Source organism: Hemitrygon akajei, chromosome 11 (assembly GCF_048418815.1).
Source record: "Hemitrygon akajei chromosome 11, sHemAka1.3, whole genome shotgun sequence".
NCBI lineage: Eukaryota > Metazoa > Chordata > Chondrichthyes > Myliobatiformes > Dasyatidae > Hemitrygon > Hemitrygon akajei.
In genome coordinates, this window is record NC_133134.1 from 122,748,148 (window position 1) to 122,820,236 (window position 72,089).

A 72,089-nucleotide genomic window follows, 5' to 3' on the forward strand; every position below is an offset into this window, starting at 1 on the left:
ATGGTTTGGCATGGACTAGATGGGGTAATGGTCCTGTTTCTGTGCTGTAGTTCTCTATGATAATAGTTAACATGACAAGAGCTGGAGCAGATATGATATTGTAGCCATTTCAATTATTGTGAAATGATCATGGAATAAGTGCAAGGCAATTGATGCAGGAAGAAATAGCATATTGCCTGGACAAATTATACTGGCAAGATTAGGTGAGTGAATACAATGGTGCAGGAAGAGTCATTGGAAGAAGGAGAGGTGAGTCAAAGCATTGGGGAAAAGGAGAAAAACAACAACAGGGACGAAGAGGAGAGAGGGACTAAGCAGCAAGGGATGGGAGAAAAAGGGGCAGGGAATTGAAGGACAAGAGATGAAGCAGAAAAATGATGGAATCCATTGATAAGAAAGGGGTAACATGGAATGTGGAAAATAATAAGAGGACTGAGTTGATGTTATGTATTTGAACTTTATGGGAATCTCTGGTAAATATAACATAAGAAAATATTAAACAAACCAAGAGCAGACAGCATTAGGATGGTGTGGATTGGAAAAGAGAGAATAGCAATAAATGGTTAAATTTTAGGTTAGGAGGCCATGATTATTGAAAGCCTACAAAGATCTGCTATGGGCCCCCAATTATTCAGAATCTATGTCAATAAGTTGGATATTAGGATCAAGTATAATATGTCCAAAGCTAGGGCTGGGAAAAGGATATAGAGAAGCTTCAGGGAAAGGTAGATAGTCTGAATGAATTAGCAAGGTCACGGCATAAGGAATTTAAGGAAGGTAAATGTGAAGTCACCTACTTTGATAGAAAAATAGAAAGGTATATTATTCTTTAAATGGTGGGAGGTTAAAAAGTGCAATGCTCAGAGGGACTGAAATGTTCTTATGCATGAAGCACTGAATGTTAATGTGTAGGTCAGCAAATAATTAGAAAGAAAAGCAATAAAATTAATTTTACTGTAAGAGGAATTGAGTACAGGTGTGGCATTCAACGTTATAGATACCTTTCTCTCTTATGATGTACAGGTTGGATTTTCCTGCATAAGGAAAGATATATTTGTGACTGAGTGAGTGCAGTGAAGTTTCATCTGATTGATTCCAAGTGTGACAGTTTGCTGTAATGAGCAGACACTAGGAAGACTGAATATGTTCTCCCTTGAGTTTTGTAGGCCGAGAGGCAATTTCATTGACACATAAAAAGAAATTCTTAAAGAATTTTGAAAGACTTAATGGTGTGCTGACTTTTCTCCTAGCTGGAATATCCCCAGTATTCCAGGTCACAGTATTAAGATAAGCATTAAGCCATTCAGGGCATAAACAGACATAATATTTTTCAACCAGAATTGGTGAATCTTTTCAATTTGTTACACAAGAGGGTTGAAGAGGCTTAGTCATAGAGATTGGTAGATAGTTAGATACAGTGTTTGTTCAGAAAATTTGCACTGGAGTGAAATATCATCTGTGTTCTTTTGAATGGCAAAGCAGCTATATGCATAAATTCAAAATATTTTTTTAAATTTGTATGTTTTTCCTCTGTGCAAAGTGGTAAATAATGTGAGAAAGAAAGAGATAGAGACAGACAGAGAGGAAGAGAAATCTGACAGAGAAAAAGACATGAGGCAGTAGAGAGTGTAGGACCATCCTGTAGAACATAGAGCCTAAAACAGTACAGCACAGTAAAGGGCCCTTTGACCCACAATGTTGTGTTGACATCTTAACCTACTCTAACATCAATCTAACATTTCACTCTCCCATAGCCTCCACTTTTCTGTCTTCCATGTGCCTACAGTACCAAACAGTATGTTAAATGTCCCTAATGTATCTGCCACTTCTATTTCCCGTACAGCACATTCCACGTACCTGCCACTCTCTGTATAAAATAACTACTTCTGACATCCCCTCTATACTTTCCTTCAATTACTTTAAAGTTCTGCTTCAATGTATTACCCATTTCAGCCCTGGGGAAAAATGTCTCTACCTGTGTCTCGTATCATCTTGCATACCACTACCACGTTACTTCTCATTCTCTTTCTCCCCACAGAGTTTACTCAACCAGTCATCATAAGCCACTTTCTCTAATCCAGACAGGATCCTGGTAAAGCTCCTCTGCACTCTTTCTAAATCCTCCACATCCTTCCTATAATGTGGAGGCCAGAACTGAATACAATTCTCCAAGCGTGATCTAACCAGAGTTTTATAGAGCTGCAACATTTCTTGCAACTCCTGAACTTGGTCCCCTGATAATGAAAGCTAACACACCACACAGCTTCCTAACCACTCCAGAAACTTGCATGGCAATGTTGAAAGATCTATGGATAAGTTGGAAACAATGGCAATGCTTCTTGTCTTTAACCTTAATTTGGGACCAGCATAAGACTACTCCTCATCCTACAAATGTTTGGAGACAGTCAAGAAATGTCCCCAAAGTTTTTCATGTCAAATGGAAATATCATCATCAATAAAACTGAAGATGTGTCACACCCCACCCTCCCACCTAACGATGACTACTCATTGGCTTGGAGTCGGCCACTCAGCTTGTCTTCACCAGGCTCATTAAGCAGATCATGTTGCAGCCACCAATTAGCTGGGAGTTACAGACAGACATTTTATTAGAGAGTCTGACCAGATGAAGTCTTTAGTTGTTTAGACTCATCTTGAAGAGTTCTGTGAAGTTATGACCTTCGTTTGTCACACTGATCACATGCAGGTGTGCTGTTCACAAATGTGGTTTCCTGGCAACTTCACCTGTAGGAAGCTCTTGAATTCTTTGTGGCAGTCTTGCATACACTGGTTCCCTACTGCAAGTGATGTGGTGCATAAGGTTCACCAAGTCCCTGTCTGTAAACCTGGGAGCACACTTGCTATTCTCAGGACTCATTGAAGCAGCCTCACAGATGGAATGACACCCATTAGGTAAGTGGGAGAGAAGTGGTGGTGTCGTATGCCTGTGTGTCTCTAACAGGTGGCTGATGAGGTTGCAGCTGTATGAGACTGCAAACAGTTTAGGAAATTCAGCTAGATCTTCTCCTTAACACTTCATGTTTCTGCAACACGACAGTGCTAAAGTGAGGATGAAACCATTTTTTAAAAGATGCTGTTCAGTAACACAATCCCTTTAAGAATTTGTAAAGTATCATTAAGGAGACTTCCACCAACACCTGAACATCTAAAAAGTTTAGTTTCTAACGTATCAACAGCTGGTTTCTCTCATTTCTTTTATTTTAGTAGTTAAGTGCAAACAATTAATTTAAACATTAGCAATAAGTGCATTCATCAAGAACAGATCAGTGAAGCATTATTTATTAATAATACATCAATGACAACTTCATATTACTTTATAATTGAACTCTGTCATGATGTTACATTCAGCTGGAGCTGCCTATGACAGAGAAAATATTTCTTACAAGAGAATTACCCAAGACCCTTCAGTAATAATTAAGTTTCAGCAGAATATATGATAGAGACACTGGAAAATAAGGATCAGTATTGCTAACTTAGCTTATGAACAACAACTGTAGAATATCAGGGCAAAAAAAAATTAAAAAGAACATTCTGTATTGTTTGTAGAAAATTTGTAAGTTCAAAATTAAAGACTGTATTAATAATTTCATGACTAACAACACAATAAGGAATTCTCGCCACAATTATCATTTCAGCTCTGCAAGGAGCCTGTTTACTATTGACAGTAACAGGTCTCTGCTTTCTCCAGGAGCCTTTCTGCATTTTCATTAGGCATTCACTTCAAAGTAACTAATGAGACTAATCCATTCCAATCTCCACAAAAGCTGCCTTCATAAAAAAGGTTGCTTCATCTTCCCCAGGACTGTAAGAAATTTGAAGGACACTAAGAATTTCATGAATTTAACTAAACCTTCAAGCAATGGAAGACAATAATAGTTGTTAAAGGTACAGCTTCAAGAATTGAATATGCCGATGAATAGTTGGACATTAATCAGAAGTGAGTGTTATATTAAAATTCAATGGTACAGACACAGAGTCACAAAACCTCCTATATGTAATAAAAGTGGCAACTGTAATAGACGGATATTAACCAACACCTCCATCTAGGCAGAGCTAGTTGCTTTATTATGAGGATGAGAAAACCCATCCTGACATTTCGACAAGAAGCCCGTAGACAGAGGTACTTTGCACAATATTCTCCAACTTAGTTGGTTAGCACTATTGAAGCAGCTCGGCTGTAAAGGCAGTTCACTTTGCACATTACTATAAACCAGTTTCCCCCTCTCAGAACTGAAGAAAGGTTCAGTCAAGTGGTTGGAGCTTTCCAGAGCCGGTTTTACTTTCTGATAAATGAAGGGCAATGGTCAAGTGATCTCAATTTTTTAAAAAGTTATGGGCAGAATTCCTAAACTTAAGAATCAGTATTAGAATTAGAATCAGGTTAACTGTTACTGACGTAGTTCATGAAATTTGCTATTTTGTATCAATAGTATAGTGCAATACATAAATAAAAATACTATAAGTTACAGTAATAAATGAGTAAAAATCAATGTAGTGACAAAAGAGAGCACCATCTCAGTGAAATCTGAATGGCAAGTCTCCTGCTAAATATCAACTACAGAATATGATTAATTCAATAATTTCATTTTCTAAAATATAATGTATGTATACTTTCATTAACTTACTGACATTGAATAAAAGGTAAAATCAAGTAATCTAATATTTTTCCTATGACTGTAAAATTAATGGCCAAGAAATTCCTTTGCATGATTCTGAGATAAATGATACTGTGCATTTGAAAATCAGTTGAATGCAAAGCAGATCAATACTTTGCATGTTTCTGAGTACCTTGGTATCCATTAAGAAACCTGATCTGAAGATCACTCCCTACTTGTACATAGTTCTTTCCTTTTGCTTGTTTTTTCTTTCCACCCTTTTCTATAAGTCTATACCTCAGATAAATACTTTGTGGAGATTTGTGATATATATGATTATATGATGTATATGTACAATGTCTGAAATACATCTTATGGAAATGTTTGTTTGATGATGAACTTCAATAAAGAAATAAATTACAAAAAAAAAGAAACCTGATCTGTTCTCTTGATAAATTTCTGTTGGTGCCAGCACAATTTCTCTGATGTAAAATTCCCGGATAACGTCAACAGTACTTCCATTCCCCAAATTGTGCTCTGCCATAACTTTAAAAATCCTACATGATCACAAGTGCCAACTTTTATTACTCTCACTTTCTCTGAATCAAAGTAAATTTACTTTCCAAGTAATATTAGTATTTTATCAAATTATTTATTATCAATATCCGTTATCGAAGTATTAGAATCTATGCTATTTAAGAGCAAAAATTGTAATATAATTCATTGCTTTGGTGAGATTAGTGACCTCAAATAGCCTCTCATAGGTAGCCAGACTGCTTTGCTCACAGATGTTAAAATTATGGTCGTAGCCGTTGCTTAAACTTACGATCAACCCAAACTGTTGCCATTGATCGTGGCTATATCTTGCAGTTTGTTGCTCAATGCTTTTTTTTTGGAAGGGACCCATGTTCAATTTAAGGAACTAAATCTTCATTTACTTTTCCTTCAGATTTCAGAAAAACACAATGTGGGAATGAGGATATTATGGTATTGCCAGCTTTGCTTATGGTATCAGTATTCATTGTCTGTACCTGTAATATTACTCCATACAGCAATCTTCTTGGCTGTATGCTGTGTAGAGGGGACTGGTCTTAGCTTTGCAGGGTCACCATAGCCCCCCAGCACAAAATCTTGCCTCAAATATTGCAGTTTGACAACTTGTTCTCTTTGACGCCACTTCCATCTACTTCCATCATTAGCAGATCCATTCTAAAGTGCCAATGCTCCTTGGCAACTGTAAGGGTGCTAGATTTATTATTCTCTTCCTGAGAAATGGAAACAGTATGCAGATTGAATGAAGTATGCAATGATGAACTTGTCTTACGTTTATGACTATGTGTGCCACATTGAACTAAAAAACATGATTACACCCTTAGCCTTCTGACTTCCGGATATTTTGAGAGGATTTGTAGGGAGCACTTACTCCTCATAATGCAACAAACAAGCACCTCAAGGAGTAGATGGAAACCGTGCTGTTCATCCATAGGGTTTAGTAGATTTATCTACCATTGCTAGAGTATTAATTGAATGGACACTCATTAAAAATACACCATGGCCACTTTATTAGGGTCAAGAGGTATCAAATAAAGAGGCCATTGAGTGTATGTTTGTGGTCGTCTGCTGCTGTAGCCTATCCGCTTCAAGGTTAGATGTGTTGTGCATTCAGAGACACTCTATTGAACATTATTGTTGTAACATGTGGTTATTTGAGTTACTGTTGCCTTTCAGTCAGGTTAAACCAGTCTGGTCATTCTTCTCTGACTTTTCTCATTACCAAGATGTTTTTTCCCAAAGAACTGCCGCACACTGGATTTTTTTTTGCTTTTTTTCAACATTCTCTTTAAGTTCTAGAGACTGTTGTGCATGAAAATCTCAGGAGATCAGCAGTTTCTGAGATACTCAAACCAACACATTTGACTCCAACAATCATTCTATGGTCAATGTCACCTAGATCACATTTCCTCCCCATTTTGATGTTCGTTCTGAACAACAACTCAACCTCTTGAGCATTCTATTAAATTGCTGCCACATAATTAGCTGATCAAGTATTAGCATTAATGAGTGGGTATACAGGTGTACCTAATAAAGTGGTAACTCAGTGTATCATACAGAAACTCACAAAATTGAGGAATGCCATCAGGCTGCATTTTATACTTTTGAGAAGAAATATTGACATTCATCTCTTAAGTTGTCAAAGTCTCATCAGTTAAACAATGGTAGGAAGGTATAGCTTTTTTTCTTCTTTTTCAGCAGTTCCTTTATAGATTGGAAACCAAATTGTTATGTTGCTTCATTATTGTCACATGTCCTGAAGTGCAGTGAAAAACTTTGCCACCCATATTTGTATATTGACATAGCACAAGAGAAAGCAATGGCAGAATACACAATATTGTGTTAGAGTTACAGAGAAAGTGCAGTGCACATTGCAAGGCCATGATGAGGGAGATTGTGAGGTCAGGAGTCTGTCTATTCATACAAGAGTCTATGCAATAGTCTTATAATACCAGGAGAGAGTTGTTTTTGTGACTGGTGTATATTGTACATTCTAGCCGATGGAGCTGGGAGAACTGAGAATGTCCAGCTGAAAGGTGGTCTTGGATTATGCTGGTTTCCTTACCAAGGCAGCGAGAAGGGGCGGTTAGTTTTCATGATATGCAGAGGTGTGTTTAGAAATGTAGCATAGTTTTATTTCCTCATTTAATATGGTGTGGACATTTTCTGTCCTGCTCAAATCACATATATGTGAAAAGAGACTGCTGCTTAATCTGTAATGTCAACTAATGAGGTTCTTTCATCCATGGTTCCTAATTAGTCACATAAAAATAGTAATAGGTCACTCAACCCCTAAATATGGCTTTTGGATCAAGTAATAAGCAGCAATTACTAATGAGGAAAGTGTAAAGTGTCCAAAAGAGTACCACAGCAGTGAGGAGGTGGGCAGCACTAAACCATTCAGAAGCAGGCCCATGTTTTTGTGTATCACTGCTCTGACATAAAGTGCATTTATAAGACAGTAGAATTTTGAAGCTTATCTGTTTCTGTGCTACCAGTCAAAGCATTGAATTTCTATACATGCTCGTTATTTGAATTTCAATGCCTAGGAAATTACATTTTCATAAGAAAAATATGTCTGTTCCATACTGCTGTAAGAAAAATATCAAATTTCTTCATTATTAAGGACTCTGCATTTTTTTGAAATATTTAAGAGGGCTGTTAGCTCACTCAACCTGTCCTTATCCCTGAGTGGAACACCTTGCCAAGTGCAGTTAATATGAGCTGCAGGTTGTGGGTCAGATTCATCACTTATCTCTTTCTAAATCCTGACCTGAATTTGAACAAGACTTAATCTTAACTTTGGAACAAAATAAAGGTAAAGATTTGCCTGTGTCAGTTTCCAATGTTAAAACACCGAGTAATTTCGCTGATGCAGTTTTGATTTTTTAAAAAGTTCCAATAATAGCAGAGGATTCATTAGTATTTATTGAACAATAGCATTGTAGCGGTATTGACCTACCTCATGCAGCACTGCTCTGTTTCTGGGGTACTGAGGATTACACAACAAATTTCCCATCTGATAGTTCTTCACCTCACAATTCTACAGCAACCTTTAAAATGACTAAACCAAATACATGCGCCAATCTTCCAGCAAATAGTGGAATGAATTTTACTCTTAATAATTAGAGGAGACAATCGAAATCCCATGGGAGTTGAGGGCGAAGGGGGGGTTGAAAGAACCAAGGAACCAACAGAGGTGAGCAACAGTAATAACCTCACAAGGTATCCTTCCTCTGTAAGGGCACTTCGGGCAGTAAGTTGCTCAGAGATTAATGCAAATGCCTAGAATTTGGGAGCTAAGTGCCTCAGCAACTCCAAATGCTGGTGCTGCATTAACTAAAAATCAAAGGTTTCCCACCATAATGGCTGGACTTTGACTGAATTCTGTAATGTTCCTATGGTCAGTGCAATATCACATATGATCTACAACAGGAGGATGCTGTAGGGGTTCTGACACCAGTTTTCTAGGCTGCTGAAGTGAGGGTGATTGTGACATTGACTTAGAGAGAAGTACAAACATCTGCATGAACTTTAATTGAAGTTCTGCCAGGGTTACAGACTGCTGTGGAGCCATTGCATGATGATAAGCTTCCTGTGAAGCTGTGGAGCTGAAGGCTTTTATTCCCACCTCATTTTGACAAGTGCCTTTCTTGAGCTTTTTTTCTTATTTATGAACTGATGAACATTGAACCACTTTTCTGTTGCTACGATTTCTTCTTACATGACTTGTCATATAATTTTGGATCCAGTTGGTGGTGTAATGACTAGGATACTGGTATGGATCAGATTACATAAGGTTGTTCTGCAGAGTTCTAGCTCTGCATTCTGCCAAGGATGGGCTTGGTTAAGTAAGGCTGCAGATCATTTGAACTTAAGACAAGTTGATTCTACTTTGAGCGAGCAGTGATAAATTGGACCAACATGGCCGATAATCTTGCTGTACACAAATGTTGCCGTCAGTGGTAAATGTTCAAATGATTGGAATGTGTGCACTAAATGCATGTCTCATTGTCAACTTGTCTGCTCTCATCCTAAATGGTAAACACAGGAATAATGATGGGGATCCAACAGATATAGTCCTCTCTTGATGGTGTGGGATGGGAGGTTTGTTGAGAAATCGGCAGAACAAGCTTGTCCACAGAAGAGCTAAAAAACATTGTCTTATTTGGCTGTCTAGCTTATCAATAATTTTGAATATTTGTGGAACTTCAAAGACACTCAAAACTTTAAGAAGTAAACCAAGTAAATATATCTATGATTATTAAAGTTTATTAAATTAAATTTTTTAAAAATCCTTAAAATACCTTGAGTGTTCTCAATTTAAAAAAAACTTGCAGATTAATTAATACAGACGATCTTCACAAGTGTTCCTCTCCACTGATATGAGAGACTGCTGATTTTTAGTGGATAGATTTCAAAGTTCAAAGTAGATTCATTATCAAAATATAAAAATGCAGACGTTCACAGTAGAACAGAGAAATACATTGAATCAATGGAAAACTGCACATAAAGACAGACAAACAATCCATGTGCAAAAATATGACAAACTGTGCAAATAAGAAAACATAGGTATATAAATAATATTGAGAACTTGAGTTGTAGAGTCCTTAAAAGTGATTGCATAGGTTGTGGAATCAGTTCAGAGTTGAAGTGAGTGAAGTTATCCATGCTTGTTCAGAAGCCTGATGTCTCAAGGGTAATAACTGTTCTTGAACCTGTTAGCGTGAGACCTCTTGTTTCCATGGGGATTGCGTCATTCCTCTGCTCCTGGGTTGAGTCAATGCCAGCAACCCTCACGACAGAGACAACCTGCTGTTCCTCTGCTCCTGGGTCCTGTCCTCTAACAGCATACCATGATGGGGTCTTTGATGATGGATGCTGTTTTCTTGTCGCAACGCTCCTTGTACTCAGTCGTGAGGAGAGCTGTGCTTGTGATGGATTGGGAAGTGTCCATCACTCTTTGCAGGATTTCCATTCCTTGGCATTGGTTTTCCCAGACCATGGCATAATCAGAATACTCTGCACTGTGCATAAGTTTGTCGAAATTTTAGATAACATGACAAATCTGTGCAAATTCCAGGAAAGTAGAGGCACTGATGTGCCTTCTTTGTGATGGCACATGCCTTCTTCTTATTACTACCATCAAGGAGGGGGTACAGGAGCCTAAAGACACACATTCAATGTTTCAGGAACAGCTCCTTCCCCTCCACCATCAGATTTCTGAACAGACAATGAACTCATGAGCACTTCCTCAGTATTTTTTTTCTTTTTCCCGTCTTTTTTTGCAGTATTTATTTTTTTATAAATGCTTTTCATTATAATTTATAGTTTTTATTACTATTTATTGCAATGTACTGCTGCCACAAAGCAACACGTATTATGACATATGCAGTGATATTAACCCCGATTCTGATTTAGATTCCATTTAAGTGTTGGATCCAGGATTTTCTGATATGATAATGCCAAGGAATTTAAAGTTACTGACCCTCTCTACCTCCAATATCTTAATGAGGACTGGCTTATGGATCACCAGATTCTTCCACCTATAGTCAATAATCAGCTCTTCGGGTTTGCTGACATTGAGAGAGAATTTGCTGTTGTGGCACCATTTACCCAGATTTACGATATCCCTTCCATTTATTACCACCTTTGACTCTGCCAATAATAACAAGGTCTTCAACAAACTAAAATATAGCATTGGAGCCATACTTAGCTACACCGTCATAATTATAAATTGAGTAGAGCAGGAGGCTAAGCACACAGCTTTGTGGTGCACCTTTGCTGATGGGTATTGTGAAAGAGTAGTTGTTGCAAATCATACTGACTGGTGTCTGCAAGTCAGGAAATCAAGGATCCAATTGCACAAGGAGATATTAAGGCCTAGGTCTTGAAGCTTAATGATTAGTTTCAAGAGGATGATAGTGTTAAATGCTGAGCTGTATTCAATGAAGAGCATCCTGATATATGCATCTTCATTGTCTAGATGTTCCATAGATGAGAGAAGAGCTAATGAAATGGCATCTGCTGTTGACTTGTTGTGATGGCAGGTAAATCTGAGTCACTCTTCAGGCAGGAGTTTGTATGCTTAGTGACCAAGCTCCCAAAGCTCTTCATGACATTGTATTTAGGTGATACTGGAAAACAGTCATTGAGGCAGGTTAGCATGTTCTTCTTGGGCACCTCAATGATTGAAGCCAGCTTGAAGCATCTGGCATCCTCAGACTGCCAAAATGCTGAAGATGTCTGTAAACAATCCAGCCAGTTGATTAGCACAGATCTTCTGTACTTGGCCAGGTATGTTGACTGGGTTAGATGCTTTCATGCATTCATCCCCCTGATGGGTGCTCTCACATTGGCCTTAGAGGCTAGAATCACAGGGTTTTTGGGGCTGTGGGGTTTCATAAAGTTGCCTCCATGTTTTGATGGTCAAAGTGAGCCTAAAAGGCCTTAAGGTCATGCGATAAGAAATTTGTTGCTGCTAGTTGTTGTGTTGTAGGAGGTGAAAGCATTCAAGCCCTGCCACAGTTGCTCAACATCCTTCTGTGGTTCAGGTTTAGTCTGGGATTGCCACTTTGCATGTGAGATGGCTTTGCAGTGGTCATACATGGACTACTTGTAGTTTCCTGGGTCGTTGGTCCTGAACACCAGCAATCTAGCCTCAGCAGATTATGGATCTCTTGGTTCATTCAGTGCTTCTGGTTGGGAAGACTCATAATGATTTTGTGGGGACACCTTTATTTACAAGTGTCATTTACATTCAGGTTCTTTGATGAGTCCTTAAACAAGGCCCAGTCCATCAATTCAAAGCAATCCTGTAGTTGCAACTCTGCCTCTTGTGACCAACTCTTTGTTGTCCTTACTCTTTCCAGTAAGAATTGTCATAATTTCACAGTTCTCTGTTGGACTTCCTCAAGAGATTTACTGATGTGGAAATCCCAAATAGACAAGTAGTTAATTGCTGCATTTTGTTGAGAGCGCTCCAACACTAAACTGCTTATGGAGCCTTAATGTCATGAATTACCAATCAGAATATTACCTGTTAAGAGCTGCAAATGAGACCAAATAACCATAAGAAATAGGAGCAGAATTAGGCCATTTGGCCCATCAAGTCTTCTCCTCCATTTCATTATGGCTGATCCACTTTCCCTCTCAGCTACATCTAGAAGCTGAAGCATTTACCTCATGAAGTGGCAGAAGTTCAGCATAGACCTGTTTGTGTTTCCCTACCACCTCAACCTGCTATCTTGAAAGTAATGTCAAACAGGTCATGGTGCAGAGTTTCAAAAATATTTATTAATTTTACAAAGAAAAAAGGAAATTCAGAACTTAGGAGGTGAAGAACTGGACAATAGATGGTGTGTATTTTCTTATAAATGATGTATGTAAATAATTGTTCAACATCCTGACAGTCAAAGCCAACTCTGAGCATTTCTATTTCAATTTTCCAGTGCTGACTGATCTGCCAACTATTATTCATGTAAAGAATTTATTATCATTTTCTGTGAGATATTTCACTGTTCGTATTCAATTATTATTTCTCTGTGCATAGTATTTCCAGAATGTAATATATAGTTGGCATATTTCACCATTATCATTTGATATGTTAGAAATTCAGCTATAAGTTAAGAAGCAGATTTTAATCAGAAAGGTTAATATCCTCACTGCAGATGTTAACTCATACATATAAGCTCACAACAGAGCCGAGACAGATCAGGAATGGGAGGTGGCCATATACAGAAAGATATTGTTTCTCTATGATTTAAGATTCATAGGATAGAGCAAGTAGTGAGTTACCTTAATTATTCATTTCATATTGCTAACACAGGACATCTATATGAAACTGCAGATTTTTAGTATTATATCTTTGTTTTGAACAAAAGCCTATACTTTTGTCAAATTCTAATTTTAGAAATCAATTTAACTGAATAATCTAAAATCCAAAGAAACGTAAGATCCACAAGCCTAATACATTTTTCCATACCCTGTTATTACTTGGCTATGTAAAAAAAAACATATAATTAAATTCCACGTTGTAAGCTCCAGGGATACCATCTGGCATGGAAGGTACCCTTTCAATATATTATGCTTGACAATTCCAGGGGGAGTAGTTGGTGTTATGTTGTAGATGGTGAGCTTTTCCTGGTGTGGACTGTGCGTGAAAGTTACAAGCACATCAGAGCACTTTTGCAACAACATAAATGAACAATTTTACAATTACCTTGTCTGTCAGGGCAACTTCATCCCTCTGTTAGCCTTCCTGATTTCTCTCTTAAATATTCTCTTGCTTATATTTCTCAAGTGGCACCTTCTTCCTTTCTACCTCTACCTGCTGTGTCCTTCCTTCTTAACCAGGGCCCCAATATCTCTCAGAAAGCAAGGTTCGTTAAAATGTTTAGCCTTGCCATTTATTCTAACAGGAACATACAAACACTGTACTCTCTAAATTTCACTTTTGAAAGCCGCCTACATACCATGCATCCCTTTTCCAGAAAACAACCTATCCCAATTCACACTTAACAGGTCCTTTCTAGTACATTTAGAATTGGCCTTTCTCCAATTCAGAATCTCAGCTTTGTACTAGTCCTATTCTTCTCTATAATTATCTTGAAATTAATGGAATTATGATCACTTGATCCAAAGTGTTCTGCTACACATACTTCTGTCACCATCCCTGTCTAGTTCCTTAATAGGAGATCCAGCATCTTACTGTCTCTATTTGAAACCTCTAATTATTGGTTAAGGAAACATTCCTGAATCCATTTGACAGACCTCTGGTAAGATGGCACTGTGTTTGATTGCATCGGCTTCTATGGGGTCAACCGAAGGTGTTATTGTATTTTTTCCACCATGTTTTTAACAATATCAATATCCTACTGCACATTAAGAACTGAAGGTCTGCCCATCAAAGAGTTGTTCATTGGTGGAGAAACTGAAGCGGCAGATTTGTCTGCGTCAGAGGAGTCAGTGTGCTGTCTAACAGCAAGTGATCATCTTAGTTGCTTTTCTTGTGATCACAAGACCCTTTTGGACATTGGGAATGCTGAATGCTGCAAGTCTGATTCACTGATTTATTGGTGGTTGGCAAGAAGCTGCGTGGCCTCAGTAGGACTGGGCCTCAAGCCATGAGAGAGATGTCAGAGTCAATCCACTCCACTGGAGGCGGTGTGGTGTGGCATCCAAACTGGACTAGAAGCTGCCTCCAGTGTTCACTCGGCAGAAGACAAGCTGGGTGGTGTTTAATTGAAGATTGCTGTGATATTCATGGACTCAGGGTCGAAGACTATATTTTTTGTATTTTGCTGATATGTCATATATCCTTTCTATCTTATATATGCTATATGTGACTATTGGCACTGTGTTTTGAACCTTGGTCCTGGAGGAACGCTCGTTTTTTTTTGGGCTGTATTGATGAGTATTCATGTATAGTAAAATGACAATTATACTTGAATTTGAACTTTAACTCTCTGCATCTTCAACACTACCATCTACCTTTGTATCATCTTCAAACTTTGCCACAAAGCCATCAATTCTGTTATCAAAGTCATTGACATATAATGTGAAATGAAGCACTCCCAATACCAGTGGAACATGACTAGTCACTCACAACCAACCAGACAAGGCCCTCTTTAATTTCACGCTTTGCCTCCTGCCAGTTGGACAATCATCTGTCCATGTTGGTACCATTCTAGATGTCTGGAGGGCAAAGTTTAGGCACTGGAGATGGGTGGATTAAAGGTTGGTGTCCCAGAAGAAGGTCAGTGCGTCATGGGATTCAGAAGATCTATGGCTGTGTGCCCAGAGACCTGAGCTCTTTGGGAACAGAACTCGGGAAAAGCGACACAATGGACATTTAACATCATAAACCAGCGAGTTGTTTATGTCTCTCCTCTCTCTGTGAAATGGAGACACCTCTTTTTCCCTTATTAGGGAGAGAGAGAGAGAGCCTGTGGTATGTTGAATACCAGGTGAATGAGTAGATTTTGCTGTTGCTTTGCTACATGTTGAGTGCTAGGTAGTGGGTACTGATGATTTTTTTTGCTGGTGGGGTGAGGGGGAATCATTGCTTGCTGCCGCTTATGTGCAGGAGGGAGGGGAGCTGAGGGGAGTACTTTGGGGTTCTAACATTTAACTGTCATTCATTCTTTGGAGGCACTCCTCTGTTTTCATGGATGGTTGTGAAGTCATGACCAGCACTTTGTAAAAGACTTTCTGAAACTCAAAGTAAACAACACCTACTGACTCTTTTTTGTCTATTCTGCCTGTTATTTCCTCCAAGAATTCTAAGAAATTTTGTAATGTATGGATCTATTTATTTTAGAACATGACTCCCTTCTTAGCACTACGTATTGACCTGTTGTCTGCGCAACCACTGTTATCTAGCATGTGCATTACTCTCTCTCTCTCATAGACAAGGTCATACAAAACTAACCGAATGCATAATGTTTACCGAATGTAAAACAGAATCAGAAAACATAGAGTCTGACAAAGGTGTCCTGTCACGCTTAGAACTGCATAGTATAACTGAAGCAGATCAAAATATCATCTTGATCGCAATAGATATGTCCAGTGGAAAACTGAAAACGGAGCTGGATACAAGGTCAGCTTTGTCTATATTTCCAGAGGCTGACTGCGACAGAGTGTTTTCTAAGATACCATTAGAGAAGATCTCAGTGATGCTAAAGACTTACATAGGCAAAAAAGTGCCTCCCAAAGGCAAACAGAAAGTAAATGTGACATATGGAGGACAATACAACAGTTAGAGCTTTATGTATTGAAAAGTAGATGGCCAGCACTTTGCAGAATGAATGATTGTAAAAACTCCAAATAGACTGGCACTTAATCAAAGCTCTCAGTGTGACATCAACAGGCAATGGCAGCCTAACTGGAAGCACTAGACTAGCACAGCTGCTTAATGTTAATGAGAAGGTGAAAATTAAACTATGCCCTAAAGTGGACGCTGATCTGTTGAGCTTGGAGGTATCTGGAATTCTTTGCAAGGTTGAGTGCAGCAATGTGCTATGCCCATTGTCCTGGTGATCAAGAAAGGAAAGGCTGGAGCTATTTGCATATATGGGGATTTCAATGTGAGCATCAATCCTGTACTGCATACTATGCAGTATTCCCTACCACAAATAGAAAAAAAAATTGTATCTTTGGCAGGTGGGGAGAGGCTTTCAGAGATTGACTTGTCACAAGCTTATCTGCAAATGGAGATTGAGGAGTCAAGCAGCAAGTTCCTCACAATCAACACACACAAGAGACTGTTTCAGTGTAATCATCTCATCTTTGGCGTCACATCAATTCCAGCAATTTGGCAAAGGGCAATAGACCAAGTGCTCCAAAATATTCCAGGAGCACAATGTTACCTTGATGGCGTCATTGTGACTGACAAAAATGATGAACAGCATCTCCAGAATCATGTTAAAATGCTGAGAAGGCAAGTGGATACCTGATAGGATAGCTACAAGAACTGGACAACTGATGTACACAGTGAATGTTGGAGATCAGACATGGAGACATCTTATGAACCAGATACTGGATGCTCTACTGAAGAACACACCAGAGTTGACTGCATCCAACAAGACAGACATATTACAGTCACCAGAATTATATCTCAGTGATGATCATGTTACTGACAGCAACACGATGCAGGAAACAGAGAACGTTGTTTTAGACAAGACACCTACCAAACCCAATGCCATGCCATAGGTCCAGAGGTGTGATGAGAATGTTATCATTGACAAGACACTTGCTGAACCAGATGCTAGGCCACAGGTCCAGGGGTGCTATTCTGAAAGTAGAGTGGCAGCCAATAGACTGAACCTTTAGAACTATGAAGTTATTATGAAAGCATGTTTATTTGAAATCTGGGTTTATGAAATGGAAATTGAATGTTTTGTACATATACAGTTATATTTTATGTTGCATTTATCTGAAGGGAGAGGAAGTGTAATGTATGGGTCTATTTCTTAAACAGCAATGACCTTCGCCCCTTAGCACTATGTATTGATCTGTTGTTTGTGCATATGCTGTCAACTTCGTCTACAAATACACATTGTTTTCTCTCGCTCTTTCACTGTAATGTGAATACATTGGTTAAAGCCATCTCCTGTGTGTGTGCTTTTATTTAATATATATGTAGTTGTCCACAGATGTAACAGATTTGTCAGACAAGGAGAAGGAAACCATGTGGAATTTGGTCTAGTCTGTCATATGCCTCTAAGTACCCCAAAAAACTCATCCTTAATAATGGACTTCAACATCTTCCCAACCACGGAAGTCAGGCTAACTGGCCTTTCTTCTGCCTCCCTCCCTTCTTAAGGAGTACAGTAAAATTTGCAATTATCTAGTCCTCCGGAACTATTCCAGAATCTAGTGATCCTTGAAATATCTTGAGTTTGCTTTTTCTCTGCTCCAGATTCCAGCAACTGCAGACTCGTGTTCCCAACCAACTAATCATTTCTCATAACTAAAATTTACCACTTGGTACATCCTCATTAATTACTTCCCTACCCTCTTCAAAACAGTCACATCTTTCAAATATACATGGTGATCAGAACTGTGCAGAGAACTAAAGGTGTGGTCTAACCGGTGTCACACACAGCTTTAACATAACCTCCTTTCTATTGCATTCTAAGTCTTGGCTAATAAAGGAAAACATCCAGTATGTCTTTTAATCAATCTTATTGATCCATTTTGCTACTTTAAAGCCCTGCAGAAATACACTCCAAGGTCCTTCTGTTCTTCCAGACCTCTCAACAATCACCCATTTATCACATATTCCCTTGCCCTTTGCTCCTCTCATAATGCACTATCTCACATTTCTCTGGATGAAATTCCATTTGTCATTTTTCTGTCCAATTGACCTGACCATCTACATCTTCCTAGTCTAAAAATGATCTCCTTATCACCCAAATTTTTTTTGTAATGTTTCTGCATTTTTACCACAGTCCGTACATGTAAGTGTAACATATATTCTAAAAGCAAAAGACTTAATACTCAGCACCCTTTGGCTCTCCACTGGGCCTCTCGTCAGCAAAATAGACTGACTAAATTATTTAATAGAACTGTGTTTGTGTTAACTCAATGTGAAATAAGATTAATGAGCCAACAGTCAAGCAATAAAACTGCCTTAATAGTTTTGTCAAAAAAGGTGATATTTCAGTATCTTTTAAATCTTTTTTTTAATCTTTGTTACCACACTTGAAACATGGACTTGAAATATGCTAACATATTTCTGAGTCTGAGATGTTCTGGATTATCGCAAGAAGTAAATTGATTTGAGAATTTCTTCACTCAATAAAAGCACACTAACCATACATTACACATTCAGTATAAATTATTCCTTTACCCTTAGTTTGGTTCATCTGTCTATTCAGTTCAGATACATGAGAATAAATAATAGAAGATATGGAACAAATTCTGAAGCATTTGTTTTTAACTTCAGTCAATGTGAAATTTGCTGAAGCTTCCACACTAAATGTGGTGATATATTGCAATTTGTGTCTGCAATTACAGAGACACTTGAATTGTTCTGAAAGTGTTACAGTGTGCAAGGAACTGACAATAGACTAACACCACTGTGAATCATAGTAGGGAAACAGATAGAGGTTTCCCATTTCAATATAAAGCTGCAATCATTCAAGCTGTATTTGAACGTACACTTGGTTAATTGCATGCATGTCTCTGTCCCAGACTAACACCAAAGAGACTCAAATGACTATTTTATTGAAGGGAAAGGCCAACTCCAAACTAACTTCTATAAAGCATTCCTTCTGTGTCAAGCTCCTGTGAGAAATTTGTCTGTATAACTTGGTCCACAGAGATAAAGCAAATAAACAAATTACATTCCACTAAGAATAACTATTGATTATTGGAGAAAGACCATGCCGGCCTTCCTATCAGTTGTACAGCTTCTGATATAAAGTAATGTTTAATAGTTGAAGATTAATTTAAGAACTGTAATAATTTAATATAACAACAAATGTAAAAATAGGCCACCAAGGGGATGGATTGCTGGAATGTAATATGCTCTGAAGTCTTGTTCTAGCGTGATACAAAATTTATTATTTTCAATCGATGGCCAAAAGAATTGAACACTGAACATGCCTTTTCCAATTTCTTTTGGCATATTCGTCAAAAAGAAGCTCTCAGAAAACCAGCAATATCATCCCACTGGATTACTCATTCATCCAATGTAAAGTTCCAGCATTAATAAGAAGTATTGCATTGAAATTAAATTGTCATATGAACACTTAACAATTGAACTAAATCTCTTTTGTTATTGACGTAACAAAGATTTTGCTTATGAGTAGGGCTTAGGCACAGAAATATACATATGGTTCTTAGCACAGTCATAATTATATAGCTGCAAACCTGTGTAAAGAGATTTTAATTTATCCATTGCTTCATTAACATACTGACTTTTTCTTAATTGATACATTAATTTTCAGTTCTATAACCCAGATGAGACATTCAGGTGAAATAAGAAATGCTTGCTTAGAACTGTGAACAGTCTCACAAATGCCATAAATGCAATTATCCCATGCAAATCTTAGAAGGCATAATTTAAAAATAAATATGAAATTTATCTGTTCTCTAACTGTGATACAAAATTAATTTTAATTATTAACAGCAAGCATATATTACTGCTCCTTGTGACACTGGATATATTGATAATGTTTCAGTTCATTGTCAATTGTTTCTTTAAAGTATTTGTTCCATCATATTCCAGGTTGAAGGTAAAATTCTGGTCATTATATTAAAAATACCTTTCTGAGAAGTTAGTTTTACACCATGTCTGAACACACTAAGCTTCGACAATACATTCTCATTCTGCTTTCTGTTAGTCACTCCTGGAGTTTGTTTGTGATTTGTACACAAATATGTTTTGACACTCTCTTATTGTAACAACAATGTTGATCTGATACAAAAGAGTAGAGAGTTCCTAATATGTCATTGAGTCATGCAGCACACAAAGTATGCCTTCAGCCTGCCAGGTCTATGATCACCATCAAGCATCCATTTGCATTAATTCCCATTAACTTTGCCCAGACTACACATCCCATCTACACACTGGCAATATCAGTGAATCAGAATCAGGTTTACAATCACTGGCGTATGTCATGAAATTTGTTGTTTTTGCAGCAGCAGTACAATGCAATGCATAATAATAGAAAAGAAAACAGTTACAGTTAATATATATAAAAAATAGTTCAACTAAATAGACCAGTGAGTCTGATTTCAGTGGTGGGCAAGTTGTTGGAGAACATCCTGAGAGGCAGCATTTGGAGAGACATAATCTGATTAGGAACAGTCAACATGGCTTTGTCAAGGGCGGTCGTGTCTTACAAGCCTGATTAAATTCTTTGAGAATGTAACAAAACACCATGATGAAGGTAGAGCTATGGATGTAGTGTATATGGATTTCAGTAAGGTTCCCCATGAAAGGCTCCTTCAGAAAGTAAGGAGGCATGGGATCAAAGGAGACCTTGCTTTGTGGAACCAGAACTAGCTTACCAACAGAAGGCAAAAGGTGATTGTAGATGGTTTGTATTCTGCATGGATGTCAGTGACTAGTGGTGTTCCACAGGGATCTGTTCTGGGACCCCTTCTCTTTATGATTCTTATAAATGACCTGAATGAAGAAGTAGAAGGGTGGGTTAGCTGATGACACAAAGGTTGGGGTGTTGTGGATAGTTTGGAGGGTTATTAGAAGTTACAGCAGGACATCGATAGGATGCAGAACTGGGCTGAGAAGTAGCAGATGGCAGATGGACTTCTAGATAGGTGTAAAATGGTTCATATTGGTAAGTCCATATTAAAGACAGAATATAATATAAATGGTAAACTCTTGGCAGTGTGGAGGATCTGAGAGATATTGGGGTCCATGTTAATAGGACTCTCAAAGCTGCTGTGCAGGTTGACATGTTGTTAAGAAGGCGTAAGCTGTGTTGGCATTCATCAACCATGGGATTGAGTTCAAGGGCTGTGAAGTAATGTTACAGCTATATAAAACATTGGTCAGATCCCACTTGGTGTACTGTGTTCATTCCTGGTCATGTCACTATAGGAAGATTGTGGATACTATAGAGAGAATGCAGAGGAGACTTGCAAGGATGTTGTCTGGATTGGAAGGCGTATGTTTTGAGAATAGGTTGAGTGTACTTGGCCTTTTCTCCTTGGAGCGACAGAGGATGAGAGATGACCTGGTAGAGGTGTATAAGATGATGAGGGGCATTGATCACGTGGATAGCCAGAGGCTTTTTCTCAAGGCTGAAATGACTAACATAAGGGGACATAGTTTTAAGGTGCTTGGAAATACCTACTGAGGGGATGTCAGGGGTAGGTTTTTCACGTAGAGACTGATGGGTGCTTGGAATGCACTGTCAGCGGCAGTGGTGGAAACGGATACAATAGGGTCTTTTAAGAGCCTCTTAGATAGGTAGATGGAGCTTAGTAAAATAGAAGGCGCTATGGAAATTCTAGGCAGTCTCTAGAGTAGGTTACATGGTCAGCACAACATTGTGGGCCGAAGGGCCTGTAACATGCTGTAATTTTCTATGTTCTAAATAAGTAGTGCAAAAATAGAAATAAAAAAGTGGTGAGGTAGTGTTCATGGGTTCAACATCTATTCAGAAAATGTATGGCCGAGGGGAAGAAGTTGTTCCTGAATCAATGAGTGGTCAATTAGCCTAATAATTCATATATTTTTTGGGATGTGGAAGGAAAATGAAGTCCCTACAGTCACTGGGAAAGCATACACACATCACACATAGGGCCCGGATTAAATCTGAGTCATTAGAACTGTGAGCAAGCACTTACTCTAATTGTGATGCCCAGTAGATGTGGTGCTAAAGCAGCAAAGCAACAGCGAATTGAGGGGAGTTCTTGCTGTGAATACACTTTACAACCTTAGAATTAGTCATATTCTACCTACTTAATCTTTAGAAATTGTTATGGAGCTTTGATTTACATGTTTCAACAACAACCTGTATCAAATGGATGGGTTTTGCACAGAGTTGGGGGTTTTTTCTAAAAGGTATGATAGACAGGCTTTCATTATTCAATTTTCTCACACTAGTAACACCCCCTTTCACATCAACACACCATCCCCACACTCACCAACCTGACCAGATTTTCAAACACTGTTAACCCATCTTCCAGAAGGATTGTCACTTCCTTTGTGCCTGGTGTGAAGCCCCCTTCCCCAGCCTTCGCTTCTCCCTCACCCCCGCCCACTGCAACTCTGGTGCCTGCTACTAGATATGTAAATTTTTGAGTTTTGCAAACTTCTCTGCTTCATCTGAGAATGATCCAGATAATTAAAAGTTTAGGGCCATAGTGTCTTGACAGCCACATGGTCCCTGTGATTGAAGTCAGATTACAGAACATTGTAGGATTCTGTCAGTGTTTCTTCACTGAAGAGGAAACTGTGTAGACAGCTCTGATCTATCAATCCAAGCACTTTGCAGCTGCCTCTCAAGACTTAAAATCGGTACAAACAGTCTACCAGTAATGTTTTATCTTTTAACCCTCTTCTTATCTCCAAATAAAATCAAAGTTGAAGTATCAATTGCTTCAAATAATATTTTTAACTAAGAATCACAATGACCAAATGTCTGTCAGTCAAGTGTGCTCATGACATCCATGAAAAACAAACTGCGATTGATGTTGAAAATAATACTATGCATAAGTGTAAAAATTTTCACTCCAATGAACAAGCCTGTTCACTGTAAATGATTAGTGTTTATCAGCTCTTGCTATCCTGCTTTTTTTTCATTCATTCATAGCATGTAATGAAATTCCAAAATATATTGTTCAGTCCTAATTGCCCTTCAAATAAAAGGGTAGTTTAGAGCTACCCTTTGCCACTTTGGAGTAACATATAGGTCATACTAGTTAAAAAGGGCAGATACTTTTCATCCTGAACTTGTCTGATCTCTAATGTGCCTCCAGATGAGATCCTTGGAACAACTCATTAGATTCACAGCTACTGTTCCTGAGAATGACGTAATTCCAATGATATTTAATTATTTAAATTTAGGCTAATAATTCAACAGCTATGCTGTTACATCCAATCAGCAATTTAGCATTATGGGTGCAGCATTCCATTCAGAATTAAGTGTGGGGTGTTTTAATCAGTGGAAGAATTAGGGTGATTTCATTAAAACCTGTTGAATATTGAAAGGCATAAATAGAGTGGACATTTAGAGGATGTTTCCAATGGTGGAAGATTCAAGGACCAAAGGGCATAGCCTCAGAATACAAGGGCATCCCTTTAGTACAGAGATGAGTAGGAATTTACTTAACCAGAAGATGTTGAATCTGTAGAATTCATCGGCACATATGGCTGTGGAGGTCAAGTCATTAAGTACATTTAAAGAGAAAGTTGAAAAGTTCTTGGTTAGTAAGAATATCAAAGGTTACAGGGAAAGGGCAGGAGAATGGGGTTCAGAGGAATAATAAACCAACCATGATGGAATGGTGGAGCGGACTTGATGGGCTGAATAACCTAATTCTGCTTGTACGTCTTATGGTGATTAGAAATGGAAAAGTGCCAATGGTACCTATACCTTATTAATGAATCACTTAAACAAAAAACTCACCAATGAAACCATGGTTTGTGTGAAACTACATCGAACAAGTGTGAGGAGCTGAAAATGTAACATGGCAATAATCTGCAAATGCTCCAGACATCAGGGCTTCTGCCATAATCCTTCACTTGGTTGTACTCCATTCTCTCCATTGTGTTCAATTGTCCACATAGACGGTTTTGATGTACAGTACACTTAAAAGATGTTTGATGACCCAACAAGTCTACAAGGAAATGATCTTTGAGATTGCCACAGCAACCCCTTCTGTCTACTACCAATGAATGACACATTAGTGTTCTCAGTTTACCACAGTTTGATGGTCTGGAGGCTCCTCGAAGTGTACATCAGGTATGGTGCTAAGAATTCTGGTGTTTGTCATTCTGAAGGCACACTTCTTGCCACCTTTGATCTGTAAAGGTGCTTTGGAGCAGGAGGACAACAGGGAGTAGGAAGAAGAGAGAAAAGAGAAGAGTCATTTTGGATCCAAGAACCTTTTATTGCCCATTTTGTATATGTGCAAATTTCAATGGGTTATCTGTAACTTCTACACCATTTTATCTGACACTTCATAACTCCCCTTAGTAAAAACTAAACATGTTGAAGCAGCTTTTAGTTCCTATGCTCCACATATCCGGAATAACCTTCCAGGGGACCCGAAGTCTGCCCAACCTTAAGCTCTTTTAAATTGAAACTTAAAACTTTTCTTTCCACTGTAGCTTTTAATTATAATCTCCTGCACTGTAAGTTCTATTTATCATAATTATGTTTTGTGTGATTTTATGCTATTATATATTGCATAAAATTTGATGTTTGAATTTTATATCTTGTTCTATGCAATGCACTTTGAACTGCCTTGTGTTGAAAAGAGCTATACAAATAAACTTGCTTAGTCACTGATCATAACATAATCACCAAAACAATATTCCAAATGGATCACTTGAAAATAAACATTTAAAATTATAAGGGATATCATATTTGCTTAAAGTCATAATCTTGTATCAGTGCCTTTCTTCTGTTTTCCTTTCCCAGTGCTGATCACCCTACATGCAGTATGCCTGGTGCCCCATTAGAATGTGATTGATTAGCATCTTAAAGGATGACCTCAACCACTGGAAGTGGCAACCGGAGCCTGGGCCATAGAGCATGTTAGCAATGATCTGGAATGTCTAGCTGTCTGATAGGCAACTGTATTGGTGTCATGTCAATCATGATGACAAGAACATAGCCATTCTGATGGAGAGGATACTAGATTGATGGAGGTCCTTCTACTTCTCAAAGTGGTAATTTCTCAGCAATCCTAGTAATCGCTTGTAGGACAGATTGAAGGGCTCCTATGCTACCTTGCCATTAATTTGTTTTCAAGCATCATGATAGCTACACTGGAGCTTGTGTAAGAGAAATGATTTTCCATTGCTGCAGTCAAACATCTGGTGGAAAGTGCTTGAGTATAATGGAAGATAAAAAGTCAGGTATCAAATGTTAGGTTAAGGTTGGATTTTCAGATTTAGCCACCATTTCCATGTTTAAAAGGTTAAAATTTGTGTCAAACCTTTCACTAAGTTCATTTCTGACTTCTTCATACTACTTAACATTGCACACAACTTTCCAATGCATCTAACATTTTATTGTGTTTTGTCCTGTGTCTTCTTCACTGACTTATCCCGTTATAGTTCCTATCCGAGTTCTCATGCAGTTATAGCTACTGGGAGGCTGGCACCTTGGTTACCTTTGTCATGTGCCCTGATGGTAGCTTGCAGATACCACCTCTCTTCTGAGCTACACAGTGTGTCAGTACCTGAACCAGTGTCTGTTATTGGGAAACCAAATGATTTCTTGTCAGCAATCCGTTGTTGCTGTTTCACTAAGTAATTCTTGGCCATGTTGAAACTCACAAGTATCTAAAAGAAGGAAGAAGGAACATCATGCTGTGACAAAGAAAGAAAAGAGTAGAGGGTTCACATTGCAGGTTCTGCAGCTGATAGTTCAGAAAAGACTGTGGGCTGAGGTTAAAGTACAACAAAAGGAAATCATTAAGTAAGGTGGTTATCATGATGAACAATTAGCAGAGTATGCATGCTGTAAGATATCATTAAGAAACTTGTAAAAGCTAATGTTATGTGGAGATTATAGACAATAAGTATGCATTTTCATTTGTAAAATGGTTGGACAATTAATAATGGTGAGGGCCGGCGAGGTTTGTTCTGATACCGTTTGTACATATGATTGGCATCAGATAGTAGTCACTAACCTTGAGCTTCATATATCACAGTACCAGGTCCTTGCAATTGGCTCCTGAAATGGGCCTTCTCATTTGCTACTTTCACTACCTTCTGACCATGTTTTATGCATTTCCTCATCCCTACAGATACGATATATCTTTCTTTTCATTTACTGCAATAAAACATTACTCCTAGCACTGTGCAGAACCACAGTGGAATTCTCCTTTAAGATATGCTGGATAACCTCAAACAATAGAAATGAGCTTCAACTGGTGTCAAACAGTTACAATTCTGAGTCCAATTAACACTGTCAGCCTGTGAGCAATGCGTTTATTGTTGGATCCATGCAGAAATTCTGTCAATCAAAAAGCAGCATGAAGATGGTGTACTGCTTGAAGTACAGTCAACAGGCAGAGATTGGTCATGATTCCAACAGCAGTTCTCAAGGCTTTATATTTTTAAGAGTTCAAGATCCTGTGTCCAATTAAAGTGGGTTCATTCAAAGAAAGAGAGAGAATATTCCCAGGGTCCTGGTCAAAATTCGTTATGCAGTCAAAAACTATACTTTTTAATCCCCATTGGCTAATGGACTGCTTCATTTTCTTTCATGTTAATTAACACTCAAACTTAGATTTTCCAAACTGTGAATATAATCAGATGAATAGATGTGATGTCTCCATGTGAAATGCTTACCAAAGTGTTACCAACTCTTTTAACTTCAAAGGCTTATTGTCTTCATTACTGCAGCCAGAGGTGAAGCATCAGGCCAGCTGGCTGACCATGTTCCAATACTGCTGGTTAAAGATTAGTAAGGCCAACATTGATTTTTTTTAGGACCATGGACTTTACAAAAGTAATCGGGGAAAAAAAGTTATCATGGAGAAAAGACATCATTAATCTCTATAATGTACATTGAAGCTGTGGAGGCTTCAAAGCGACTTTTTAGGCTTTATCATTTTCAAATGTGACTCTGAACAAGAACCTTTAATTGTTTAATGTCTATCACTGCAGTCTCCTGGGTAGGATGTTTAATTACCTTCTGAGTGCAATAGTGAATCTTTGCTGAAGGCTGCCCTTTTTGCATTCATCAGTGGCTGTTCCACTGATGTTTCACTCTAATGATCTGGGGAGAAAGTACAGTCCTTCTTAAAAATCTTATCAATGCCCAGATTACCTGTTACTATGGAAATGTTCGGTCCTATGAAACATATTGTATTGGGACTAAAGTACTTTGGATCATCATGAAAGAGAAGAATATGAGTGTATTTTGTTTCATTTTCTATTTAACAACAACATACGAGGGAGTGGGTCAAATGTCTTCTGAATTAATAACATCATATATTTAACAAAAGATGCAACAGCATATTGATAATGATTCACAATTTGGGTCTCTTTCCGCTCTGACAAATGGAGAGAGAATGACTTGTGTTAATGTCTTGTTAACTCATCCAGACTATTTAGTAATTAATAGATTACCTGCAGGAACAATTGTGAATTTCCCACTGAGTCTTTGGATTATTAGACTACTGCAGTCTGTTCAAACCTTAGGGAAGAATTATACTGGAAGAAAACTGTCCTCTTTATTTGTCCCATTATTAGGAAATAAAGAAGCCAAACTGCCAACAATGATAAGACATTCATTTCAAGTTGGCAAATCTAGAATGTTAGTGTACTAGTGAGCTACCAATGGTCTAGAATTCTTGATGTTACATTAAGTCCTACAAAAAATAGGGGTACAGCCCAGTCCATCATGGGTAAAACCCTTGCCACCATTGAGCACATCTGCATGAAATACTTTTCCAAGAAAGCAGCATCCATCATCTGGGATGCTGACCAACCAGGACAAGCTCTCTTCTCATTGCAACCATCACAAAGATGATACAAGATTTTCAGGACTCACACCATCAGGTTCAGGAAGTTAATACAGATCAACTATCAGGCTCTTGAACCAAAAAGGATGACTTCACTCAACTTCACTTGCCCCATCGTTGAAATGCTACCCACAACCAATAGCCTCATTTTCATGGACTCTTCATCTCACATTATTGATATTTATTATTTATTTATTTATTTTTTTGTGTACTTGCACAGTTTGCTGTCTTCTGCACTCTGGTTCAATGTCCAGTTTGGGTGGTCTTTCATTGAATCTATTATGCTTATTATTCTATTGATGTATTGAGTATACCTACAAAAATATGTATCTCAAAGGTTGTATATTGTGACATATATGTACTTGGATATTAAATTAAATTTCAACCTTTGAACCTAAGTAACAGGGAATATGGCATCTTGAGAGAAGAAATAAGAACATCTTAACCTAACAGATTAAGTGAAGAAAACCAGCTACTTTCAAAATACTATATGATGTTTGAGCAAAAACTCATGTCCTGTCAGGGCATAGCCTGGTAAATTATTGAATTAGAATTGGATGAAGTTATAACAAATTGTATCACATGCACATTCAGGTTTTTATTCACTTATACACTAACTTGGATGCTTCTTATCTGGGCTCTTATTTGAAATCATTCCATCAACCTATATATGTGAGAAGTCTATTCAGATCCGTTAAATTTATTCTACCATTTGTAAATAATGATAACATTATTTCTATTTATTCATTTATTGGAGTGCAATTGTCATCAGCAAGGCCATCATTTATTGCTTGTCCATTCATCCCTAAATACCTAGAGAAGATGGAACGTTGAGCCAGTTTAGTTATGAAATTTTTAGGTCATTTCAATGGAAAGTAAAGAGTGTCATATATTGCTGTGTATCTGGAGTCACATAAGATATAGAAGCACATCGAATTGCTCCACATGGCTATTTTTTTTTCTCTTAACCCCCATTCTCCAATCTTCTCCCTATTACTCTCAAATCCCATACCAATCGAGGGCCTATCAATCTTTGCCTGGTTAAGAAAAGCAAATTTCCATCTTGTGAGAGCATAAGTAAGACAGATGGCATCATACAACAAATTTAGTAGTTTTTTGGTCACCCCAATTTATCTCTTTTATTTAATAGTTCTGAATCAATCAAATAACTAGGTTGAATTTCTACTTTTGCTAAAAAAAAACCCAATGGAACAGATTTCTCCTTATCTGTGCTTTTCATCCATTGGGATTTTGAGATATATTTCCTATACACTTTTATTTTTTTTTCCTTTATTGAGGGACAACGTTGGGTGTCCTCAGTGCCATTCTCAATCCGATCGTTTGGTTTCATTATCTACTACTTTCACTCTTCTTCTTCTCAGACTTTTCAGGTTTTGGAAAGAAAGAGTCCTTCATTCTGCAAGACACTGCATTATCACATTACTATTTAAAAAAAATTTAGCCTGACAAATACTGTAACATAAAATGATATTGACTGAAGTGTTCAGGAGCTTGGGGCGTGAGAAGGATTTCATCTAGGCTGTCCAATCTGATTAGATCTATATGTTGCCTGTTGAGCACCTACACCTAACTGAAAAGACATGCAGCTGGATAAAACAAAAAAAAAATGAAGATATCACAAGAGTGTGTAGATAAGTGGAGGAGACACAGGGACTTGTACAGATCACAAGCATGTGTGGCAAGGTGTATGCAAAGCATGCACAAAACCAGTAAGGTGCCTCAATGCTACAGAATAGGCTGCGCTCAGAAGATTCAAGTACTGTAGATGCAACTGAGTTAGCTGTTAATGCTTCTAAGATGCTTAGGAAATTTCCAAGAAGCTTGTTGGAATCTGAGTTTGCAGGTGAGACGATAATGATTTCTTCAGTGTTAAGCAATGTAACACTGCACTTTTGATGCCCATAATGTACTTAGTTCCACCAAGAGGTAACTGATTATTCAGTTAGTATGCAAATATGTGTAATGTAGACAGGAACTTTGATTCTCTAACCATTATGGTTTGGAATTTATTTGAGATTTCAGAAATGAAGCTAGTAGTTGCTTTTGGAAGGGATTTCCTGTTTGCATGCAATTAAAATGTTTCCACTCAAAATACAGAACAACAACCTAACTATATTAATCTCAAACTAAAAACTACTAGTTGGATTCCAGTGTTGACTGGTTGGCATCATGTAATGACTAACCCAGGGGTTCCCAACCTTTTTAATGTCATTAACAGAGGGATCGTGGATCCCAGGTTGGGAACTCCTGACCTAACCTCTCTTGAACATTTTTTCAAAATATTAAAATATAGCTACATAAATGCAAATTGTTTGTAACATACTACATAAGTGCCAGCATTCTTTCTTTAAACTTCTTTTAGCGTTTACAATCCAGTTTGGAGGTAGAGAAAGCTGTCTCTTGCAGTGACAAGTTTTTGTTTCTATTATTGATTTTCTCTTGCCAGCCTGTCACAAGAATGCCAACATCCCAAAAATGTCATTTGCAGTAGGACTTTCTTCAAGCAGCTTGAAATCATCTCTATACTGCAAGCACTTAATTCACTCATTCTCAGTTGCACATTCCTACGAATACCATTGGGATACTGAATGGCATGTCACAAAATAGATCCCAAAGCTCAGCCATTCACAACATTATAAGGCTGTAGTTTGACAAATGGAACAAGCTGATAAATATTTAACACATAATGTCTGACACTGTGGCAGATACACATTGTACATGAAGTAGCAGTATTTGTTTTAGTGGACATTCAGAGTTAAAGTCTTCCACCAGCCTAATATGCTCTAAGATCTTTTACACTTGGATTTAGATGTGCTGAAACATGCATAAGTATCTTCATCATGGAAGGCTAATTATGGTCTGATTTGTATATAAGGGAGAGAGGGAGTTTAGCTGTGTAACATAAAGCTTCATCCACGATTTGAAACATAGAATAAATAAACACAAAACATAAAACAGTTCAGCACAGTACAGGCCCTTTAGCCCATGATATTGCTCAGACCCTTTAACCTATTCTAAGATCAACCTAACCCTTCTCTTCCACATAGCCCTCAATTTTTCTTTCACCCATGTGCCTGCCTAAAAGTTTCTTAAATGTCCCAAAAGTATCTACTTCTACTCTCACCACTGACAGCACTGACCACTCTAAATGAAGAACAAAACAACCTCTGATATGCTCCCTATACTTCCCTCCAAACACATTAAAGTCATGCCTTCTCGTATTAACAATTCTGCCCCTGGTGAAAAAAAGTCTCTGACTGTCCACTCTACTTATGCCTCTTATCTATCAACTTGTACTCCTCTATCAAGTCACATCTTCCTTCACTCCAAAGAAAAAAACCCTAACTCACTCAACCTATCCTCATAATACATGCTCTCTAATCTAGGCAGCATCCTGATAAATCTTCTCTGCACCCTTTCTAAAGCTTCCACATCCTTCCTATAAAGAGGCAACCGGAACTGAACACAAAACTCCAAGTACGGTCCAACCAGAATTTTACAGATTTGCAATAATAACTCATGGCTCTTAACCTCAATCCCCTGACTAATGAAAGCCAACAAGCCATAAACTTTCATAACCATCCTATCAACTTGTACTGCAGCTTTGAGGGATCTATGGATGTGCCACAAGATCCCTCCGTTCCTCCAGATTTCTAAGAATCCAACCATTAACCCTGTATTCTGCCTTCCAGTTTGACCTTCCAAAGTGAATCAGAATCAGAATCAGGTGTAGTATCACTGGCATATGTTACAAAATTTGTTAACCTAGTGGCAGCAGACAGACAGACAGTCAGTCAGACATACTTTATTGATCCCGAGGGAAATTGGGTTTCATTACAGCCACACCAACCAAGAATAGTGTAAAAATATAGCAATATAAAACCACAAATAATTAAATAATAATAAGTTAATCATGCCAAGTGGAAATAAGTCCAGGACCAGCCTATTGGCTCAGGGTGACTGACACTCCGAGGGAGGAGTTGTAAAGTTTGATGGCCAATGCAATACATCATAATACAAAACAGAAAAAAATAAGTAAAGCAATTGCCGTAAGTATATATGTATACTAAATGGTTAAATTAAAAATAGTGTAAAAGCAGAAATAATTAAAAACAAGTGAGATCGTGTTCATGGGTTCAATGTCCATTTAAGAAACAGATGACAGAGGGTAGAAACGGTTTCTGAATTGCTGAGTGTGTGCCTTCAGGCTTCTGTACCTCCTTCCTGATGGTATCAATGAGAAGAGGGCATGTACTGGGTGAGGGGAACCACCTTTCTGAGGCAACACTCTTTGAAGGTGTCCTCGACTAGTTCCCAAGATGGAGCTGACTAATTTTACAACTTTCTGTAGCTCTTTTCTAACCCATGTAGTAGCCATCCCCTCTCATACCAGACAGTGATGTAGGCTGGCAGCATGCTCTCCATAGAACATCTGTAGAAGTTTTTTAATGTTTTAGATGAGAAACCAAAACTCCTCAAACTCCAAATGAAATACAGCCACTCTCTTGTCTTCTTTATAGCTGCATCAATCTGTTGGGACCAGGTTAGATCATCAGAGTTCTTGACACCGAGGAACTTGAAATTGCTCACTCTCTCCACTTCTGATCCCTCTAAGAGGATTGGTTTGTGTTCTCTCATTCTAGCCTTTCTGAAGTTCACAATCAGCTCTTTCATCTTACTGACGTTGAGAGCAAGGTTTTTGTTGTGACACCACTCAACTATCTGGTATATCTAGCTGCTGTATGCCCTCTCATGTCCCTCTGAGATTTTGCTGACATTGGTTGTACATCATTAAAATTTATAGATAGCATTTAGCTATGGCTAGCCACACAGTCATTGGTATAGCGAGCGTAGAGCAGTGGGCTAAGCACGCATCACTGAGGTGCATCAAAGTTGATCGTCAGTGAGGAGGAGATATTATTACCGATCTGCACAAATTGTAGTCTTCTGGTTAGAAAGTTCAGGACTCATTTGCTGAGGGAAGTACAGAGGCCCAGGTTGTGTAGCTTTTCGATCAGGACTGCAGGAATGATGGTGTTAAGTGCTGAGCTGTAGTCAAAAAAAGCTGTAGTCATCCGATGTTGCCTCCAATCCCATTCAGAATTGTTTCATTGCTCTTTATTAACCCCCCCCCCCCCGCCCAGAAGTCATCCTGGTTTTCTTGTAGAGACCTGAGTCACCAGATTTAAATGCCACAGCTCTAACCCTCAGCAGACAGCAACCTTCAGCAAGGTTTTGTAGACACACACTCATCCACACAGGTTTTAATTAAGTCAATAACAACTGCAGCATACTCATCCAGATTCAAAGATGAGCCCCTGAATACAGTCCAGTCCAATGATTCAAAGCAGCCCTGTAAAAGCTCCTGCACATTCCCTGACCATACCTTCTTGGTTCTCACTACTGGTGTTGCGGTCTTCAGTCTCTGCCTGTACTCACGGAGGAGTAGAAGTATAGTTACATAATCAGACTTTCCAAAGTGTGGGTGTGGACTAGCACAGTAGGCATTCATGCCAATGGTGTAACAGCGTGTTGTTTCCACTGGTATTATAAGTGATTTGTTGATGATAATTATTTAGTGATGTTTTCAAGCTGTGCTGGTTAAAATCCCCCGAAATGACGGTGAAGGCAACAGGGTGTGGTGTCTTGTCCAGGTTGATCGCATTGCTCAGGTCATCCAGAGTCTGTTTGACTTTGGCCTGAGGTGGAATGTACACAGCTACCAAAGTGATCACTGAAATTTCCACGGCAGATAAAATGGATGGTACTTAATTGTGAGCTATTTCAGGTCTGGTGATCAGAATTAGGACATCAGTGGCACATTTGGGCACTGAAAGGAGTTTACTATGAGGCATACACCTCCACCTCTGCTTTTGAGAGACATGACAGTCCTATCACTTCACACTTTTTCAGATTGAACTTCATCTGCGACTTCTCAGCCCAGATCTTCAGAGCCATATCAATACGCAGCAGCCTCTCCAGAATCTGGATTGGGGATTACCAAACGTTATGTGGTTTTTCTTGTGTGGTCTGTTTTGTGCTTTTTTGCGATATCATCCAGGAGAACGTTGTCTCATTTTTTAACTGCATTGTATTTGTGGTTTATAAATGACAATAAACAGAATCTGAATCTGAATCTTTTGATGTCCTGTTGCAACCTATGACAACCTTCTACACTATCAACAACACCACCAACCTTAATGTCATCTGCAAACTTACAAATCCACCTTTCCACTTTGCCATCCATGTCATTTATAAAAATCACAGAGAACAGGGGTCGCAGAGTTGAACACCACTGGTCAGTGACCTACAAGTAGAATATCTCCATTTACCGCCACACTCTGCCTTTTGTAGCCAAGCCAATTTTGAATCCATGCAGCCACATTTCTCTGGATCCCATGACTCCTCACTTTCTGAATGGGGAACCCTGTCAAACACCTTACTAATATTCATATGCACTATATCCACTGCTCTTCCTTCAACAGTTTGTTTTGTCATTTCTTCAAATAATTCAATCATGCTGATGAGACATGAACTGTCCCTGACAAAGTCATGTTGACTACACATAATCATGCTATGCTACTCCAAATGATCGTAAATCCCGTCTCTAATAATCCTCTGAAGCAGAGATTCACTTTTTCTTTCCCTAGATGGCTCCAACCTTCAAAATTAAGTTTAAAATAGACATACTAGAGCCCCATTTTTTCCATACAAAGAACCTTCTCTTTCAATACCAACAAGCCTGTCAAAGAATGTGTTGACAGAACATTTGATGTTATTAAGTTGATATGAAATTGTGACATAAGCCAAATGACTTGAATCCAGTCTCGCATTACAAGTCACCAAACTAGTCTTGGGCAGCCAAGCCGCATCAAACATAATTTGCAACACAACAAGCACCATTAATTAGGAGTCCATGTGTTAACTACAATTCAGAGCAAAGTGTATTTTAAAGTGATTTTAAAAAGCAGTATTTATTTTAATATGCTGGGGTATAGGTACAAGAAAAAGCGAAAGGGACGAACAAATAATAGTTGTGTGATTAGATGGGGACAGGAGACAATTGATTGACCAAATGGATAATTGCATGACAAAATAATAATTAGAGCAGTCAAATTCCTGGACTTGGAGGATATAAATGCAGCAAAAGAGCAGAGGAAGTGGGACCCATTTGAAGTTAATAGAAACAACACTTGGGAGAGATGCAAGCCAAGCTGCTGAATTTCTATCACTTGTTTTATGCTGTTGCCCATACCAAAAACTAAATACTGGCTTCATCCCCCTTCCTTTCCAGTCTCAATGAAGAGTCTGATGCACCATCAATAACTCACGCTGAGACGTAGGAAACGAGGTATCGGCTTTTATTGACTGGAAGAATGAACAACACTACATCCTGGGGAATGAGGCAGGGCAACAGGCCTTAGTCGCCTTTATACAGGGGTCTGTGGGAGGAGCCACAGGAGCAGTCAGCAGGGGTCTGTGGGAGGAGCCACAGGAGCAGTCAGCAGGGGTCTGTGGGAGGAGCCACAGGAGCAGTCAGCAGGGGTCTGTGGGAGGAGCCACAGGAGCAGTCCAGACAGGTATATGCAGTTCATCACAGAGTCTTAACTCAATACACTGACTGTTTCTTCCTCCCCATAGAGGATACCTGACCAAATGAGTTCCTCCTGCATTTTTCACACGTTAAGTTAAATACTGTTTTAAATCTGGATCTGTTAAAGCTTTGATTTTCAAGTTATATCTGAGCAAAAGAGTACTTCAGATCAATGGTGAGATGCACTGCCATAGCAAGTACACTTTTTGATACTGGTTGAAAAGAACTACACTAATGGATCAATGTCAGAGAATATTGTAGTACAAATAATCTTAAATTTGTTGAAACAGATGCTGGAAAACTCAGCAAGACACGCAGTGAAGGGTCATTGACCTAAACCATTAACTCTGAATGTCTCTGCACGACTGTAACCTGATTTGATGAGCTCTTCTACCATTTTCTGTTTTTGTTATAGATTGCCAGCGCTTGCAGTTTTATTGCTTTTGATTGAAATATCCACACAGGTCTGAAGTTGGGGATTTCATATTACCTTTGCAGGAGTAGAGGAATAAGCCTGAGCTATTTGTGACCTACTGGAGTGCAGCCGGCTGGCTGTTCTGGGGCAGCCCCTCTATTTCATTCGGACATATTGAAGTGCTGAAATCTGGGGTCCCAATACAAGATTTATCAGGGACCCTATCGGAGCAAGCAGATCCGTGTAGGTCTGAGAGCACAGATCTTTTTTGAAATCTTTTCCGGAATCTGTAAGCATTTATTGCCCATCCTTAATTGCCCTTAAGAAATTGATGGTGGGCTGCCTTCTTGAATAGCTGCTGCTCTGCTGGTAATAGTACACTTGCAATGTTTTTGGATGGGGTTTTCCGTAACTTAGATCCATTAATGATAAAGTTTGGGTGGTGGGATGGAGATACTTCTTTATCAAAGGAGGTGTAAGGTGCTCTTTCTCTCCGCTAGCCTGCAAGTCACCTTTGGGCAATGTGTATCACCTCCTTAGCCCTTAATCAGGGTGATGTGAAGCCATGAGAGCAAGTGGTGGAAGTTCATATGAGCAGCTGATGCAGATCTCAAGTCCTGGTTATGTGACCACTGAAACCAGGCAGACAATCTCTGAAGAGTATTGATAGTGGCTGAGATCACCAATTTTGTAAAGACACTGTCCAGAAGAAGGCAATGGCTATAGAAAAACTTGCCAAGAACAATCTTGGTCATGGAAAGACCATGATCGTCCACGTCATACGACATGGCACATAATGAACGAATGAATGATGAAGGGCTGGCAATATATTTTCAGTCAGCATAGTGTTTGACTTGAAAAGGAAATGGTATGTGGTGGTAGTTCTCAAGTCATTGAGCTGATGACACCTGTTTCTCTTGTTCTTAGTGTTTTCTGATGGGATTGTTAGAGTAGCCTGAGAGAGGAGCTGTCACCCATTTTGCAGATAGTATAGTAAATAATACAATTAGTGTGCATGGTGGTTCAGTTAATATAAATGCAGCAGAATAGTAGAGGGAGTGGGACCCATTTGAAATTACTAGAAACAGCACTTGGGAGAGATGCAAGCCAAGCTGCCTAATTTTTATCACTTATTTTTTGCTGTTGCCCATGCCAAAGACTAAATACTGGCTTCATCCTCTTCCTTTCCAGTACCAATAAAGAGTCTTAGCCCAAAATGTCGACTGTTTATACCTCCCCACAAAAAATACTTGTGTATTTTTTATGAATACTATTTATGAGATGCTACTCTCAGTGGCCACTTTATTAAGTGTGCACGTGCTCATTAATGCAGATATCTAGCCAGCCAATCATGTGGCAACAACTTAATGCATAAAAGCATGCAGAGATGGTCAAGAATTTCAGTAGTTGTTCTGGCCAAACCTCAGAACAGGGAAGAAGTGACTTCGACCATGGAATGATTGTTGGTGCCAGACAGCTAGAGGTCATATACTAAGGGTGAAAGGTGAAATGTTTAAGGTGAACCTGAGGGGAATCTTTCTTCACTCAGAGGGTGGTGCAAGTGTGGAATGAGCTACCAGCAGAAGTTGTTGATGATGATTTGATTTTAACATTTAAGTGAGGTTTGGATAAGTACATGGACGGGAGAGGTACAAGGGGCTATGGTTCAGCTGCAGATCAATGGGATTAGGCAGAAAAATAGTTTGGCATGGTCTAGATAGGCCATAGGGCTTATGTTTGTGCTTATGGTGCTTCATGACTCTATGACTCTTTTGAGTAACTGAGTCCTTATGATGACATTAATTGCTCATTGTCATGAAAACCATCCAAGAAATCTCTGTTTCAGATCTAACCATGGGTACCACATCGGTTTTTTCCCAATCAATCTGCTTTACCACTAAAAGTAATTTTTAAGGTTTGCCACTGCTTTGGAGAAATACTGACGGATGGTCAAAAATTCCAAGTTATTTCACAAGCAAAAAGACTTTCAGTTATAAATGGTGCAAGCAGAAATTTTCAGTTGTGACATTTAAAACAAAAAAGCCTATGACATTTACTTTCTGTATGTAAATACATGTATTTATATATATATAGATAATGAGTTCAATGAAGCATCAACACCATTTGTAAGAATGAGTTAAAAACCCACCCACAGGACTCTTCACCTCCTGTCACTGTGGAAGCAAAAGCAAAGATTCATTAAAACTCAGTAACAAAAAGGTTTTCACCACAGGTGGCTATCCTGTACTCTCATCAATCATGTCTATTAACTAGAGTTGGGCAATTACTCAGCAGGCTGTTACGCTGTAATATGCCAGGGAACTTATGTTAACTCTTATAGTAACCTGTGAACAAAATTTGCTGATGGTTGCAGAGCCTAATATGCAGAAAAAAGTATTTTTGTGTGTGTTTTTTTTGGCTCCAGCTATTGAAAAGAAACCCAGAGAAAGCTATACAAATGAACCTTGAAGATGTCGAAGAAGTTGGGTGTATTTGAGGCAGAGATTGATAGGTATCCGAGTAGCCAGGGCATCAAAGGTTATGGTGAGAAGGCAGGGGAGTGGGACTAAATGGGAGAATAGATGAGCTCATGATAAAATGGTGGAGCAGACTCGATGGGCCAAATGACTGACTTCTGCTCCTTTGTCTTATGGTCTAAGTCAATGAATGAATCTTATTTTTCACAGGGAGTTATATCAAAGAGCATATAAACCCAGGTAAGAGACTAAAACCTTGATTCTTTCGAACTTCAAACTTTGTGCTATTTGAAAAGATATTAAAATGAAAAAAGAGGTGTAACTTTTATCAATAATTATGTGCACTCTGTTTGAACAGATCCAATGGGGGTGAGCTATGTAAGGTCTATCTGTTAACCTTTGTATTGCTGGTCAAACAAAGGCTGAAAGGTGTAAAAGAAGACTTTTGAATTGTAACTAACTCATAGAATCTTAGGCCAACAATGATGTTATCTACTCTATCTTGCTGTGCAGGATTTTACAAGAGCTATCACTTTGTTTCACTGTCCTACTCTTTCCCTGCCCCCTCCCATTCAATTTCTTAAAATTATTCATTTTTCTTTTAAAACTTCTGTCAGAATATACTTCTGTCGAGGCAAGGCAATGCAGATGAGAACAACACACACTTGTTAAAGTATACAGTATCTCCTCTCAGGATCTCAAATTTTTGTTTGGCTTACTAATACTGGAAGCAGTTAACTTATTAACTTGTATAAAGGTCCCAAAATTCTGCTGCTCTTAGAAATTCAAAGTTCAAAGCAAATTAATTATTGAAGTACATATATGTCACTATATACCACACCAAGATTTATTTTCTTTTCTCACAGCAAATAGAGGGAGCAATAGAATAAATGAAAAACCTCACACAACACTGGACAAACAACCAATGTACAAAAGACTACAAATTATGCAAAAAGGATCTCCCAGTGGCTGCCTATTTTAATTTCTCTTTCCATTCTGAAATGTCTATTCATGGCCTCCTCTACTGTCCTGATGAGGCCACACATGGGTTGGAGGAACAACACCCTATATTCCATCTGGGTAGCCTCCAACCTGATGGCATGAGCATAGATTTCTTGAAATTCTGGCTTCTCTCCTTCACCATTTCCCAAACCCTCTTCCCTCTGTCACCTTAATGCCTTGCCTGCCCATCACCTTTATCTGGTGCTCCTCCCCCCTTTTCTTTCTTCCTTGGCCTTCTGTTCTCTCCTATTAGATTTACCCTTCCCCAGCCCTGTATCTCTTTCACCAATTGACTTCCCAGCTCTTTGCTTCAACCCTCCATCCTGGTTTCACCTATCACTGTGTGTTTCTCCCCACCCACCCCATCCACCTTTTAACTTTATTCTTCACCTTTTTTTCTCCAGTCCTGCTGAAGTGTCATAGCACGAAACAGCGACTGTATTCTTTTTCATAGATGCTGCCTGGCCTGCATAGTTTCTCCAGCATTTTGTGTGTGTTGCAGAAAAGAGCACGTCCTGGATTGTAGGGGTTCTTGATGATTGACCCTGCTTTCCTATAAGTGTACTGCTTGTAAATGTGCTCAATGATGGGGAGGGCTTTACCTGTGATGGATCCATTACTTTTATTAGTTGTTCTGTTCAACAGCATTGGTGTTCCCATACCAGGGCATGATGAAACCAGTCAGTATACTCTCCACCGCACGTATATAGAGTTTTGTCAAAATTTTATATGATATGCCATATCTGAGCAAACAGCTAAGAAAGCAGAGGTACTGCCGTGCCTCCTTTGTAATATGTGCTGGACACAGGACAGAAAGTTGAAATGACAATGCCAAGAAATTTAAAGTTGCAGACCCTTTCCACCTCTGACAACCTGACGGGAACTTGCTCATGGACATCTGGTTTCCTCCTGCTGAAGTCAATAATTAGTTCTTTGGCTTTGTTGACATTGCATCAGAGGTTGTTGTTGTGGCAGCGTTCAGCCACATTTTCAATCTCCCTCCTATATATATGCTGATTCATAACCACCTTGATTTGGCCAATGATAGTAGTGTCATCAGCAAACTTAAATGTTGCACTGGAGCTGTAGTTAGCCTCACTGTTGTGAGTATATAGTGAGCAGAGCAGAAGGTTAAGCACGCAGACTTGTGGTGCACCTGTGCTGCTGATGATTGTGCAGGAGATGTTGTTGACAATCCAGAGTGACTGGAGTATGCCAGTGCAGAAACTGAGGATCCAGTTGCGAAAGGAGATATTGAAGCCAATGCTGTGAAGCTTATTGATTAGCTTTGAGGGGATGATGGTATTGAATGCTGAGCTGTAGTCGATAAAGATCATCCTGATGTATGCATCTTTGCTGTCCAGTTTTTTGAGAGTTGAGTGAAGAATGAAGATGGCATCTTCTTTGGACCTGTTGCATCAATATTGGAGTGGATCCAAATCACGTCTCAGGCAGAAGTTAATATATTTCAACATCAATATGCTTCATTACCACTGATCTGGCCCTCAGCAGATTGCAGATCACTTCATCTCGGGCTTCTGGTTGGGGAAAACTTTGAATGATTTTGTGTGGACATAACTCATCGACAACTGTCTTCATAAAATACAGGACAACTGTGGCATATTTATTCAGATCCTTGATGAATCCCATTCACCGATTGAAAGCAATCCTGCTGCCACTCTTCTTCCTCCCAAACCACCTCTTTGTTGTCCTTCCCTTTGGAACCTTGCTCTTTAGCCTCTGCCTAAGTGCAGGTAAGAGGAGGACAACCAGATGATCAGATTTCCAAAATTTATTCTAATGATAGGCATTCCTAATGGAAGCTTTTCTAATCATAGTATTAACTGTTGTCGAGTGTGTTGGGACCCCTGGAGCTGCAGGTGATATGTCGATGATGATTGGACAGGTAATTGATTTGAAAGGAGTCATAGTAGGCTGTTTCTTGTTTACTAATCATGTCATTTCATTCCTCCAGTGTTTGCTTAACGTCTGCTTTTGGTGGTATGCAAACTGTGGTCAGGATAATGGATGAGACCTCTCTCAGTATGTACAATGGACAACACTTAATCATTAGGTATTCCAGCAACAAGACCGCTATATCCTAGGAAAGTGTTTTCCACTGCTCTCAATAAGGAATCTGTATGTTCTCCACGTGACTTTGTGGGTTTCTTCCAGGTGCTCCATTTTCCTCCAACATACCCACATTCCAAAGATGTACTGGTTGGTAGGATAATTGGTCATTGTAAATTGTCCCATGATTAGGCTAGGGATAAATCAGGGGTTGCTGAGTGGCATAGCTCAAAGTGTCAGAAGGGCCTTTTCCACGCTGTATCTCAATAAATTAATCAAACAATTAATCAATGGAACTCAAACCTTCACCTCTTGGCATCTTTGATTCAGCATTTTGGTCTATATGGCTTACTGAGAAGCCCTCGAGTCTGTCTGCCATATCCAGCTTATCCAGACTGAGCCATGATTCCATGAAACAGAGAATGTGGTAATCCTTCATTTCCTACCCTTTTAGCAATTTTACCCTTAGTTCCTTTGATCTTGTGCAATTGCTAACAAGTAGAGGGGTTTAACACATCACTGGTTTAGTCTGGCTTGGAGTTCATTCCTCTTTCCTCTCTTCCAGCCTTGATAAAACACTGTGGTCCACTTAAAGGTGTTGTACCTGTGTTCCTGAAAGTTGAGTCCACTGAGTCCATCAAAAGATCATAAAATTGCTGGTTTGTTTAGCCAGTTTAAAAGTGCATTACTTAAAGGGAAATTACAGATTGCAGATTCCAGCACTAGTAGTGTTGAAGAGAAGTATATCGAGAAGTTTAGTGACCTGTCTGCAAAACATTGCTGTGTATTGCCGGCACTATTTTTGACAAATAGTTTCGAGCATAACAGGAGAAGGAGTAATTAATTAAGATGTAATAGAGCTCCAGTATATTTGTTGTGATTTTTTTTTACAACAAAACTTGAGATTGAGCTGGAATGGGAGTGCTTTCAAAACATCCCTTTGCTCATTCAATGTAGTAAGAACCTGTTCAGATCCAGACCTTGCCAGTGATGTAATAGTTTATTGTAGAATGAAGTAAGTATCAGTTATCTGGAAGAAGGGACCATTGTGTCGTGTGAGAAAATAGAGACATTTGAAGCAAGCATTGACATTTCTGATTTAACAGCCAAATAATTAAACCTAAATACAGATAGATCACATCATACCAGCAGAAGAGAAAAAAATCATTTCTGATCTACTAGTTATTAAACATTAAAAATGCTATTGATTATAAGGTACTTCATGAGTTAATATACTAAAATATTTCAGATTGTACTCATCCATTGTATTACGTTCACATTGATATTGATCTGGTTCTTGAATGCACATTCTTCTTTGAAGTTACTATTCGCTGCAATCATCCACAATGTTATATATACTAGAATTTTCACTTGGTTAAGTATTTCAGGGGTTAATGGCTCAATACGAAGGCTTGGTCAGACTTATGCCAACAGGTTCATTGTTTTGACTTCACAAATGTACAAAATGAAATTCATAATCAACATAACTTACCCATTAATTTCCTAAACATGGACTGCAAGGGTATTTGCATGTCATCAGCTGATACATGCTTGCAGTTTGATCCAGTCCCTATTTTTAAAACATGATGTTATGTTAATAATTATCATTAAACAATGGAAAGTTTAGTTGCTTGGGAAGAGCAGTAGAAGTAGTCAAAACTGTGAAGGATATCTTGCAGTACTAACTGAGAAGATGGAAGAGTCAAAACTGATATAATATATCATATAACCCATAGGTAGCTGTAATCACAGCTTGACAGGTTTATAGTGACATTCTCCATTAGGAATGTGAACTTGGAAATTTATCACAATAAAATTGGTGCAAAGATGACACAAAATGTGACAACAGAAATAAGGTCATGAATCAGCATGAGCCAGTCTGTGTTAGTATTTGGACTTAAACATTCCAATAATAATACCATGCCTGCCATTTCTATTGTGGCTTTGGTTTCAATTCTGTTCATGTACTGGCTGTATGGTGAAAGTTAAAATATAACAATTGTCTCCATTTTATCCAAGTCTATCTTCTAAACAAATTATCCATAAACTTTGGATATTTGGACCAACTCATCTAATAGAAAGAAGTTAACTAAAACATACACATTTCTAATTATATTCAAGTTGCTCGCACTCCATTCTGGCCTATGGGCTCAAAACTAACTTCAAGGAGTTTAACATAAAACAGAGTCTTGGAATTGAAGCATTTTCAATTGATAATTTTAATGGAATGAAATATTAAACAGAATATCCTCTGCCCTGTTAAATCAATTCATAGATTTGTGTCATGATTTCAATCAAAAGCAATGGAGTATTATCTGGAAGCAAACCAATATTAACACAACCTTACTGTTTATTTTGACCCAGTGGACTGCAATGTAGGGTAGCAAGGTGGAGATATGTCACTATCAAAGGAGGTGTAAGATGCTTCTTCCCTCTGCTAGCTTGCAGGTCATCCTTTGGAAAGATGAAGCACACGCTTAGAACCCCGATCAGGGTATGTGAAACCATAGTTGCTGGTGGTAGATGATCATATGAGTAGCAGTGATCATTAATGGAGAATGTGTGGAGCAGGTTAAGACCTACAAGTATCTGGGAGTACAGTTAGACGAGAAGCTAGACTGGACTGCCAACACAGATGCCTTGTGCAGGAAGGCACAGAGTCGACTGTACTTCCTTAGAAGGTTGGTGTCATTCAATGTCTGTAGTGAGATGCTGAAGATGTTCTATAGGTCAGTTGTGGAGAGCGCCCTCTTCTTTGTGGTGGCGTGTTGGGGAGGAAGCATTAAGAAGAGGGACGCCTCACGTCTTAATAAGCTGGTAAGGAAGGTGGGCTCTGTCATGGGCAAAGTACTGGAGAGTTTAACATCGGTAGCTGAGCAAAGGGCGCTGAGTAGGCTACGGTCAATTATGGAAAACTCTGAACATCCTCTACATAGCACCATCCAGAGACAGAGAAGCAGTTTCAGTGACAGGTTACTATCGATGCAATGCTCCTCAGACAGGATGAAGAGGTCAATACTCCCCAATGCCATTAGGCTTTACAATTCAACCGCCAGGACTTAAGAACTTTTTAAAAGCTATTATTAATGCTTTTTGAGATAGTGATTTAGATGCATATCATATTTTTTTACTGAGTTAAGTATTGTATGTACTTGCTACAACAAGTGTATGGGACATTGGAAAAAAAGTTGAATTTCCCCATGGGGATGAATAAAGTATCTATCCATCTATCCATCTATCTATCTATCTATCTATCTATCTATCTATCTATCTATCTATCACAAGTCCTGGTTATACAACTATGATGTCAGGCAGACAATCTCTGAATGGTATTGATAATGGCTGGGGTCAACTGTCTTGTAAAGACACTTCCCAGATGAAGACAATGGCAAACCACTTCTGTAGAAAAATTTGCCAAGAACATTCAGGTCATGGAAGGTCCATGTTCGCCTTTGTCATACGATGCGGCACATATTGAATGAACAAATTTTACCATGTGGCTATCTTTTTTTACATTGACAAAATTTCAAAATCATATCTGTGTTTAGGAACATGAGAAGGTGATGAAAGCTTAAAGTTTTCAGTCCTTCTTTCCCACTTGGAGGACCTACTGGAGCACCCATTAAATTCTCAGGGGATATAGAAATGTTTAGTCAATGGATAATGGTGCATAATGGTGGAAAGTTAACAAGTTATTTTGTCTTTTCAGACACTTTTCTATAATCCCAAATTTCTTGATACCCTAGATATCCAAATATCTATTTTAGTCTTGAATGTACTCAACAACTTGAGGACCTGAGTTATAGGGTAAGTTTGCGTAGTTTAGGACTTTATTCCCTATGCATACAAGAATGAGGGGAGGTTTGATAGGGCTATACAAAATTATGAGGGCTATAGATAGGTTAAATGTAAGCAGGCTTTTTCTACTGAGGTTCAGAGATGAGAGCTAGAAGTCATATGCTAAGGATAAAAGGTGAAATGTTTAAGGGGAACCTGAGGGGGATCTTTCTTCGCTCGAGGGCGGATCAAGTGTGGAATGACCTACCAGCAGAAGTTGCAGAAGATTTGATTTCAATACTTCAGTGAGATTTGGATAAGTACACGGATGGGAAAGGTACAAGGGGCTATGGTTCAGCTGCAGATCAATGGGATTAGGCAGAAATGTAGTTTGGCATGGACTAGATAGGCCAGAGGGCTTGTGTTTGTGTAATAGTGCTCCATGACTCAATGACTCTTTTGAGTACCTGTGTCCATATGATGAGATTAATAGTTCGTTCTAGATACCTAAGCAAGGGCAAACAATATCCCTGCGGCTATCTGTCAAAATTCATCAGGATTGTTGTGTTTCAATGAAATCATCTCTAATTCTGTTGAGCTCTGGAATGTTTAAGGAGATGGCATACCACTTAGTTTCCCAAGAGCTATCGGTGATGGTCAATAATTTGCTTGAGATGTCCAGGACCCAAAAAAAATGAACAAATAAATTAAAAATGGGTTCTAAAGCCTATAATATCAATCCAAAATATGGAAAAGAGCCGCAGGTGCTCAGGTGCACTGTTACCATGCCTTTGTGTAAGCCATGCATTATCTTGACTTGGAGATTTATGGCCCTCTTTTATTTATCATTGCCGCAATATCCTGAACTTGCTACTGTGAGAGGATATTCACAAGGAGGCAGTAACTACATTAGCTGCTGTCGGAAGTATAATTAATCCTTCCATACTGTTCAGGTTAAATTTGACCTGTTTTGACATTTGACAGCAGTAAAAACATCCTAAATGCCATTTTTTTAGCCGAAATTTGATGACTTTTCCCAAAGTGACCCAAAATGTGCAAAAATGAAAATACTTAATTTTTTTTAAACTTTTGTACAGGTGCTACAAATTTTTGTAGATTGAGGCTGTTCTGGGTCAAATTTGTCCCGTATCTGTTGAAATGGATTTCAGCTCTCTGAAACATTAATTAAGGATTAATCACCCATTTATTAATGTCAGATAGGCTGTTTATAGATTCTAAATAGATCTGTGGTTCAAAATTTAGTATAGACACTTATTATGAGGGGATTCTTTGGCCAGGTCAAAATTGATCCAGACCATACTGTGAAGGTATAGAATATGAACAGGTTGCCTGGGTTAAGAATGTATAATTATTGCTGATCTTACCATTGGCATTCATATGCTATGCTCTACAAATCAGTAAAGAAACTGAAAATAATTTAAAAACTCCTAGAAGTTCCATGTTTAAGATACAAATTTCTAAATAGAACTTACAGCAGTGTCCTGCCTACTAAATGTGGGGTAATAATGCTAGAACAGGTCTTCATTGCCTCAATATCCCTATGAAAAAGACCCAAAGGTAGACAGTAATGCAAACTAATAATTTATTAAATATTGTTTTTAAAAAGGCTTGAAGACTCAAAGCACTATTTTCTTACTATAGTTTTCACACAGAAGCATTAAGGGAGTTTGCAAATTACGATGCCAATCATTGAGATAAAGTTAGTCACATGATAAAAATTTTTACAGCCAATATCATTGTGCTACAATTATTATACATGTCAGAATCCGAGTCAGGTTTATTATGACTGGCATGTGTTGTGAAATGTGTTAACTTAGCAGCAGCAGCAGCTCAATGCAATACATGATAATATAGAAAGAATGAAATAAATAAGTAAATAAATTACAGTAACTATATATGTATATTGGATAGATTAAAAATCATCCAAAAACAGAGAATATATATATATATTTAAAAAATGGAGGTGATGTTCATGGGTTCAATATCCATTTAGGAGTCGTATGGCAAAGGGGAAGATTTCACTTTCTGAATAATTAATATGTGATGGACTGCAATCATGGGATTTAATGAGTAATTGCTGACTCCCTTGCATAAATCTAATTGTGCTTGGAAAAGTATGGTTCCAGGTTATGCTATTTACATGTACTGCACATCAATTAATTGCCCTTACTTTTTCAATAACCAAGTTTTGTGGGATCATGCATTTAGCCATGGGATGCCTCAGACTTTATCTGACAACATGCCAACAGAAATCTTCAAGGCTTTACTATGCTCCTGGCAATCACTGCAGTTAACTTTTCAAGAACTCTATGGCATGGTAACAGCCTCTGGCTACACCCTCAAGATATGCAAATAAATATCTATGCTTTGGCCTTCTCAATTACTGCAGATACTGGTGAGATTCTGCAGGTCAAACACCTTTCAATAAATTCAGGTTGCTCTCTGTTCTGAAGTTGGTGCTAATTGGACAGAATAAAAACTCTCAATTCTGAGCTTTCTAAAGTTCCTGTTGGCTGCAGATCTTTTGGATGAGATGTCAAACTGAGATCCAATGTCTCCTCTCGTGTAGAGGTGAAAAAGTCTTGGCATTCTCTGAGAAAAATCAAGAAAGTTCTCCTGGTATCCTAATTAATAGCCAGCCTTCAATCACAAATATTTAAAATGAGTCTCATCATTTGGGTTACACACTGTGCTCAAACAGTCTGCTGCCGTTCCTGCAGTTGTTGGTCAGTTACATTTCAAAGGACTTCATTTGCTATAGCAACGTTAGGTTGTTTGTACTCAGGGAAAGCTACCCAATAATGCAAGTTCTTGCTCTTTATATAAATCCGCTCAATATCTCAGAAAGTAAAACACAGTTGCAAGTTGTACTAATGTGGACACATGAACATATGACATAGAGCACTACAGCACAGTACAGGCCTTTCGGCCTATAATGTTGTGCTGAAATTAATCTAAGATCCTTTAAAAGTTGTCTAAGATTAATTTAACCCTTTCCTCCTACATAGCCCTCTTTTTTTTATTATCCATGAGCCCATCTAAGAGTTTCTTAAATGTCCTTAAAGCATTCTGTCTCCCCTGGCAGGACATTCCATTCATTCACCACTTGGTCTAAAAAAACCTACCTCAAACATTCCCCCCCCCCACTATATTTTTCTCCAATCACTGTAAACGTATGCCCCCTAGTATTAGCTATTTTCACCCTGGGGAAAATAATTTGGCTATCCTATAGATCTATGCCTCTTATAATCTTGTACACCTCTATCAAGTACCTCTTACCCTCCTTTGCTCCAAAATGTTAAACCTTAGCTTGCTCAACCTAACCTCATAAGACATGCTTTCCAATCCAGGCTCCATCTTGGTAAATCTTCTCTGCACTCTCTCTGAAGCTTTGACAATCTTCCTAAAACGAGGTGACTAAAACTGCGCACAATATTCCAAGTGTGGTCTAGCCTGCGGTTAATAGAGTACTTGGGCGTCCTAGTGCAGGATTCCTTAAAAGTTAACTTGCAGGTTGAGTCGGTAGAAGGGAAGGCAAATATAATTCTATATATTTATTGAGATACAGCACGGAGTAAGCCCTTTCAGCCCTTTGAGCTATGCTGCAAACCCTGATTTAACCCTAAGTTACAATGACAATTTACACCGTCCTATTATTTTACTAACTACTACATATTTGGACTGTGGGAAGAAATCAGTGCATCTGAAGGAAATGGAAACCTCCTCACAGACAGTGGCAGGAATTGAACCCAAGTCACCAGTATTGTAAAGTATTGTGCTAACAACTATGCTACTAAGCCATCTATTTCAGCATTCTTTTTGAGAGGTCGAGAATATAAAAGCAAAATGTAATGCTGATTCTTTATCAGGCATTGGTCAGACCACATTTACAGTATTGTGAAGAGTTTTGGGCCCCAAATTTAAGAAAGGATATGCTAGCAATGGTGAGACTCCAGGGAATGTTTACCAGAATGAAAATGTTCATGTATGAGGAGCATCTGTTGGCTCTGGGCCTGTACTCGTTAGTGCTTAGAAGAATGAGGGGAAATCTCAATGAAACCTATGAAATATTGAAATGGCTAGATAGATTGGATGTGGAGAGGATTGTTTTTAATAGTTATAAAGTCTATAACCAGAGGGCACAGTCTCAGAATAGAAAGATGTCCCTTTAGAACAGAGATGAGGAGGAATTTCTTTAGCCAGAGGGTGGTGAATCTGTGGAATTTATTGCCACAGATGGCTGTGGACATGAAGTCATTGAGTATATTAAAAAGCTGAGTTGATGGGGTTCTGGTTTGATAAAAGCATCAAAGCTTATAGGGAGAAGGCAGGAAAATAGGATTAAGAGAGAAATAAATCAGCCATGATCAATGACAGAACAGTCTTGATGAGCTAACTTTTGCTCCTATGTCTAAAGGTTTATTGGCCTCTTAAACTCAATCCCCAGACTAACCTACAAAGACCTTCTACACAATCCACTGCACCGCCAACCATTGTCAGCTAAAAACCTTGTTAACACACGATTCCACTTCCTTATTCATGTCATTTATAAAAATCACAAAGAGCAGGGTTCCTAATACGGATCTGTGGAACACCACTGGTCACCAACCTTCAGACAGAATACACTCCATCTACTACAATCGTCTACCTTCTGTGGGTAAAGCCAATTCTGAATCCATACAGCCAAGCTGCCCTGGATCCTATGTCTCTTGAATTCCTGAATGAAAGGGGAACTATGTCAATCATTTTACTAAAACCTATATACACCATATCCAATTCTCTACCTTCCTCAAATTGCAAGGTCCAGCTGCCAATACCCACTAGTTAAATGATGGGTCCTTCTTCCCTACCAAAGAGGAATTACCTTTGCTGGCAATTCACAGATGGTCTAAAAGCTTCTGAGGACAAAGTAGTTTAAAGGTTGTCTAGAACTTTCTGAGGACAGACAGCTTGCTCAGGATTAGTGGGGAAAGGGCTGACTCTCTGAATACACCAATATCCCAACTATTGATAGATCATATATGCTTGTGACCATCTTTGATGTGCTAAGTGATGATAGCACTCTGTTCTGCAAGCTTCCTTGAACTCAGTTACAACGGTATAAATAACTTGCCTGGAGTTGCCTGTTTTGATGCAGGCCAGTTAACGTAAAGCAAAGTTGTCCTATGTTGATTGAACATGATCTCACTGTTTACTTGTTCACAAGAAGAAGCTGAGCAGGGAATATTGCTCCTCCTCCTTCCTTTTCTCTTATGGTCCACTCTCCTCATATCAGATTCCTTCTTCATACAAAAAATGTGGGATTCCCCGCATCTGCATATTTTCACTTGTTTGAGATTTCTTCTTCACCAAATCTTTACTTTTCCCACCCACTTGGCTTCACCTATTACCTTCCAGCTTGTCCTCTTCTCACCCGCACTCCCACCACAACCTTTTTATTTTGGCATCTTCCCCTTCCTTTTCAGTCCTGAAAAAAAAACTCAGCCTGAAATGTTGACTGTTTATTTATTTTTTGTAGATGCTGACTGACCTGCTGAGTTCCTCAAGGATTTTGTTTGTGTTGCCAGGGAATGGTGGCTAGAGTTTAACTATGTCAAAAACAAATCTGACGCTTTGAAAACCTCATGCTGCAGTAACACACACACACACACACACACACACACACACACACACACACACACACACACACACACACACACACACACACACACACAATGCTGGAGAAGCTCAGCAGATCAGGCAGTATCTAGAGAAACGAATACAGTCAGCGTTAGGGGCTGAAACATTTTTTCAGGACACAAAGAATGCTTCCGATGATCAACAGTCAGATGGTTTCAAGTTGAAGAACAGGAAAATGAGAAAAATAAAGTTGGCTTTAAGTTGCAGAGAAGTGGGAATGTCTGTAAATTAGGCTGCAGATTAAATGGGGAGGGCAATGTCATTCTGCACACATCTCTTTTTCTATGACACAGGCAATCCCAGGATTTCTGATGCTGTGCTCTGATTTCCCACTGGTCTGCCGCTCTTGACAGAATACACAGAGAAGCCAGTTGTTTCACTGAACACAATTCCTTTTTAAAATATAGCAAGCTGGGCCAAGAGGAAACAGTGAAATCTCAGATAAGAAGGTTTCTGATCATTCCACTTAGGATGGATAGCCCTAAACCATTTTCTGCTACTGCAGCATCTTACACCTGGACTTTCAGTGAAAGAAATTCACTTGAATGAGGACGGTTGATTGTGCGGATGGTTAATATTTACAAGAAACATTTACATAGATCTGGAACATATTGTACAATGTTCCCAGTTATGTTTTAATTATATGATGACAGTTATTGTGTAATTTTTTAATAGCTAATATATTCTATTGACTTACAGAAACATCAACACACAGTCAGTACACATTAACCCATTAGTATTGTTCCAGTGCAGGGATTTCCATGACAATAATTAATCACAATTAGACAGCTTTTTTTTATTTTCACTATGGTGAATTATTGGGCTATGGATAGATCATTAATAATTTTATAACTAACACCTACATATTCCAGAGAGAACTGCAGTCCAATCTGTTCTGGCAATGAACATTCACTTAAAGTGCTGTCTGCAAATTTGTGCAAGTAGACTCTTAACAGAGTTGCTAGGCTAGTGCATGTCTAAAATCGTTCAATTTTTGCCACAGGTTTCACAGCTTTTATTTACATCTATGACCACAAATCCTCCTTCATTTACATTAATGAATCTAAACTCCTTTACTATTTAAGAAGAGAGGGAGGCAAGAGACTGGAAATTATATGCCAGTTAGCCTGACTTCAGTGATTGGCAAGATGTTGGAATTCATAATTAAGTATGAGGTTTCAGGCTGAAGTCAGTATGGTTTCATTAAGGGGGATTCTTGCCTGACACATCTATCTTTAAGAATATAACAGGCAGGATAGACAAAGGAGAGTATATTGATTAGTTGGATTTTTGGATGGCCTTTGACAAGGCGCTGCACATGAAGCTGCTAAACAAGGTAAGGGCACATGGTATTACAAGAAAGATACTAGTATTTACAGAAGGCAAAGAGTGGCAATAAAGGGGACCTTTTGAGGCTGGCTGCCAGTGACAGGTGTCCTGCAGTGGTTGATGCTGGATCCACTACTTTTTCATTATACATTAATGAGCTGTACGACAGAATTGATGATTTTGTGACCAAGTTTGCAGATGATACAAAGGTAGGTGGGAGGGAGGGGTAGTGCTGAAGAAGCATGAAGCACTTGGTCAGATCACTCAATTTGCAAAGTAAAGGCAAATGACATCTAGTGTAGGGAAAGGTATGGTCATGCACTATAGTAGAAGGGTTAAAGGTGTAGACCATTTTATAAATGGGAAGAAAATCCAGAAATTGGAGATGAAAAGGGATATGGGAGTCCTAGTGCAGGATTCCCTAAAGGGTAATTTGCTGGTTGAGTCAGCAGAAAGGAAGGCAAATGCAATATTAAAATTTGTTTCCAAATGTCTAGAATTTAAAAAGTATATAATGCTGAAAATTTATAAAGCATTGGTCAATCTACATTTGAAGTATTGTGAGCAAATTTGGGCCCCATATCTAAGAAAGGATGTGCTGGCATTACAGGAATGAACCTAGGAATGAAAAGGTTAATGTATGAGGAACATTTGATGGCTCCCAAAGTTCAAAGTAAATTTATTATGGAAGTATGTATAGCATATACAAACTTGAGTTTCATCTTCTTGCTAATAGCCACTAAATAAAGAAACACAATCAAAACCAAAAAAACCCTACAACTAACATCAACAAACATTGAATTTGCACAAAAAGAACATTTCATGCAAACAATTCAAGGAGGTAAACAAATAATATACAGAATGTGAACCACCGAGTCCTGAAAAGTGAGTCCACAGCTACAGAACTAGTTCAACACAGTGTGTGAAGCCAGTCCAGGAGCCTGATGGCTGTAGGCCACAGCTGCAGAGACAATTTGGCACTGAGGTGAGTTAAGGATATGGGTCAAACACAGGCAGGTGGGATGGGCTGACATGGAGGAGTGAGATGCACATGGTTTGTCCCCTGTCCTCAGCATTGATGCCTTAATCTTTTTTAACCTGGTACTTAAATCAGCTAAACATTGGGTCAACTTTTGTTCTTGGGCCCTATAGTTTCACTCAGCTTGACATCTACCCCAAGAATGGCCATTGTGACCGGACTTGCATTCTTGAGAGAATAGTTCGCCAAAGCTTTCAGGAGACTGAATAAATGCTTGATTGTTCAGATGGTTCAAAAGTGTACCTCCCAAAAGGAAGTTACAGGCTCTGGGCATGTACTTGCTGGAGTTTAGAAGAAGAGATTCAAGATTGTATAATGTAATTTCCTGTATAGAAGTACAAGTAGAACAAAATAATTGTTACTCCAGGTCCGATGCAGCGCAAAAAAACCCCACAACATATAAGGAACACATTAATAATACTAAAAAAACACAGAAAAAAATATAAGTACATAAGATAGCTTTTATGTGTAGAGTGGATTGATTATATTTCTATAAAATGATGCTAGATTGCTAGGATAATTAATAAGAAATAATAAAGTAGTGGTGGCGTTAGTGGGTGGAGGTGTTGATCAGTCTTACTGTTTGGGAAAAGTAAGTGTTTTTGAGTCTGGTGGTCCTGGTGGGGACCTCCTCCCTAATGGAGGTGGAAAAGTAGTCCATAAGCAGGGTGTGCGGGATCTTTCATACTGTTGCTGGCCCCTTTCTCGTCATCTTTCTGTATATAAGAAAAAGTATGTGAACGTCTTTGGAATTACCTGGTTTTCTACATTAATTACTTATAAAATGTTGTCTGATCTTCATCTAAGTCATAAGAATAGCCAAACACAATCTACCTAAACCAATTACACATAAACAATTGTACTTCTTCTTGTCATTACTGAGTACACCATTTAAACAATCACAGTCTAGGTTCAAAAAAGTATGTGAACCTCTGGGGTAATGCCTTCCACAAAAGCTATTTGGAATCAGGTGTTCCACTCAATGAGCTGAGATTGGAGATGTGGATTGCAGAGGTGCCCTACCTTTTAAAAAAAGACGCACAAAGTCAGGTTACCGACACAACCTGTGCTGCTCAAGAAAGATCTCTTTATATGCACCATGCCTCAATCAAAACAACTTTCAGAGGACCTTAGAAGAAGAATTGTATGCATGCATCAAGCTGGAAAAGGCAACAGAAGCATTTCTAAAGACCTGAGTGTTCATCAGTGCACAGTAAGAGAAATTGCCTCCAAATGGAGGTAATTCAGTACTGTTGCTATTCTCCCTAGGAGTGGATGCCCTGCAAAAATCACACCAAAAGCTCAATGTGAAATGTTGAAAGATGTGAAAAAGAAACCAAGGGTAACAGCAAAAAGCCTGCAGAAATCTCCAGAACTCGCTGAAGTCTCTGTTAATGTGTCTACTATAATAAAAGCACTGAACAAAAATGGTTTTCATGGAAGGACACCATGGAGGAAACCACTGCTCTCCAAAAAAACATTGCTGCATGTCTCAAGTTTGCAAAGACCACCTGGACGTACCACAAAGGTTCTGGGACAATATTTTGTGGACAAATGAGACAAAAGTGCACAGTGCTATGTTTGGAGGGATAGGGGCACTACACTCCAACAACAAAATCTCATAATGACTGTGAAGCATGGTGGAAAGAGTATCATGGTTTGCTGCTTCAGGACCTAAACAGTTTGAAATTGTTGAGGAAACAATGAATTCAAAATTGTATTAATACATTGTGTAGGAGAATGTCAGGGTAGAAGTCCATCACCTGAAGCTTAATAGAAATTGGATAATGCAGGAAGTCAATAATCCAAAATTCAGGAGTAAATCAACAACAGAATGGTTTAAAAAGAAGAAAACTTGCGTTTTGAAATGGCTAAGTCAGAGTTCAGATCTTAACGTAATTGAAATGCTGTGCCATGACCTGAAGAAGACTGTTCATGCAAGGTATCCCAGAAATATTGATGAACTGAAACAATTTTATATGGAGGAATGGTCTAAAATTCCACCAAGCTGAAGTGCAAGATTGATCAACAGATACTGGAAAGATTTGATTGAAGTTATTGCTCAACAAGGGTGTCAACAAGCCTTCCTGTGCACCTCAATGCAGTTTCCGTTCCATGCAGTAATGCAACTCATTAGAATGCTCTTTTCTGCTTATCTGTAGAATGACGTGAGTATGGATGTGTAAAGTCCAGCTCTCTTCAGCTCCCTCAGAAAGTAGAGACATTGGTGAGTCTTCTTGACTGTGTAGGATGTGTTCTGGAACCATGAGAGGTTGTGTATGATGTGCACTCCCAGGAGTTTGAAACTGGTTGCAGTTTCCACTGTTGTGCTGCTAATGTAAGCCGAGAATCAATAACCTTCTCCTTTGTCTTGTTGACATTAAGGAAGAGGTTAGTTCCCTAGGGCCAGACCTTAGGCTGTACCACTTCTTCATTATAGGCTGTCTCATCACTGTTGGTGGTGAGCCTCACCATTGTCGTGTCATCGGTGAAGTTGATAATGTGATTTCTTGGCGGTTTGCCCAAGAATGAAGGGCACTCTCATCGACCTCTACTGAGTACTGAAATGCTTCGATAGAATGGACATGGAGATGATGTGGGAGTGACTCGGTCCAGAGGGCACAGCCTCAAAATAGAAGTAATTATAATACTTTAGAATAGACATGAGGAGAAATTTACTTAGCCGAAGGGTAGTGAATATGCTGTATTCATTGCCACAGACAGCTGTGAAGGCCAAGTCATTGGCTAAATTTAAAGCAGAGGTTGATAGTTTCTTGATTAGTATGGGATTAAAGGTTATGGGGAGAAGGCAGGAGAATGGACTTGAGAGTTAAGATAAATTGGGACTAGCCGGAATAATAGTTCAGCACTGACTGTTCCTGCGCTGTAGTGCTCTATGACTCTATGGCTCTATTACCTCTTGAATCTATGATTATAAATCAATCATGATCAAATGGCAAAGCAGACTTGATGAGTCAAATGACCTAATTATGCTCCTATAACTAACATGAAATGCCTATATCATTAGCTGACAATCTGAAACTAAATTTATCCATAATTTGTTCTTATTCTTTCTGCTTCTTCTGATTTATAGAAGTTGTTAATACATTCTTTAGCTATCTACAGTTCCCCTATACTAAACTCCAGCCAATCTTTCTTTTTAGTTATTTTAAAGCTTGATTGTTGGGTTTGTCTGATCACATTGTTTCACGTCTCTGTAAGTTAATTTAGTAACCTTCCCTGTAAATAAAAAAAATCATTATTTGTATGAAATTCCTTCTTACAGAATGCATACAGTTACAGTATATTCTCTTTTGTTCTTTATTTTTAGTATCATACTAGAGTCTTTTGATGATTGACCCATTACTGTCCAATATGGTTGATTAGTAAGCACAAGAGTTGACTTCTTTCTTAGGCCCTTAGCTCCCAGTGGAGCAGAGGTCATTATTGACCTCCTGTCTCCATTGTCCTCTAAAATAGATGTATAGTATAGTTAGAGTTTATCAATGCTACTCAATCCATTGCATTCACTGTACAGGGGACTGGCCTTTCCAGCTTCACTAGCCTTCACCTCTCACATGGGAATTTAAGGTTGGACTTTGAGAGGTGGTAAACATGAGGGAGAAACATATTGTTGACTATTTATAGTGAATCTATAATACATCAATGTCTGTCAATTTTAGGAATGGAGTATGAAGAACGACTGCTTGTAGCAAGCAACCAAATAAAAAATTCTAGTTGAAGACTCAGTTGTCCCACTCAACTCACTACCTGCCTCACAGAATATTTGAATAAATAGCACATTAACACACAAGTTTATTTCATTGAGGTATCTTAGGGAATGTTATTTCACTACAATTGCACAGATTTTGAACTTTTTTTGGCTGTTCTGCAGGGCCTCCAGATGCCATCAATTGTATGGACATCAATTTGTGTGCATTTGGTTATTGTAGAAAACCAGCTATGTTTTCTCTTCCACCATGCAACTGACTACATCTCTGTCCTTTGACAGAAGTAATTAGTTGAGAGTTTATCTCCAGTAAGGAATCAGCATCTATAATAGCCTAAACAAATGATAAGGTAATTTGATATGTCACAACCAGGAGTCACTTTTAAAGAAAAAGAAGAGGATGTTTTTTTCACTTTGTTCATAGACTGTATTTTCTCAGTGTCACATTGTGGGTATGCAATATTCTTGGATTGTTTACGGTACTTTTTATGTCTAATTGTTTCTCTTTGGACTAGCTCTGAGTTTCCACTTTGTTTTGCAGATGTCTCATTTGGTATTGTGGGGATTGTTAAGCTGTCTTTGTAGTTATTACTTTGATTCAATTTGGGATAATTTAATTAGCACAGTATTTTCAACGTCTTGCATTCCTGCATGCCTCAGGGCGAATTTCAGGGGGGCATGCAAGCTACTCTTTGCTTGGTCATTGTGGTTCCTTGTTTGCTGAAACTCAGACAGAGTTCTTCTGTGTATTGTGAGTGATTTCAGTTCTTCAAGACTGTATAGTTTGCCAGAACTCTTGTTAGTTTTGCTGGTTAGTTTCTGTAATAAATCTTTAGTTTTATTTTATTTTGCTGAAGTCTCTGTGATTCCTGCACTTGAGTTCGCTAGTGACCCTTTCATATGATACAGTCTTCTTATGAATACATAATGTCTCAATTAATAAACCTTGCATAATCAATAGAGATGTCCTGCAGTAATACAACATGCTCCACAAGAGGTGGCAACTGCAACTATGGCTCAAAGGAAATATAATGTAAATTCTGAAAATTCAAAATGATATTGAAATAGTAGCATTTCTCCTTTTTCTGGAGATTAAATAAGACCAATGGAACATTTCCAGCATCTTCTGTTTTATATCAAAGGCATTGGTCAAAGCTGTGGCAACTGACACTTGCACTTTAGCAACTACAATCACTTGGTCCTATTTCTACTCCTGGCATACAGGCAGAGACTGAGGACTGCAACACCACTGGTAAAGGACTGAAAGATATGATTGAGGGTGGTGATGGAGCACTTACAGAACTGCTTTGAATGGGTGGAGAGAACCACATCCAGGGATTCATCTTCAGATCTGAATGAATATCCCACAGTTGTCACCAACTTCAAGATCAGTGTGGATCAATGTGTACCTTTGAGAACATATGGGACACACCCAAACCAGAAGCCATGGATGAACATGGTGATTACTAATCTGCTGAAAGTTAGATCTGTGTCGTTCAAGACCAGTGACCCAGAACTATACAAGAAGTTCAGTTCAGGTACGACCACGGAAGACTATCTTAAGAGCAGAAAATTAATGCTGTATCTTGCTGGGCACTGAAAACATGTCCCAAACAACTTCAATTTCTTATTGCTGCAGTCAGAGATTCCCACCTGCTTGAAAAGGGCATCACTCTGGTGGCCAAGAAGAGCAGGGTGAGTTGCCTCAACAATTATCACCCAGTAGCACTCACATCTACTGTCATGAAGTGTTTTCAGAGGTTAGGCATGGCTAGAATTAACTCCTGCCTTAGCAAGTACCTGGACCCACTGCAATTTTCTTACCACCACAAAAGGTCTACAGTGGATGCCATCTTCAATGGAATTTACGTATATGGTGGTAATGGTGAATACAGGGGTGGGAGTGTAGCGGAATGCAAGCTCCATTTGGTTTCTTGGCTGCTTGTGCACCCTAGTCTTTGGCATCAGTAATAGGATTGGGTCACAAATCAAGGGATGTATTAACACCACCTATCAGAACATAGAACCCTTGACCTGTGCCACTCTTACCTCCAATCACAGCTTATAGAGATGAAATTTTCAACTTCTGACACAAACTAAGTAATAGATTGACACATTAGCATGTGTCCAAAATGTTACTTGGGAATTATGTCAATGTTGGGAGGACATAAGGGATCCAATGGGTAGGAATTTCAAAGTTCCAAGTTCAAAGTAAATTTACTATTGAAGTACGCATGTGGTATATCATCATATAGCACCTAAATATTTATTTTCTTTCAGACATTTTCAGTAAAGTAAAGAAATACAATAACATTTATGAAAAAAGTATACATAATCATAGACTGAAAAACAACCAACCTGCAAAAGAAGAAAGATTGTGAATGAATCAATCAATAAAAATAAATAAATAAACAAATAAACAGATAAATAAATGAATTAATAAATAAAATTATGAATACTGAGAACATGGGCTGCAGTGTCCTTGAAAGTGAGTCTATATTTTGTAAAATCAGTTCAGAGTTGAGGTGAATGAATTTATTATGCTGGTTCAGGAACATGACAGTTGTAGTGTAATTGTTTCTGAAGCTGATGGCGTGGGAACTAAGGCTCCTTCACCTCCTGCATGATGGTAGCAGAGAGAAGAAATCATGGTTTCGGTAGTGGGGGGCCCTTGATGATTGATGCTCCTTTCTTTTGGCAGGGCTCCTTGTAAACATACTCAGTGGTGGGGAGGAGTTTACCATTGATGGACTGGGCTGCATTCACTATTTTCTGTAAACGTTCTCATCCTTGGGCATTGGTGACTCCATACTATGCCTTTATGCAACCAGTCAGGAGACTCTCTACGATGTACAGTATCTATGGAAGTTTGTCAAAGTTTTTGGAGACATGCCAAATCTACGCAAATTTCTAAAGAAGCAGAGACACTGTCCTTTCTTCTTTGTGATGTCACTTAAGTGCTGATCCCAGGGCAGGTCCTCTGAAATGATAACATCTGGGAATTTAAAGTTACTGACCTACTCTACCTCCGATCCCCTGATGAGAACTGGCTCAAGGACCACTGGCTTCTTCCTCCTGTAGTCAATAGCCAGTTATTTGGATTTGCTGACATTAAGTGAGAGTTTGTTGTTGTGGTACCAATCAATCCAATATTCAACCTCCCTCCTATACGCCCGATCGTCACCACTTTATCATGGAATACATGCTATCCATGCAAAAAATTTCCAGAATTATACTGTATTTCCTATTTGTGCATGAAAAGGGTGAAAGTCAAGTTTTATGTCCAATTCCTAGGCTGTAACCCAGACATCCTGGCTGTAGAGGAAGTGCAGCGTAGATTCACGAGGTTAATTCCTGGGATGTCCAGACCGTCTTACGCAGAGAGGTTAGAGAGACTGGGCTTGTACACGCTGGAATTAATGAGATTGAGAGGGGATCTGATTGCAACATATAAGATTATTAAGGGATTGGACAAGATAGAGGCAGGAAATATGTTCAAGATGCTGGGAGAGTCCAGTACCAGAGGGCATGGTTTGAGAATAAGGGGTAGGTCATTTAGGACAGAGTTAAGGAAAAACTTCTTCTCCCAGAGAGTTGTGGGGGTCTGGAATGCACTGCCTCGGAAGGCAGTGGAGGCCAATTCTCTGGATGCTTTCAAGAAGGAGCTAGATAGGTATCTTATGGATAGGGGAATCAAGGGATATGGGGACAAGGCAGGAACTGGGTATTGATAGTAGATGATCAGTCATGATCTCAGAATGGCGGTGCAGGCTCGAAGGGCTGAATGGTCTACTTCTGCACCTATTGTCTATTGACTATTCCAAAACTTGGAGACAAAATAATTTATGTGGCCAAAAGCAAATATTTCAATCATCTGGCTGAAACAGAGCAACGTCAGCACTTCCATTGCCAAAGCGTTGATGCTTAATTTAAGCTAATGCATCCTTGCAGATAGTTTTCTTCCTTAACTAAATAAAAGATTTAGAAACATACCATCCATGTAATACAGTTTGTTCATTGACAACAACTTATAGCATCAAGATTACCAACCTGCATTTAGAAAATGCCTTTAATGTGGTGAACATGACGTTTCTCAGTGCTGCTACTGACAAACTATTAAAATGTGGTTAAGAAGGAGTGCGGTGTATTGGCCTTCATCAATCGTGGAATTGAATTTAGGAGCCAAGAGGTAATGTTGCACCTATATAGGACCCTTCTCAGACCCCACTTGGAGTATTGTGCTCAGTTCTGGTTGCCTCACTACAGGAAGGATGTGGAAGCCATAGAAAGGGTGCAGAGGAGATTTACAAGGATGTTGCCTGGATTGGAGAGCATCCCTTATGAGAGAATAGGTTGAGTGAACTCGGCCTTTTCTCCTTGGAGTGACGGAGGATGAGAGGTGACCTGATAGAGGTGTATAAGATGATGAGAGGCATTGATCATGTGGGTAGGCAGAGGCTTTTTCCCAGGGCTGAAATGGTTGCCACAAGAGGATACAGGTTTAGGGTGCTGGGGAGTAGGTACAGAGGAGATGTCAGGGGTAAGTTTTTTACTCAGTGAGTGGTGAGTACATGGAATGGGCTGCCGGCAACGGTGGTGGAGGCAGATATGATAAGGTCTTTTAAGAGACTTTTGGATAGGTACATGGAGCTTAGAAAAATAGAGGGCTATAGGTAAGTCTAGCAATTTCTAAGGTAGGGACATGTTCAACACAACTTTGTGGGCTGAAGGACCTGTATTGCTCTGTAGGTTTTCTATGTTTCTATGTTTCAATGTTTCTGTATAATAGAACTGCAGAAAAAGCTGACAACATTAACTTTCAATGTAAATTCCAGAAGAGAAGGGACAAGGTTACAGTGTAGCAAATACAGGTTAATACATTTTAATATCAACCTTGGCCACATTAAGGGTTGGAAAGGAATTTCCCACAGGTTTTACCTCTGAAACTGCCCATTTGGATAACAGGCTCCAGTTGAGAAGCATCACTCATACTCTCAGATTAAATTTTGGCTTGTGTACTTGTGAATAATAACACAGAAGAGATGATCTGGCATCAGCAAGAGGAGTATTGGATGCCCTATTCCACCACTTGACTCAGCACTGAATCGAGCTGTGGAGCACAAACTTAAAGATGTATTTCACATTCAGTTCATCAGCTTTATGGAATTTGCCACAGGCTCCTGGAATGCAATCTCATTCATTTGCATCAAGCTGAATAAAAACTAATGCCAATAAGCAGCTTATTTTTTATACTGGAGCTTAGAGTCATAGGGTCACACTGCAATGAAGCAAGCAATTCAGCCATCCAAGTCTGCGCTGTCGATCAAACATCCATTTACACCATTCACTGCTCTCACTATATGATCTGATGAAGGATTTTGGTCTAAATTTTTGACTCTATTATTTTCCATTGAAGCTGCCTGACTTGCTGAGATCCTGCAGCACTTTGTATGTGTTGCTTTGGATTTCCAGCTTCTACAAAATCCCTTATGTTTATCTCATTTTATTTTGTTCACATTCCAACCAACTGCCTCTGGATCTCACCATTCAGTCACCTACGACCAGAGCAAAAGGCAATTGTAACTGTGGAAAAAGCCCTGGAGGTAAATGCAGGCAAGAATAAGCAGATTTTAATCTCTCATAGTAGATTATACTGTTGCTTATTGTGACATGGAGAAGTGTGAATCCAAATGTTTGAAGTATCACTTTCATGAATCTGCATTATCATACTGTATACACCATATACTGTTGATCATAAAATATGACTTTGTCTATTAAGCTATCAGTTTTTTAGCTAATAAAAGCATCAAAAATGTTGAAATTCAAATGACTTAATTCTCTATTAATCCAAAGTTATACTACTGATTCATTCATTGCCAATTTTATCTATGACTATATGTGGCCTTACTGATAGCCTTTGAGGGAAGCAGAAGAGGCTGTGACCAAAATATCTGAAAGTAGGAGAGTATTTTGCACACTTGTGGCTTTTCTGTGTTCAACTGACAGAGCAGCCTGCTGGAGCCTATCAGTTCCATGGCTGAAGCTCATGTGCAGGACACTTCTACGCTTGCAGAATGGTTAACAGATCATTGGGAACATCCCCTTGACTGGAGAAAGGCAGCAATCTGTTAAGGAATAGTATCTTGCTGTCTGTTAAGAAAGCAATTCACTGATGTGTGGCATCTTTCTGCTTCAGCAGGGATATCCAGCTGCTGTATTTTTCTGATGGAGCACAGAGCTGCTCCTGAATTGCAGAGATCTAGCTGGATACATAACGACTTTGTGAGGCTCTAACTGTGACTCCACTGGAGTAGACCTGAGCTCAAGTAGATATTGTTGAGAGGGAGTTGAATTAACATTCCTTTCCAGGAATGCGTGTGGCTTCCAGGGAGGCATTCATCAAATTCAAATTTAAGTTTATTGCTATAGGCAGACATAAGCATAGTATAAATGGCATTAAACTTTGCTCTTTTGCAGAAGCACAGTACATTGCAAACATGACAAATATAAGTTTGAATACACTTAAGTTGGTATGAATTATACATAACATACAATAAAAGAAATGTAATGAATCAGAATCAGGTTTAATATCACTAGCATATGTCATGAAATTTGTTAACTTTGCACCAGTAGAAGAATGCAATACATGATAATATAGGAAAACAAAACTGTGAATTACCTAAGTATATATATTTATCTTGAATAGTTAAATAAGTAGTGCAAAAATATAAATTAAAAAAAGATAGTGTTCATGGTTTCAATATCTATTCTGAAATCAGATGACAGAGTGAAAGATGCTGTTCCTGAATCATTGAGTGTGTGCCTTCAGGCATCTGTAGCTCCTTCCTGAAGGTAACAATGAGAAGAGAGCATGTTCTGGGTGGTGGGGGTTCCTCAATGATGGATGCTGTCTTTCTGAGGCACCGCTCCTTGAAGGTGTATTGTATACTATGGAGACTAGTACCCATGATGGAGCTAACTACCTTTACCACTCTCTGCAGCTTACTTCGACCCTGTGAGGTAGGATCGAAGTAGCTTGCCCCGCCCCAAACCAGATGGCAGATAGAAACACAGCCAGTCAGAATGCTCTTCACAGTACATCTATAGAACTTTTTGAGTGGTTTAGCTGACGTTCCAAATCTCCTCAAGCTCCAAATGAAATATAGCCTCTATCTTGCCTTCTTTATAACTGCATTGATATGCTGGAACCACATTAGGTCCTTAGAAATATTAATGCTAAGGAATTTCAAATTGTTCACTCTCTCCACTTCTGGTCCCTCCATGAGGATTGGTTTGTGTTTTCTCATCTTACCCTTTCTGAAGTCCACAGTCAACTCATTGGTCTTGCTGACATTGAGTAGAAGCTTGTTGTTGCAACACCACTCAACCAGATACTATAACTCATTTCTGTAGGTCCTCTCATCTCCATCTGAGATTCTACCAACAACCAATTGTATCATCAGCAAATTTCTAGATGGCATTTGAGCTGTGCCTAGCCACACAGTTATGGGTGTAGAAAGAGTGGAGCAGTGGGCTAATCAAACATCCCTGAGATGTGTCAGTGTTGTCTGTCAGCGAGCTGGAGATGTTATTACCAATCTGCACAGATTGTGGTCTTCCAGTAAGAAGTCGAGGATCCAGTTGAAGAGGGAGGTACAGAGGCCCAGGTTCTGTAGCTTTTCGATCAGGATTGTAGTACTGAAAATGTTAAATGTTGAGCTATAGTCAATGAACATCACCCTGACATAATTATTTGTCTTGTACATGTAATCCAAAGCTGTGTGGAGAGCCAGTGAGGTTGCATTTACTGTAGACCTTTTGTGACAATAGGAAAATTGCAATGGGTCCAGGTCCTTGCTGAGGCAGGAATTGATTCTAGCCATGACCAGCCTTTCAATGCACTTCATCACCGTAGATGTGACTGCTACTGGAGGATAGTCATTGAGGAGCTCACAGTACTCTTCTTGGGCACTGGTATAAATGTTCCTTTTGAAGCAGGTGGGGACTTTTGACTGTAGCAGTGAGAGATTGAAAATGTCTTTGAACATTCCCACCAGTTGGTTGGCACAAGTTTGCAGAGGCTTACCAGGTACTCGATCAGGGCTTGCCACCTTGCAAGGGTTCTCCCTCCTAAAAGAAAGCCTGATGTTAGCCTTCAAGACAGAGATCACTTGGTTAACAGATGCTGCAGGGATTCTCATGGAAACAGTTTTAGTCTCACTATCAAAGCGTGCATTTGTGTGCTGTTGCTATCTGTGCATGTTCCATTCTTTGAGTGATGCACATTGCCACTGATGATGTTGGGTTTCACTTTGTAAGAAGTAGTGGCCTGCAAACCCTGCCAGAGTTGACGTGCATCCGATGTCATTCAGAGTTGACATGATATCCTGCCCCTGGATAACCTAGTATGAGAGAGTGGAAAGGCCTCTTCCATGCTTGTTTGTGTTCAGTCTGGGAGGGCTGAGAGCATATCTACCGTCTCTGTAAGCTTTGCCTACCCAATCCCTGCCTTTACTTGATTCCACAGGAAGGAGGGATGTTTCAATTTCTTCTCTTGTGAGCCATACTTACTATATGATTTCCTGCATCTCCTCCCAGCCTGCGGTCTGTAGTGTCTGCGTGGCCAGTATTCAGACAGATAATTTTATTCTAAACACGAGGGGTGCTTAAACACAGCAGTGTAATAGTTAGTGCAACACTTTATTGCACCAGGTCTAGGGTTCAATTCCTGCTGCTGCCAATAAGGAGTTTATACATTCTCCCCTTGAGACTGTGTAAGTTTCAACATGGTGTCCTGGTTTCCTCTTATATTCCAAAGATGTACGGGTGATGGTTAGCAAGTTGTAGGCATGCTCTGTTGGTATCAGAAGTATGGTGAAACTTGTGGTCTTCCTCAGATTCCATTGATCATTGACTCAAACAATGAACTTCCGGATATGTTTCAGTGTTTTATGGTACATATGACAAGTAAGGCTAATCTTTAAGAGGTTCTGCAAATGCTGAAAATCATGAATAACACATACAAATTGCCGGAGGAACTCAGCAAATCAGGCAGCATCAATGAAAGGGAACAAATAGTCAATATTTCAGGCTGGGACTCTTCCTTACGACTGGAAGGAAAGGGGATGGGAACCAATATAAGGTTATGGGAGGGCAAGGATAGGTGAGACCAGCTGAGGAGAGCTGGTGGGGGAGGGGAAAATGAAATAAAAAATGGGATTTACCCCTCACAATTCCATTCTCTGAGTTGGTGCTTTGAGGCATCAGACACTGCAACACAGGGTGCAACTATACTTTTCATCAGCTCCTTCAATTTGCTCTTCTCGTTGAGACAGGGTGAACAGTGGGACTCACACCTTTTCACCTGCAGCCTTCCTATCAACCTTTACCAACACTGTGTGTGTTGTTGCTATCTGTACATGTTGGACATGTAAGTTGAAAAGCTGATATCCTTGTGGGATTTATAAACAATAAAATGTATGCTGGCCCATGAAAATGAGTTGAGTGTTTTGATAAACAAAATAGATACATTGATAATTTTTTATTATTGTCATATGTATTGAGATACAGTGAAAAGCTTCCAGACATATGTACTTTACATTAATATGTACATTAATAGATACTTTGAGCTAGTGTTGGTGCATGGCCAAGTGATTAAGGTGTTTTTCTAGTTATCTGAAGGTCGCTAATTTGAGCCTTGGCTGAGGCTACGTGTGTACTGTTGAGCAAGGCACTTAACCACACATTGCTCTGCGACGACACCAGTGCCAAGCTGTATGGGTCCTAATGACCTTCCTTTGGACAACATTGGTGGCGTGGAGAGGGGAGACTTGCAGCTTGGGCATCCATAAAAAAAACCTTGCCGAAGTTTGCGCTCCAAGATGCAAATCCATGGTCTATCGAGACTAACAGAGGCTTACACTTTGAGCTAGGAGATAACGGGAAAATAGATTTTTGAATATAACATTGCAGTTACAGAGAAAGACAAATAGAAAAATAATCCCTCAACCAAGTTTGTGAACACTTTAAGCATTTCTGTTTATAAGTTTCTTAATAATGCATGTCTAGCATCATGTTGGATATACAATATCACAAGTTGAATACAAAAAAGATGCAATTAAAACATAAAAGTTTTCAGCAATCCTTTATGAATAGATTGAAAGAATTAAAAACTTTTTTTCCCCAGAATCTGTTACCATAAAGAAAATAAATCTGAAAGGCACAAAATTCAGCAGCAGCATCTAAAGATGAACATGAAATTGTTTGTTCATATCGTGGATTTTGGTATTCAGCTCAGTCATCCACAGACAACATGGTACATGAACCATAGGTTCCTTGCTCGTTATTGATTTGGTTTCATTAACACTATTTTTTCAAGTAAGTAATACCCCTTTGTTTTGATTTCTTCTCCTCAAGCTTCTATTTGAACCTAAATCCTCAGAGCTTTTCTCTACCCTACTTTCCAATGGTTCTCTTAGCCCAAGTTCCAATTTTGTCAATTGCTTCTTTGGATTCCTCACCAGACAATGTATAAAAAGGAACACTGGGTGTTTTTTTTGTCTTTGCTTGTTTTTGGGAACTGACTGGGTTATAAGCATTAAATCTTTTTGCTGCTGTATAACTGAGATTTGGAATCTAGACTTAGACAAGTGAAAAGTTTGTGCCCTAAAATGCAGTATGACATATCAGTGACCAGCATATGGTATGGTTGAGCACAGAGATTTGGAGTATAAAATAAACTGTATTATATCAACAAAATCAAATCTAGCTAAAACATATGTTACTTACTGATTCTTAATCAATGGCCTAATCATTACAATTCCCAATGGAATAGATCCCTGTGTTCATCTTTCGCAAAATTTGTCAGTGTGAACATAATGATCACATTTCTAATTTCATTATAAATAGCTAAAGCCATTCAGGCCTGTTGGATGAGCAAATCTTTCTTTTTTCACTTGAATTTTATATCTTAATGTTTAACTTGCATCACTTAAATACATATCAGATTACCTTATAATTGCACTGACGCAGATGGGCTCCATCTGCTATCCAGCTCCACTAGAATCTGTTGAGGTACTGAGCACATTTTGAAATTGTTCAAGGGTAGGGTATTTGCATATGTATACAGGTCATTGAAATTCTAGTCAGAGTAATGACATAGAGGGATATATCAGATTAATTATAGGCAGCACCTGGCTGTTATATCCTGGCCAATTTCATTCCATGCAACATGCACGACACATATTTTACATGATTCATTAGCAACAGGATAGCTCTGAAAAAATAATTCTGTCATCAACAAAGATAGAATTTGTTTTTCATCTGTAGATTTTTACTTAATATTCATCTCCCCTTTATTAACTCCATTTTTGTAACCCATCTGTCACAAATTATATACATTTAAACAATAGAAATACATAATAATTTCAATTGTCTTTACTGAATGCAAGATATTTGCTTCATTCAATGGAAAATAGCTGCATTATAATGTGCATTGGAAAATTGTATCTTTGGTCTCAGAGTTCTATCATCCATTCCTCAGCAAAAGATTCTTATTTCTGATTCTAAGCTTCTCTGCCAAATTTTCATTTTCACTTTTCAAACTGAAAGGGTTGACTTCTTGACCAGAACCTGCCTTTGGTTCAAAAGTACATATATATCACCATATACAACCCTGAGCTTCATTTCCTTGCAGGCATAGTGTACACAGTAATTCCAAGAAGATTCCAATAGGATCAAAGAAAGACCACCTCCAACAGGACAGGCAAACAAACAAAGTGGAAAAGAAAACAAGCTGTGAAAATACAAAATAAAAATAAAAATAATCATAATATGTAAGCAATATATATTGAGGACGTGAGATGAAGAATCCATGAATGTGTGTCCACAGGTTGTGGGAATGGATCAGTGCTGGGGCGAGCAAAGTTATTCCCTTTAGTTCAAGAGCCTGATGGTTGAGGTTTCGGAACTGTTCCTGAACCTGATGCTGTGGCATCTGAGGCACCTATACTTTCTTCCTGCTGGCAGCTTCAAGGAAAGACCACGGCCTGGATGGTGGAGTCCTTAACATTGGATGCTGCTTTTCTGTGACAGCATTCCATGTAGATGTGCTCAATGGTGGGGAGGGCTTTATCTGTGATGTACTCAGCCATATGCAATACATTTTGTAGGATTTTGTTTAAGGGCATTGGAGTTTCCATACCAGGCCACTATGCAAACAGGCAATATACCACACATTTATATAAGTTTGTTAAAGTTTTAGTTGTCATGCAAATCATTGCAAACTTCTAGGTAGTGGAGGCAGTACTATGCTTTCTTTGTATTGGCAATTGCATGTTGGACTCAGGACAGGTCCTCAGAAATGATAACACCAATGAATTTAAACTTCCTGACCCTCTCCAGCTCTGATCCCTTGATAAGGACTTGCCTGTGAACCTCCAGTTTTTTCCTTCTGAAATCAATAATCAGCTTCCTGGTCTTGCTGACAATGAGTGAAAGCCTGTTGCTGTGGCATAACTCAGATAGGTTTTCAATCTCCCTCCAATATACTGATTCATTACCATCTTTGGTTTGGCCAAAGACAGTGGTGTCGTCAACTAACTTAAGTATGGCATTAGAGCTCTGAGACTCCCAAGTACAAAAAGTGGAGGCATGGACTAGCCTTGTGATGCACCTGTACTGATGGAGATTGAGTAGGAAATCTGAACTGACTGGGATCTGAAAGTGAGGAAATCGAGGTTTCAAATGCACATAGAGATATTGAGGCCAAGGTTTTGAAGCTTACTGATTAGTTTTGAGGGGATGATAATATTGAATGTCAAGCTGTATTCCATGAAGAGCATCCTGATGTATGAACCTTTGCAGTCCAGATGGTCCAGGGTTGAGTGAAGAACCAATGAGATGGCATCTGCTTTGGACAAATTGTCACGCTAGGCAAATGAAAATGGATCCAAATCGCTTCTCAGGCAGAAGATGATATGTTTCATTACCAACCTCTCAAGCCACTTTCTCTCAGTGGATATAAGTACTACTGGATGATAATCATTGTGGCAAATTCCCATATTCTTCTTAGGTACCGGTATAACTGAATCCTGCTTGAAGCAGGTGGGTACCTCAGATTTCTGAAGTGAGGGGTTAAAGATATCAGTGAACACTCAAGTCATTTGATCAGCACAGGTCTTTAGTACACAGCAAGTTAGCCCATCAAGAGGGCGAATCCATTATGCTTTCTGTGCATTCACCCTCCTGAAGTATGTTCTCACATTAGCCTCAGAGAGTGAATTCACAGTGTCATTGGGGGCTATGAGAGTTGTAAAGGCTCCTCCATGTTTTGATGGTCAAAGCGAGCAAAGAAGCCTTGAGCTTCATCTACATCTCTTGGTTTCGCTTTTTAAGAGAAATATAACTCAAGCCCCGCCCTAGCTATCAAGCATCCTTCAGTGATGCATGTTAGGTCTGGAATTACCACTTTGCACATTGGACAACTTTCTGGAGATAATACATGAACTAAGTGTATCTCTGCAGAAGAGTAAACACAAATCATAATGGCTTTCTCACTAAGCGCAAATCCAGCCACTATGTGTTTTTATCATTTTAATGAGGCTTTTTGTGCACATTCTGCATATCTCAGCACATTTTTTTATCAAATTGTTTCTCTTCATCCAAAATTTCACTCAGGAAATAAAGCTTTCTATGCTTTCAAGATTATTTGAATTGTTTTGTTTAAATAGTTCTGTTCCATTTTGTTGCTAGTTGGACCAAACAGAGATAAGAAGTTTAAAAGAAACTGAGAAGGTGTGTTTCAGCCAGAGAGTGGCTGAAGCATAGAACATACTGGTTCAGGAAGCAGATACTCTTTTAGGAAGCATCTTGATGAGTATTGAATTACCAAGGCATAGAAGAAGTGGACCAAATGCAGTTAAATGAGATTAGTATCAATAGCTATGTAACGGTGGTTTGAAGAGTCTGTTTCTGTGCTTCGTGACACTAAGACCTTATGAGAACATGAGGGATTTCTATTTCCTTTCAAATGGTCAATCATAACCCTTGGATCAATAGAGCACACATCCTGAATTGGGGCTTTAGGAAATTATGACAGCATGAATTGATAGCATGACAGTCAACGATGAGATTGGTCAGCAATGAAATTTCAAATACCTGACAGTCACGATTGCAGAAAAAAAGGCATTTTAAGACAAATAGGATCCAGCTAGCAGCATAAACTATTGCAGTTTTGTTGCTCGTGTACAGAATTCAATCTAATACATTTACAGCAATCAAATTTCGTATTCCGAAGTAACTCCCCAAGGCTAACACAATTAATACTCCAAGGTAAGTAAATTTAAATAATTTCTCATGGTACATGTTTGAATTTCAATGCACACAATTCATGGCCATTTGAAAAATTGTTTGTATCCAATACTTCTAGAAGTATTTGTGGAAAGGTTTCCTTTATTTCTTACAGACAGTAAGAGTTATTGACATTTAAAAAAAGAAACATTAGTATCATTTGAAATATCTGGCGTGTTAGAAATACACAAATGCATAAATTCAATCATGTAGCACAAGTTTTTTATGTGCTATGAAACAGAGATCCTACTCAAAATCAATTGTGAATCATAATCAGCTGCTGGTTACAGCAAAGTTGTGCATACTGAAAGATTCAACTGCTCATTTTTATACACTGCACATCATCGGTCAAAGCAAAACTGCTGTGTTTCCTTCCAATATGGTTCACATTTATGTAACTAACATATCAGGATAATCGCGACAAAAGCCTAATGGTAAAGTTACTACTTTCAATGGCAAAACAAACCAGAGTAGTTGATAGAGAAATATGAGGGCTAAAGGAAAATAAGGGGTCATGGTGAGCACTGGCAATGACTAAACTCAGGTGCAATTTTTTTTTTAGCGTGTCACACCAGACAGTCAGCCATTCTTGTCTGACACGTGGTGTCAGGATTGGTCTCCTTTTGGATTAACCGGGTCATGATATGAATGTTCCTGACTTGACCCTTGTATTTTTTACAGGGCTGAGTGGCTAGCTCGATGCTCAACCTGGCACGGATGGAAAGCGTGCTT